Here is a 72,089-nt window from a genome sequence, read left to right as displayed (position 1 = left end):
TTATAGAGGTCATTACGCTGACGATCTTCTCTGTATCCCATGTTAATTCCAGCTTATTGTTCTTGATTGCCATTAACTTACTACTGTGGATGCAGTCTCTGAAAATGCATTAGTGTTGAAAATCCTTTTATTGCTGTAAATTAGGGAATAATCCTTTTATTTTCCATGAGGTGTTATTTGAATAAAATGTCAATAGAAACATCTATATCCCTGTTGCAAACTGCAACATATTTTTCTTCTTGTTATTTGAAAGTGTTCATATAAAATTCCATGCTACCAAACATTAATTTCCTAAACAGTCTGTTTTTCTTCTCCCACAATATTTTGTACAGTCATTATAATGAATATTCACATTCTTGCCATAATTAGCATTACATTAACATCGTCTCGTATCCTCACTGCTAATGCTCTGACTACCATGTTCAGATTAGTTATTCTCAGCAATAGGTAATTTGAGTTACACTGCTTTGCTGAAAATTGTTGTGCTCAGAGTTGCGCTAGATCAATTCAAGATTATTAAAATTAGGCATTAACCTGGTTTTTACCTTTTCTGTCTAGAAGTGGTTTTAAAGTCCAGGCTGCTTCTTTTGTTTTGTAGGTCTTTCTTAGTATAAAATTAAAAGCAAGAAAAAGAAACTCCTGTCCGTAGCCTGTTCTGCAGCTTCCCCTGCCCTCTGCCGGATGCAATGTTAGAACAGCTCCAGGAATTAATCTCTTTATTATGTTATGCTCGGCCAATGTGAAGAATTTAACCTTCTCTTTCTCAGTCAAATAGTGCTATTTATGCCCTCTCTCTCTCTCAGGTGGTCACTTATATTTCTGTAAAGGAAATATAATAAAACAAAAATATATAGCTACTTATTTTCTGTAAAAGAAAAAATAAAATAGATAAGGGGTTTTAGGTTTCAGGTTTGGCATGGCTCTTGCTCATACCTAAGTGTGTGATCTCTCTGAAATCAGGTTAAACACAGGAGTAGCATGAGGTTAAGCGCTCTATGCTTGCTTTCTACTTAATCATAGAATAACTTACGCTGGAGTGCCTCTCTGGAGGTCACCCTGGTCCAAGTCCCTGCTTGAAGCAAGTTCAAAAGCATCGTGTCCAGTAGTCTTGAGTACCAACTTGATGGAGGTCCCACCATCCTTCTAGCCACCTGGTCCAGTGGTTGACCAGCCTCACAGTGAAAACATTCTCTGATCATTATCCACAAGTTCTCAATTGGTTCATCACCCAGCCACCCCTTTGCACAGAGCACAAGCCTTCCCCACTGCCTTCCTGGCTTGCCCCTCCTGCAGAGCCTCTACCCACTTACACAGCACTCCAGTAACATAAGCTACCCCACCACACATGTCCCAACGAAGGCACAGCTCTGCAACTGCATGGAGACGTCTAGTATCTCCTTTTTGTTTCCCCTGCAGCACATGTTCATGTACAGACACTTGAAACAGGCCCCATCATACTGTGTTCACAGAGAAGTGAGCCTCCCCATTGCACTGTCACTTCCCCACTGCTCCCTGTGCCTTCACTTTTCTATAGGTTATGATAAACTTTCCCCAGCATACATAGTTTCAAGCTGTCCTTGCTAGGTTTGAAGCCTGCCAAAGACACTCTTGCCACACCTCGTAAGATGGATCTCGCTTCCACTTAAGTCCTTGCTCCTCCAAAATGACTGCATGCACACAGAAGCCAAACTCCCGTCTGTGATACCAGCCATGCACCAAGTGTTCATCCACTGCAGGTACCCACCCCTGCCCAAACCCTTCCCTCTCACTGGAAGGACTGAGAACACTGCTCACGTCCCCTCCCACACCATACTGCTAATTACTGCTGGTAAAAACCCACTACTTTTTTCAAAAGCCAATTATGCTGTACCCTTAACCAAATCATGTGTGTATATCCCCTCATGAAGAGGCTAGGCTCTAAAAAAAAAACCAAAAACCCCCTGTAACACTAGTGGCAAATTTCCTAAGCATCAGCAAAGACAACAGTACATTAAATACGATCTTAATTTGTGACATGCCTTTGAAGCTACACTACATGCTGAGAATGCTGACACCATGTAAGTGGCATGTTCTATGGCCTTACTCCTTTGCATACAAAATGAACTGGCAATCTCTCTCAGATAAAGAATCTAAATCCAAAACAAGTAAAAATATACCCAGCCATATCACTGACATAAATTATCAGGGTATGAAAGTTTAAAACAGGAAGCGGTTTGCCTTCAAATTAAATAAATAACTCTGCTTTATTTTTAATATATTTTCAGTTCTCCTGAAAGACTCCTAACTAGAATTTCCAGTGAAATCTTCTGTTTACTTCCACGCCACACACATGCTTGACAATAGAAAGTCAAAATTTCTTTCAGTGACTCATTATTGTAGCCAAGCCTAACCAAAAGCATCAGTTCTAATTATGACAGGTATGGTCTTTGCTGCCGATACGGCTTTTTTGCCTATTTGCATTTCTGTTGAAGCCATCGCCCAGAATATTATTTATTTAATTAACTTTCTAGAGATCATTTTCATCCATGCAAATGTAGTTACTTTAACCTGGACTATGTCTTTACCTATGGAATGTACTAAAACATTATTTCTGTCCGATGACTTTTCTTTAGCTTGTAATCTGTATAACATTCTTTACTGTGCTGTTACTTCTCTTTAATTTTGCTTATTATGTTCTGTTGTTATGCTTGGACATGTTCAAGGCTACAAAATAAAAAGGCCCTGCCACTAATGAACACCTTTTTAATCTGATGGGTATATGCAGAGAAGACAGGGTACAATGAGAACCAGACATAGGTATGATTCTGATGTCTGTGGATTAGTAAAAGATTTTACTGCTTTCCTAGGAACTGGTTTGGATTTCCACCCATGAAAAATTCAGTCTGATCAAGAATATTTGTATAAGCCAAGCAAACCTGCATGTTGTCCACACTTCAATGGCACTTCACTATATTCACAAAAGTGGAAAAAAAAAGATGAAGGCTTTTTGATTTACGATTAGAAATATTACATCATAAGGAAAGAAATGAAAAATTAAGTGAGCTACTTTCTGTGTAGGAAGAAGATGAGATGATACCAGACGTGGAAAGATTCTGGCAGCAAGGAGTCCAGATGTACAGTTTAACACTACTGGAGCAAACTAGAGCAAGTAAAGCAAAGCAACATTTTCAGGATTTCTAGAAAACTTTAGAATTCAAAACCACACAAACCAGGTGAAAGATTCCTCATCGTCTTCTGAAAAGGAGGCAGCTACTGAAGGATCACAGTTACACAAACATAACCCTCTTTAAAAAGGCCCGGGGTGGAGCTAGGAAATTATAGACCAGGTTGACCTTGGTGGTAGGCAAGATCCTAAAGATATTAATAAGAGATGAGATCACAAGAAGCACAGACTGGGCAAAGTGATTAGAGGACATAATCTACTTGCATTTCAAAAAAGTATTTGACATAAAACTGCAAAGTGGATTAATGCACAATGATAGCAAGCATAACATAGAAGGTGTCATCCTTGAATGACTAATGAGAAGCACAGAGACACAGATACTCTCTGCAACTGCACTCTCAGAGAAAGTATGTTAAAAAGTTAGATTCATTTGACATCTAGACTGCAGCTGCACTACTAACACACGTTAAGGCTAATTTGCTGTCCGAAGGTTGCTGGTCGCTTAAAGACTTAGTGGACATGTTTTACTCTCAGTTCCACCAGTGAAGTCAGTAGAAATTCTCAAGGCATATATAACGACAAGATAAATTAGAATCTACCCTAGGTCACTTGTCTTTGCTTAGCAGGTGTGTTTCCCGTATTATTTTGTTAGAACTAGGATTTTGGGTTGTTCCCTCCCCAACCCCAGTGTACTGCACCAGTTTTTTACTTCAGTGTCTCATCAATACAAGTGGACTGTTTGCTAGCACAGATTTATCACAGTGGGTGCTGAAGGCTATATACATCCTGTATTAGGTATTGCATTTTCCTGTCAAACTAAATTATTTATATTTGTTGGTATTACTTTGGATTTACAACAGTGTAGATGACAGAAGTATTTAGCCCTTCTTCTGCAGCTCTAAGTTCTTTGATGGTCACTTTCAGGAACCTGATTCTGTATCCTTTGTATATTTATATCAATATAAATCCAGGACAAACCAGATAAAGCCATTCCACTAAATTAAATAAAAGAAAAAAGAACCTAGTACTGAAAGGATTACATATGTACTTTGGGCCAGATTGTCTGAAAAGTCAATTGCATCAATTACAACAAAGGAGAATTTGGCTTATGTAGCTTCTTTACTGCTGATCTCTTGTAACGCCAAAAGGAAGTTCCAACTATTCACAAGCTGACATATATAAAATGTGAATCCACTGGGACGTTGCAAGTGTCCTTTGGAGACCCTGTCAACATCAACAGCTCAGGCTAATATCAGCAACTGCTGTGGTAGTTGCTCAGAACAGTCATTCCACTTCCCAAGTGTAAAACTGAAATGGCAAGATAAAGTTGCTGCTTACACTTGTGTTGTTACTTCACTTGGTTATATTTATCTCATTACTACTGGAAAGCTTGGCAGTTTGCTGAAGCATCGTGATGAACCACAGTTAATGATAGCAGGGAAGCCAGCTCTGTTCCAGATTTGTCATGTGGATGTGATGCCATGCGCAGGGGGCTGCAATATCAATGAAAGCATCAGAAAGGAGTCAGCTGATCACTGCAGAGTCAGTCACTAAAAACTACCACACGTCCACAACCTAAAGTCTCCCTACAGCAAGGGGCAATCATACTGCATACTTCTGGAACTAGGAGAGACTGCCAGCAGGGAAAGGTTCAGAAGTCTGTATATACCAAAGTGGCGATGAATCTCTAAGTTCAGCTGGGTAACTGAGAAGGAAATTTGACTCAAATCTGTTGACAGCCATGCATGTCACAATGCCATTCAGATGTGTTGTGCTGGGAGTTTGGTTTATTTTTATGAGGGTGATGTTGCACCAAAACATGTTTTGGACTCTGTCAGAAGTACTATCAGCACTTGACAGTAAAAACATTGTATGAAATTCTCTCTACATCAGAGGCCTTATACAAATACAGTCCTCTGATTTAGCAAAGCCACACAACATGGGTTGGGAAAAAAAATGTTTCAGCTATTTACGTTTACCTTTTTGCTGATGATGCTCTCTTTTAGTTGGATCTCTATTAGCTGAGAATTTCACACATCCTTTCCCAAAAGGAAGAGAAAGCCAAAGAAACTATATGCTGATCCTGCTTCTTGCCCGTGCCACAGATTTCTTGTAAAACTCATCACAGGCAGCCTTGAGACTTACAGCCCATGACCCCCTTCTTGTGGATAAAATGCACTATTATGTCTCCAGTCTTTGTCAGAATTGTCATAAACTGGTAGAAATCAAATGAAGGGAACCTAGTTGCCAGGAGACTCTTGGAGGTGACAAATAAACAAAAAACAATCTTTCCTTCCTGCAAACATTTAAAATCTCCAAGACAGATGTCTCTCTCACAATATATAGGAGGATGGTATTTCAGCCTCTTCCTTTTCACTGGAAGCCTGGCTAATTTCTCGGGCACTGCTCCTCCAATTCTCTTCAAAACCTCCTCGACTAATACTTCAAGTTTTTTGATCACTGAGATACGGTGAATTAGAAAGAACAAGGAAAGAAACATATGTGTGTAGGAACTAATGTGACAGAGGAACTCAGAAAAGATGTGATTATGATAACTTAAGAAGGATCCAATTGCTTCGCTACACAATCACATGGAAGAGAAAGCCAAATTCACAGATTTCTTAAAGCAGAGACAAAATGACCACCGGACAAAGAAGTGGCACAGCATTTATCTACCATGATCTATCCTAAGAAAGAAAAAATGAGTAAAGCCAAGAAGAGTAAGAAGGTTTACTGAAATGATCCATAAGTATCAAATCATCTGACGTGCCAGGAGCTGGCACAGAGTGTAAGACATTTTTGGAGGGTCATGGCTGAAATAATTTTGAGGTGCCATACACAAATGGCCTTCTCTCCTCTTCTGGGCAACACAGTTCACCTCAATAAATTATCAAAAACATAACCAAAAGTAATTAATCCCCATCACAAAAGCATTTGACATTAGTGCCAAGCTCTGCTGCATTTCAGCCATCTGAATTTTATACAGTTATGACTTTAAACCCTTGAGCAAGCAGACCCAATCAAACCCAGACAGCATGGGGACAGCATGAAAATACTTTTGTCCACATTATTCCCTGTTGGAACCTCATGCCAGGCTAAATACTCAATATGGCCCATCGTTCTACATGACGTGAATTAGATTTGTTAACCAACCTGATGTTCACTTAGGAAACATGTTCTTATTAAAAGTATTTATGTTAAAACAGTAAGACAGAAACAATGTAAATATGTTAACATATGAACTACTTTTTGTCTGCATTCACCTTACAATTTTATCAGAAAATGGATGCTAATATCTCAACAGCTTACTTATAATACTGTTTTTTTTAATGAAAATTATCAAACTGCATTTTTTGTTTTCATGTAACACATTAGAATGCAGTGGCTGCCTATTACTTAGAAGTCCATTCTGCAGAGCCAAACCTGCACACTGTTTTAGATTCATGCAGCACACTGGCAATAAAACTACCATGGCTTACTAGGGGTAGTGAAAGGCAGGGTTTTTTTCAGAGAATATATAGAAACCCATGATGGGAAGAACAGAAGTGTCAATATTCAACGCTTTCTGTAAAGCTGTGAAAAAAGATACACACGGCTCTGTCTTCACTTGCTTCCTTTTGCTAGGAAGCAATGACCATGGAATTGCTCCCTTTTGGTGTGCAATCTATAAATTGAGGGCTGTGTTGCTGTGCTGGAGGTTTAGCCCTAAGGATAGTGTGTTTTCTAAGTCCTATAAAGGATTTCAGTGAGCAAAGGGTACTCAAAGCTGTGAATCCGCCTGAATTTGTCTGTTTAGCCTTGTGACTAATTGAGCATCTCACAAAAGGAAGGCAACTGAGGGAAGGCAGTACCAACTAGGCATGGAAATTAAATTGCTACAAAGACATGTGTGGAACAACTTAAAATAAAATGAATCACATTACTATGAAAAATTATAGGCTGTACAATTACACAGACTAAAGATGCTTCTAATTACCCAGTGTTAATTATCTACTTAAAACACTTTGGGAAGGATGAATGAATAGGAGATCTGTTAGAAACTAAATTTCTGCTGTTTATTGTTCACAAAGCAATCATAGCATATGAGCGAAACTGTCTGTTTTAAATGAACACTTAAGAGCAAAATAAAAGTCTTGTATCTTGGAAAGTAAATGTCTCAGTATAACTATATTTTAACTGTTCTGGCAAAATCACATGTAAGACAAAATTTAAACTACCTCACCATTTCTAGGCAAAATTCAGGACTTGGTGATATATTATGAATGCCCTGGTGTCACTGAAGGTGCAGAGATGTAACTGAGGCAGGTACTTTTCACAATATTTAAAGAAAAAACATCCTGTGTAGTTATTTTTGCCAGTGTCAAATGGCTATGAAATGCTGTTCCAGCCCGGTGTCCCCTACACACACTTTGACCCTGTTCTTCACTGTTACAAATTATGAGACGTGGTGCAAGGTAGTAAGTGCTTACATGCATTGCATGTCAGTGTACTGACCCTTCCACAGCTGATAGACATCAACATTAATAAAACATTACTTATCTTAGAAACAGCTGCAGAACAGAATTAGGATCTAACAAAATTTAGCGAGATGCTAAGACCTCGCAGAAAGCAGCAGGAACTGTGCAGAAGCAACAGTTTGCACAGGAGTGGAGATTTCTGTATCATGGCAGTAGTGTAATGTAGAAAACATAAATGGTCATGGATGAGACAGGTAAGACACAATTCAGGCAAAACCCAAGAGTTTGGAGAAAGTTATGTATATAGGCAGAAGATATTAGACTGGAGCTACCATTTCAGTTTTAATTTTGAAGCTCATCCTGTAACCACTTACCTAAACTGTGCTGACAGCGCCTTCATTTCAGTTAGGACTCCAAGTTATCATGCTGCATGCATGATGGCAAAAGGACAGTGATCGAAACAGATGTAATTATAGACTTTTCCTGTTCTTTGGCTACATGGAATCAAACTTCAAACAATTTAGCCTCTGGTAATCCTGACCTGGAAAGCAACTGCTTTTCTGTTCTGCTAACAATCTTTAATGAGGGTATTGCTCTTGTAAGAGACCCTGGGTGGTCACTTGGTTTCAGGGGTATTAGCCTGCCATAGTAAATCTAGATAGGACTCTCAGCTTACACGGACAACGGAGAGGACTGAAATGGAAATACAAATTGACAGTAGAGGTTTCTCTGATGTCTGGGGATCCTGTCATTAACAACTACACAGCAACGAAAATTTGCATATTGTCCGAAGTCATGGAAAAGAAAGGCCAGGGAAAAAAAAACAAAAAACCCAAAAACTTATAGAAAGAAAGATATGCATGTTAAATTCTCTTTCAACTGAGTATGTCTTCCTCTTTATTTTCTTCTCAGACATTAAGGGTCTGAGCCTGTGTACACCTGCTCAGGGGAAAATCTTCTAGCTACATTAGGTTTAAGTGCACTCCTTAAAATCTAAAAATCAAACCAGCTGTGATGGGTTTAAGAGTTAATTTCTGTATGCTATATATTTTTATATAGTTACTTGAAAAATAAAAAAAATCAATGCTCATCCTATTTGATTATTGTCCTAAAATCTGTCTCATGCTTAAACAAAACCAAACCAAACTAAACAACGGCTCACACAGCTTTTATATGTCCTTGCAAGCTTATTGACTTCAGTAACGTTTTTGTCTGAGTGAAGTTGCAGGGCTGACAGAATTCAATAGCACAAACTCACTCCTGGAACCATACCAGCTCCCTCTATGTACACCTTGGCAGATACATCTTCTGGCTGAAAGACTGCAATGAGATAGGAAATAGAAGCAGCAAAAATCAGCGTCCCCTATGCTCATGGGCCCCAGAAGATTTATGGTGTTGCTAAGAAAGGCAGAGGGCCAGGAATCCTACAAACCCTCCACTCCGGGGATACTAGTGGAGTTTTGTCTATGCTTTGAATCTGGCTGCCTTCCCATGCAAACAGTGCGTAAGGATTAGCTTCTGTGCCAAAGTAAAAGCAAATAATCTTGCCTTGACTTGAATGTTAACAAGTAGCAGACCCTCTGTAAGTGAGGTTTGAAAGATAATTTTAAAAAGCAGCTATGTCTTTAAGCTTCACCGTACTTTCTAATTACTGTAAAGCTGAACGGCTTTCACTTGAAACCAGATTCAGTATAGCCTGATAACTTCAGGTGACAGTTTTGGAGTGGGGTCCTTGTTTCCAAGGTTGAATAACATCATTCCAGCTATTATATTGTTGAAGGTACATTTTTCACAGGCATATGTAGACTCTGAAACAAAACATTTTCTTGGGGACAAGGCAGAAAAGTAAGTAACTTGCCATACCTGCAGACCATTTAAAGCACAATCTTCAACAGCAGTGCTATTAGCCGCCATCTATTGTGAAAAATGTAACCCATGTCAATAACCTGCTTCTGTGTTTTACTGCAATAAAGGATCATCCTATTTGATTATTGTGGCTCTCTTGTGGCAACATAAATTAAAAACACACAGCTATCTCGGTTTGGAAATGAGTAGCCACCTCACTTTACATATAGTTGAAAGTGAGTGTGAAGAAAACAATTCTAGGGAGAGGTTGAAAAGTATGATTCTTTATAGTGACACTACCATTAATTAGTGAAGTATTTACCTTAATTTGTTTACCATTTCATCTAGCTCCCTGATAATATTTGTCTGAAATATGGAGTATTCAATTTCTCTTCTCCGTTAATTTCAATGTAATAATGAACATTTTCATTCTTTTTAACTTGCATTCACTGTTTTTACTTACTGTTGTGTTGGAACAGACTTTGACACAAAGGAAAATACATTGCTTGGAAAGGACATTCCATTTCTCCAATGGAAAGCTGCATGTCAGATTAAAGGGTTATCTAAAAGGTTTTAGTTCCCAGAGTTATGTCTTTCTGATACTCAGCATTCAGGTGGGGTTTTTTCCTCCTTACCCCCTGTGAAGTTTGCCTTGCTTTCCAAACTACTGGCCTGAAGGAAACCACCCACCCTGATTTCACCTGGTCATATAGCTCAGGAGAATTGCTAGAATTATCTTTCCTTCCTCTTGCTTGCTCTTATTCCTGCACTACCTGACAAAAGGTACAAAAGAGGTTAGTCAGAACTTTTTTCCACACTCTTCTAACCTGTGTAGAGAAAAATACACAAGGCTGGACTGTGACAGTCTCTAATAGTACAGAACAAATGTATCTAAGCCATGCATTTTAGAATACTTGCCCAACTCTATAAATAAGTCCTCCACACAAAACCAGCAGCAATAAGTTCTTCCTTATCTTCTGAGAATCTACTTCTTTTCATTAAGGAGAAAAATGGTGGACTAAGTTTGGTAAGTGTTTAGCTTTAAAGACAGTGGAAGGTGTTGAATCTTTATTATGAGTGTCTCAATGAAAAGAATTTTCCATAGGAATACTCAACATTCATCTAATTCTGCCTGGTGACAGCAGTGTTTGTTTCCAGTTTTCATATGCTTTATATTAGGTCCTGTAACTAGCTTTCCCCAAACAACCCGTGGTCAGTGGATCAAACCAGAATCATAGATACTTGATGTTGTGTGGCTTGATGCATTAATTGCTTTGAAGTTATTAGCAAGGAATATGTAGCAGCTAGCAAAAGGACCTCAGCAGTGAGACAAATGTAACGAGAAGTGAAAACTTTTTTTGCATCAGCTGTCTTCACGTTTCACTTCAATTAGAGTAAACCACATTGGAAGCGCCCGCTACTATTGACCACAGCATCAGGTACAAAGAAGGGACAATGCTTTTCATCTAGCTGGGGCTGAAAGAAGTCCCACTTGGAAACTAATACAACTCAGCAAGCAAGTTTACCAACAACTCAAACACCAGGTATGACCTGGTATGACTGACAAATAGAAGTTGTGCCCCTAGTTGTACATGAGGCAAGTTTGTAAGCGACTGCAAAATCACATGGCTGCATACAACAGTCCGTAGTGCCAAAGCTGCAGAAGGACATAGTATTACAAACACTGAAGGCATAATGTGCATAATGTTCCTTGGGAACCACCAACAGTCTTGTGCTCTGCTCTGACCTTAGATTATCATCAGAACTTTACAATATTTACAGACATCAAAGGCTGCTGGGAGTTTAGTACTTTACTGATCATTGTCCTGAGGTGGAAGATTGGAACAAGGAATGCAGTCACAGATACCTTCAGAGTTAAGTGTTAGCTTCCCAAGAACTATTTCAATAAAGTATTGCAGCACAAACCAGGATTTAAAAAACATCTTGGCCTCTACTCTCCCTGAACTACCCATGCTCTTCAAGAATGCCACCCCTCCCCTACAAGTTGTGCTGCTGACTTACAGAACTACTCTGGCTGTAAGGTGTTATGCAGGACTAGCAAGATAATCATAAACTGAAAAACAATGATCAAGACATTTTTAAATATTTAATTATGGGGGTCTACCTTAAAGCTTCCTTTTCAAGGCCCAAGAAGTTACAGGCTTTATCTACTGACCTGAGACAAAATCCTCTGTTACTACATAGTGACATATGCAGGTCATAAATTACATTAATCTCTGGCTACCGACCCAGGCTATGTACGATGACACCACCACAGCCCCTGTGCAAACGTCTCCGCAACAAGAGTTGGTTGTAGTGTAGCTGAGCATGCTCATGCTAACTTTTGTCCAGCTAGAAACAGCAACAGGAGTAATACAGACTCAGCAGCACACACTTCATCACTGACTGTACAAACCTTCAGAAAACCCTGCGTATCTATCCAGCTATCTATCTGTAAGTGCTAGCTCAATAGACTGAATGCTAACAGTGTTTTCTGCATATCTTATGCCCTTCTAAAGCAGTCTTACTGCTGTCCCAAAATATTTTAGTAGGGCTGAAAGTAAATATTCCATAGTAGGCTGTAAAATACAATCCAAGCGATCACAGAATGAGATCTGTTGTGTTGTAGTTAATGAGTAGGAAACCTCCCAAATATAATTTAAGTATTTGTGTTTTATTTGTACCCTGCAGCGCGGTTGCAACTTTCTGCAGTATTACAGAGTATGGCTTGAAAATAATTTTCCATTATACTTGTGTATCTTTCCAGGAATGTAACAAGAGGTATCAAAAGGAAGCATTTGCATCACGGTAAAAACACATGCTCCTCCCCTCTGGAACAACCCACACAGCTCTAACACCCTTTATGTCTCTCTTACTCAACAGATGTGAGTAGGAAAGCAAGAAAGAAAGTAAGAAACATGTGATCCTCGGGCAGCAGTGCTTTCTATATGTTGCACAGAATTCTTATGCATTCCCATAAGGCTGTGTATTTCATTTCTACAGATTGGGGTGTTTTGACCAATCATTCCGACTGCTTTTAGCAGCAACCATATCTAATATGATGTGGTAATCTGCTATCTGCCTGTATTCCTGTTCACAGGATAAGCTGACACTGAGCAATGACTGGGCCACTGATGGTATGTGATGCTGAGTTTAGAGAAGCAGCCAGTACAATTCAGAAGTACTATCTCCCTTTCAAATGTCACACCTCAGTGAAAAATCTGGGAACTGGAAATACCACCCTGATACTAACAGATCTGATTACAGGAATCATGACAAAAAAATTACTGTCATCTTGAATGGATTGCAAAACACCAAATCATCCGAAGTTAAGAAAAGCACATGTGATCTTCTATCATGATAACTTATAAATGTATCCTTTTCATCCCTAAGAATTTTTAAACCCTTAAAAAGCAATTTTACAAATAACCTACCAATCTAGGTATAGCTATGTAACACATGAGGTTGTAAACAGTAAAATGGATTTACACCACAGTCATTGTGTCCACTGCGGAAGTACAGCCACACCTAAGATTAAAAACTACAGCTAATTTTATAGAATACAGTAGTCCCACACAATAGCACTGGCACAGAAGGAGCAAATGACATCATTAATTTAAATTCCTGCTACCACAGGGAAACTCTGAGTATTTAGAAACTGGAATTGACCAGAGCATCAAAGTTACTTGTAATGAAAATTGCCCCCACATGAATCAATTATATATATTGAATTATATAAATTATATATATTTATATATATATATATAAATCCAAAATATTAATATGGTCTTCATGTTGCTTTAGAAAAAAGAATAAAATCACAAATCTTCCTTGAGTTGTATTATTAAAGCCTTTGAATCCTAACAACAAAAATGCATAAAGGCATACATGCAAGCACATCTTCTCACTTCTCTCACACTACATATCCTACTCAAAAATTCAGAAAACATGCCATGACACCTACTGTATATGTTATTACTGATTTGTTTCATCAGTCTTTCAGCACCATGTAGCTCTAGTGACAATGACTATGCCAGGCCTGCAGCAGTTAAGACTCTGCAAAGGAACACTTGAAACTTTTCATAAGTTTTTAAGCATGCTTATAGAGACCTGTATTTCTTACATGTAGCATCTAGTTCTTCCAAGTCACAGGCTAGAAATTTGTAAAGCGGCAAACAGCTATGGAAATTGCAAACAGAAAAATGGGGACTGCTCCATAGCTTTTGTTCAAGGAGAGTGAAAGCCAACTAAACAGTGCATGCTGGCGTGAGCTCTGCTGCTCTTCCCAGTGTCTGCATCGTACTTTGTCAAAAGACAAAAGCAGCAGCCGAGTTCTGTCCCTGCTCACTCAGCTCACTCCCAGAACTTGAGAACACAAAGGCACACCTTGAAAACATTCTGGTGTATACAGATGTGATCATAGTGTTGTACTTCTGAAGTGGAGAACACCAGACACAGAACAGCTAATAGTGAGGGATACCACCTTCTCATTTACCGGGCACCATGTACATAATTATGTACACTTGTACATAACCAACAGGTTCCCCAAACTGTGTTAGGTAGCCCTTCAGAGGATGCAACCACTGACAGTTGCTTAGATCTACACTTCATAAGGTAGAAGAGATTCCATCTTAGGACAAAGTAGTAATATTTTTTGAGTGCTCTCAGGAATCTTTTCCATTTTCTCAGAGATTTATCTTCACTTCTCAACTTGTGCATACTCGTAAGTTCCAAGATGTCTTCATTTTTACCTCAACTAGTTGATCTGTGATCCCTATTAAAACAATAAACATTTTATACTGTTCTCTCAGAGTCATGTGGCTGACACCAGTTTGAAATGGAAAAATACTTAGGGTACCTAAGTAGAGTCAAAACCACTTTACTGCAAAAGGAAAACTACAAAGGGTGATGCATAGGTCCAAAACATTTTGACTAAATTTGGAATCTAGTAGATGAATTGTGCTCTAGAAATTGTTTTTCAGGGCACAGAATTCACCTTCACATGAGGAAAGGCCAAGGATACATTCCTTAAAACGTAATTAAAGACAGAGAATTGAGGTGTTCTCATAAACCCATGACACAGGATTTATTACAGAATAGCTGGACAATTTGAGAATTTCAAACTGACATATCAGGACTAAATCCTATAGGCAGAATTAAAGTTGTTATAGAAAAAGATATCCTTCACTGTGAGCTCTGGTTCTATAGGCTTCCATCTAAATAACTCTGCTTAGATCCTTAAGTCTGCAGCTTCTTGACACAAGTAGACTATCACAGGAGTCAGCAGGATCTCATGCCAACACAAGATATTACTACAGGCCTATAGATGACTCTGCTTAGACTTCATCCCAGGTTAATTTCCTTTCATATAGAAAACGATATGAAAAAATGGTATTTCCTTACTCTAGACACACATTCCTGGCTTTTTGATAATGATGCTCATTAAGTACACAAAGACCAAAAAAATGTTACTATTTTTTGTAACGGAATCTGTGACCAATGGATGCACACTGAGTTCTACTTTATGCATCACCAAATAAAACCACTAGGCATATTTCAGTGACAAGACACACATTGCTGACCACAGTGTAACAAAGAGAAAGAACTCAGTTTTGACTTTTTAGAATCAAGACTCAGTTTATAGTGCTTACATTGAAAAGTTATGGTTTTGATTGGTAAATGGAACCAGCTCAGTATAGGAACTATTCAGACAGAAAACATGTGGAATACTAGAGGGTTGTTTTATCAAGATACTTTTCTGGCTGCAGTTCTTAGGCACAAACATGCAGAAAATTGTGTTCTTCCAAAACAGGAAAATGGGTCTCTTAGGTTGCTGTTCACAAAGCGAAAAGGGGAGCAGAAAAAAGTACATTTTTTTCTGCCTAAAAATGAATGTAGCCGGGAATTTCAATCCCAACCTGAGGCCTTTCAAAGATGGGTAGTAATAACTGCCATAAACATTAAATTAGGGGGAAAAAAAGATCACGCAAAACCCAGGGGCATTTTCATCTAGAAGTTATTACAGAATGGGATTTAACAATGAATACGATTCTACTTTAAGTTACTGTCTGAGCTGCAAGTATTGAGGGCTAGTTTTCAAATTTTTCATTGCATATATTGCATTTTTTAAAATACAGAAAATAGTGATGTATTTCAGAGCCTTGATACACTGGTTCCTCACACAGCTGTCTAAGAACTGCCCTGATTACTCAGTGCCAGCTCTCCTGGTTTCCAGCTGCTAAAACCCATTAGAAGCAGCTAAAAATACATTAAATCCTAATACTACTTTTCCATATAATCAATTGCTGTAGCTGTCATATGGGTAAGAGGAGACAAAATAACTGAATGAGCAATAAAATGAACTCCTTTCATAGACTTCTTCAGCAAAGTTAAAACATATACAATCTTTGATTTCTGGGGTAATCAGGCACCTAATACCCATAAGGATATTTTTTCTAAATTCTTGAACAGAGCACTGGCTTTGCTATGATTAATTGTGAAGTTTCAAGACTGATTAATTTGCCAGTAGCATAATCCTGCTCTCAAACCTATGACTAGCTACGGGCAGATGAAAAATACAAAGTCTCTGCAATTTCTGTTAGAACACTCCTGCTTTGAAAGTGGGATGGGTGCATATAAATCAACCAATTGCTAGATGACAGTCCACCATGGCAGTCATTGCAGAGGAAAAGCATCATTTCCAAACAAAGATAAAGGATTGGTTGCTGCCAAGCTGAGATGGAGCCATGGAGCTCACTTGTATGATGAATGTACTACACTGGTTAGCCGAGACATGCTGGAGTTGTAGTACAGGGAGTTTACCAAGAGACAGTGAGAAACAGTAGAGGGAAAGGTTTGACTCGGATGTTGATTTGAAAGATCTGGAAGCAACAAATGACAGAATGAATGAAGATAGTAGCTAGACATCATAAAAAATGCTGAACAAGCCAGGGCCAGTATGTGTAATTCAGGGCACAGCACAGAGACTCTCATGTGCATAAGGATCAACAACTATACAAAAAGGGCTGTTCCTTATGTTTTAAGAAAGTGGGAGACTAGATAGAGCTACTGGAACTATTCATTGGGTCCAAAAGCACACACTTGTTGTATTTGGAAATTATGGATTTTTTCTGAGGAATGTGTATTTGGCATCTTGATATTAATTCCAATCACAGGATAAGAATCAGTCTCTGTTAGAAAACAGCATTGATGCAGCAAGATCCTGTTTACTTCTGGTTTTGCATCTTGCCTCTCCAGAAATGCCAGTCAGGTTTGGCTTGTTTCCAATACAGGGATTGGAATACAGGAATTCCTTAATTAACTTCATGCAACTTCTGACACAGGAGCCAAGGCCTCCGCATACAGAAGATAACATGGATGAGTCAGTAATGGCACTACAAGATACATGCCCCCTCTTTTCACCCCTTCATGCCTGCACCTCCCAGCTCTCTACCAGAGTGAGATAGAAGGTCATTAGAGGAACTCTGCATCTGCTTTGATTAATTTCAGTGCAATAGTGTTTCTGTGGCTCTGATGAAGACCAGTAAGTAAGAAGAAGAAGAAAAAAAAATCTACGCAAGACAGATGCTAGCTAGAAAAAAAAAATAGTATTTGAACACACACATCCCCACACACACACCCCAAAATACAAATCATGGTCTTTACTTGGGAGGAGATGCTTTAGACCAGCTTACACCAGCATTCAAACAGAAGAACACAATCTCAAACTAAGGCCCAGCCTGTGGATGAAAAATCAGTGTACACCCACTAAACCGTCTGCAAGGCTCTGCCTCAACGGGAAGATCACAGCCTCTGATGACGTCAATGAAAAGTCCACATTGGATCAATCTGTATCATTACAACTGCCTGAAGCCTGTCCTGCAAGCAAGGGACACAAAACCACTGCTTATAACGGCACAGGGCGATGACAGCTTCGGGCAGGAGCGCAGCACATGGGCATTTTTATGCCGGTAGTGATCCCCTTCTACTCGAGTTAAGAACTGTGCTGTGAACTTTGCTTCCACACACCTTACTGTTGCTGTCAATATCCAGAATATATAACGCCCAAGTTTCGCTAAGCACCTACCCATGCTCGGGGAAAGCACCTAACCTGCCCAGGGCAAGAAGCCCTCACCCTCAGGGCTGCCCCCTCCCGCCCGCCCGCTGCCTCCGGCTCCGGGGCCGCGGGTGCCGGCCCGGCAGCCCGACGTCTCCTCCGTCCCCGCCAGGCTGCGCCGCACCCCTCTGCCACGGACCCCTCTGCCCCCTCTGCCGCGCCGATCGTGCGCCACACACGGCTGGCAGCGCCCTCACCAGCCCCCGGGGCCGGCAGCCAGGCCTCGCGGCCCCCAGAGGCCCCGGGACGCCGTGGGGGACGGGGATACAAGGGGTCCCCCGGCCGAGCGCCCGCCCGCCCGCCCGCACTGCCCCCGCTACGGTCCGCTACCGCGCGCGTTCAAACCCCCGCCCCGCCCCGCGCCGCGCCGCCAAATCTCGCGAGGGTGTGGGGGCGGCCGGCGCGCGGGCCGCGCCATGTCGGAGCCTGGTCGGCGCAGGCCGGGCCCCTCCCCCCGCCGCGCGCCCGGCGGCCTCAGCGCCCCGCACTGAGCGTGCGGCGCGTCCCGCCTATCCCGGAAGCGCTTCCCGGCCGCGCGGCGCGCTCCGGGCCCCCTCCCCCTCTCCCCCCCTCCCCTCTCGCGGAAAGCCGGTGCCGCCCGGCGAACGCCCCCCCCCCCCGCCTCCGCGCGCCCTCACCGGGGGGGGCACGCGCCTCTCTCCCCCCTCCTCCCCCCCCAACCGGTTTGTGCCCAGGAGGAGCGGGGGGGGCCCGCGCGGGGCGCCTCCCGTGTGTCCCCCCCCGCCCCCCCCTCCCCCGGTACGGTCGCCGTCCCGGAGGCCCGGGGCAGAGGCGAGGGGCCGGGCGGGCGGGCGGGTGGGCATGCAGCCGCCGCCGCTGAAGCCGAGCCCCCAGCGCAGCACGGTGAGGGGGCAGGCCCCGGGGCGGGGGAGGGGGGACGGGACGGGGACACGGGCGAGGGGGAGGTATTCGGGGGCGGGCAGGGCTGCCCCGCTGCCGGGGGCGCCCAGTCAGGGAGGGAGGCTCAGGGCGGAGTAGGGGGGTGACACCTCCGTGCCCCCCCCCCCCAGCCCCGTTGGGGTGACCCCTAACCCCCCCGGCCGAGGGAGAGGCGGGGTGGGAGCGGGCTGGAGCCGGCGGCCGCCCCGTCGGCGGTGCGGGTGGAGACGGGCTGCCCCGGGAGCGGGGCGGGGGGCTCCGCCGGGCGCGGGCTGCGCGGGGGCGGGGGTGCGGTGACGGGAGGGTGCCCGTGTTGATCCTGCCGCTTGTTTTGCTGCCGCACTCCCACGCACCGAGCGGAGAAAACTTTGGGGTTTGTTTCTGGAGCCCTTCGGGAGAGGGGGGTGGGTTGGCTGCCCGGGGATCCCGTGCGGGCAGCCGATCGGCAGCGGCTGCGGTGTCTGCTGGGCCACAGATGCTGCCCTTGCTGTGTGAAAAATAAAAGCAGCAAATAATTTCACAGGTGAAAGAGCTGCCGCTGCCTCTTTGACGTGTTGTCTGCAGTATGATGCTGCTGCTGTTGTGGCTTGGCTCTGGAGATAGAAGGCCCCCAAAGGTAGCGAGGCCTTAGTTGTGCTCTGGCCAGAGTCTTGTCTTCGGGTCAGGTTTGAGATCTTACCGATTGCTTGTGTTGGCTGCCGGCAAGAACAGCTCGGATTTTCTTTTGGTTTGTTTTTTGATGTCGGTGAATATGGTGGAAGGCTGCTACTCTTATTTATGGTTTGATACTGTTCCAGTGTTAGCATTTGACTATGCAGTTGGTGTGTTTTCCCCTCATTCAAACATGATGTGTAACGTGATGTTGGCTGCTCTTTCCCTTGCTTTAGCAAGGAGAAAGCAGGGAGATGAAAGCAATTGCTTACATGGCTTGACACTAACTATATTTTGGAGTTTGCTAGGAAATCCCTGTCACCAAAAAAATGGAATGTCCCAGGTATGCCACACTGGAAGTTAATTGAAAAACTTTGAGCAAGACACTACGTTCAGGCAAATATGCTTAAACTGTCTTAGAAGGTTTCAGTGGTAACTAATGTGAAGATGCTGTTGGTAGTCTGTTAATATCTTTATAGCTGATGAATACAGTAAATATTAGCTAAATAAACAACTGGCTAAAAAGATGGCTATTTGTAATGCTTTTATAATTACATTTCAAGATTTTTCAGCTTAATGTTGTAGGGTAGCTTTCCTTTCTCCCTCTTCATCCATTCTAAATAAATACTGAGAGTGGATAGGTGAACCCAGTTCTGCTGATGTATTGATAGGCATCTGTTATTTTTAGTGCTGGTGTTCACTGTCATAAAATTGAGTCGTAGTTGTTTATAGGCTTATGTTCTGTAGTAGGTCCACTTGGCCAGTTCTGATTTCAGAGGGCTTAGTATCAAAGAACTCCTAAAACTTACAGGTAAAGCCTGCGTGGTTGAAGGTCAGTGTCTGTTCTGATAGCTTTGTTTTCCCAGATGTGTGAGAAGAGCAGTACTTTCTTCTGCCCCTTCTCAAGTATATTTTCAGTTAACATATTTCATTTAAAAAGAAGAAATGTTAAATTCATTTCCTCTTAGTACTGAGAGAGGAACAGGCTTCTTAAAAATAAAGTATTTCACAACATTTGTTAAAGCCTGCCCTTTGTCCTGTCTTGTGAAGGGTGTCAGTTGATAACAGCAATCTGAAAAATGCCGTAACAGCCTCTATTAATGTATACATAGACTGTCTCAGTTCATCCATAAAATTATTAACGTATCACATTTTACACGCATTAGTAAAGGATAATAAAGACAGCATTTAAGTCTGCCTTTAACCTTAAATCGTTTAGGTACAGTGAGCTGGGTGTGATTGATGCTTATTTTGAAACTATACTTTTATGATGTATTTTTATCTGGCTTGGGTATAACCTTTAGCGTAAGTGATTACAGTTAAATGTAAAGAGGGTATTGTGAGTTCTGTGTCCACTCTCTTGCTGTTTCCTGGATCTCATCTAGGCTCCTTTTTCCTTCCATTAGTTGTTATCTTGATGAAGACAAGATGGGTTGAATAGGTGTTGTGAAAGTGTGTCCTCTTTTCCACCCAACTTTGGTGGTATTTCTGTGCTGATGTCTGTCCATTGAGTTGTAAAGGAGTAATGGTAAATGTTAAACCTAGTGGTAAAGGGTTTCTTTCATGTCATCCAAGAGAATACATTAATGTGATTCTTAAGGTTATCTGGTACTAGCTTGCCTGTTTCTGTCCCCCCTCAAAAATCATGTAGTACGTAAATGAAGTTAAGTTTTTGGTTGCACTGGTCTGTAGATACCTTCTCCTGACTTTAAACCTGTGATGATTCATTTTGTATGTTTTTTTAAATAGCATAAGTAGCCTGAAAGTATGACCTGCAGAAGTATTCTTGGTTAGGGTCAGAGTTAGGTTTTTTTATGTACTGCAATACATAACTCAATAAAACATCTTCTTAAGTTGCGTATTTATTATTTTTCAAAGAGCTGTATCTTCAAGTGGAATGATAATTCAGCTTTTTACTTTTACAGTGGCAATGTTGTAGCAAAATTGCTAACAACACAAGCAAAAGGCTTTGATTTACTTCTTTAACGCAAAAAATATTTTAGCGATGATCCAAACATTAAGTAAATTATCAAATCTAATAAAGTTTGGATAATGTCAAGTCTCTCATGTATGTGTAGTCATTCAACTCAACTATAGTATGACATTTTGTTCTAGGAGTGTCTGTAGACTGCTCTTTCCACTGCTGTGAGCTGAAGTAGGTGCAGTGCCTGGTGTATGTGTACCTATGTTGCCCACATGAATGGAAGTAAAGGTATTTGCAGTGAAAAAGTTATTTTTGTTACATGGTACATTTAAAAGGCAGGTGACAAATGGAGACTGAAACTAAGAGAGAGTTTATGCAAAGCCTCAAACTTTTTCGTAAGCACGTTTTTTTAAGTTTTAAGTGTTTTTAAGTTACAAGGTAGAAATATGTGACTTGTGGTTTTGCAATATTTTTTCCTGTCCCTATTACTGTCTTCACTGAAACAGAAAAATAAAGCTAAACTGGAAATTGGTGGTGCTGCCCAGTGCAATAAACTGATATTAGGATATTACTTTCAAATCCCTGCCAAACGTTTCTGGTATTATTTGGCCCTTTTTGCAAGTTGGAGCTCTCCTTCAGTTATCTATATAATGTACATTTTCTGTAAAATGTTTTTTCTTTATGGGCACAGTAGACTAAAATGTTGTCTGAAGGGTGATATCAGCTGTCATGTTCTTGTGAAAGACCAGGAATCGTCTTGTTGAGATTGAATGTGTGGTGATGTCATGGTGCCAATTCACATGTGTGGAGCATTCTTTCTAAATGGAAGGATGAGAGTTTTGAAATACTTGTTTAGACTCATGTATGCAAATGTTGAAGGTGTTGGTTGAAAACATTCTAGAATAGGTTCTTGTACTCTGCCAAACCTTGAAGTATCGAAGTTGTCCTTTGAAAGGCTTTCAATTTGTGCATATGCTAGTAATACTATGCAAATTTGTCTCTGCAGCTTCAGACAAATGATGTAAATCTGACCTGAAAGTGCAGATGGTTCTGTGGTACTGAGTATCCGTTCCGAGTATCTCTTACTCTGTATGAGGTGGATAATTGGTCAGTGACTTTGGTGGTGTGTCAGTCAGTGCTGAAAAGGTGGCACTGTGGTATTAGTATCCAGGAGACTCATGTGCACAACTACCAGAAAAAACATCACTAATACCTTTTTATCAACATGAGAAGCTGAAATACATCTGGCAAAATTCAGTATGTTACAAGACGGTGAAACAAAGTTACAATACCACTAATAAACCAGACTGATCAAGATGGGCAGCAAGTTCTTAATGGTTGTTTTTTTTCTTGTTCTTTTTCTCTTTTTGAAGATTAATTATGCTAGATAGATCACACTCTGTGTGTGTCTCAGCTTAATGCCAGACTGGAATTAACATTTCAGTATTCTTACACCCCATTGATTACTACATTGAATGTTCTTCAAGTACTCTTTCATAACAGCCAGCATAGCACTACAGTATAAAAGTGGAAAATCTTTGTAAGGTTATATACAGCTTTGTGTTCTCAATAAGCATTAGTTCTTGAATTCCAGGTGGGGTTTGTTTTATTCAGGGCCTGAATTTAAAGTAGTGGTGTTTTAAAAACATCTTCAGTGCATTACCAGGTTTCTTCCTAACCTAGCTCTATTGTAAGGAAAACTAGTTCACCCTTTGCTCTTTTCAGAGGGTTGTATAAAGCAGGGTGGCTTTGTAAGCAGAGTGAAGATAAAGAACAAAGAATAGAGATAAAGGTCCTTCTGCTATAATAGTATTCAGCAACCTGATTGTCAGAGCTTAATTATAGATGTTTACCTACCTGCATGTGGGCTTGCTGGTGGATAATTAAGAATGTTTTCTTAAAAACACCTTTCATCAGATTATGTTAAATCAGTCATGTTCTAGATGCAGTATGTTTTCAAATCAAATTGCATATCCACAAAATGTATATTAATTTGAAAAGTGGATCAATTTCTGTGAAATCATGGTTGTTCTAGGGATACTTTTAGAAAAAAAATGATACTGTCAGTATTTTCTTGGATGTTGTGGCAGAAAAAAAATTGGATGCCTTGATTGTTTATCAGATTCAATAACAAGAACCACAGCAGTGCTAGTATTTTAATCTCACTGCAGCTTTCCCTTCCTTGGTTATGCTCTAAGGTAATTTGTCCTGAAGTCACATCTGTTTGAACAATTTGTACTGGTTTACAATGTCACAACTTCCTGAATACAGCTGGTGAAAGGCTTGTTTTGTTCTATGTATGTCATAGCAATTGTTACATTGGTATAAACCTTGAAGTATAATTCTTATTGTTCTGTGGGAGCTTTATGTACTTTGGCTTGACTCAAGCTGTGGACATTTATTCCTAACACTTGAAAGAGTAATGGTCTTGTTTTCTTTGGGTTTTGGCATTGGGCATGGGATCAATAACAGTTCAGAGCAAGTAGAGGGGGTTGTTGGGTTTTGGTTGGTTGTTGGGTTTGGGTTTGATGGTGGTGGTAGAGTGTTTTTTTTTACCTGGACATTGTGCAAGTTATGAAGGAAATGTAGAACTTGGGTTTCATGTTGATGTTCTTGAAGATCAGCTTGCAGAAGTAGTAAGACAGGTGCTAGGTCTTTTGTAGAGTATTGCTGTTGAAATGTATCTGCTGCCCTTATTTCATTAAATTCTTAAGATTTTCTTGACGGAATAGTAATTTTCATTGTAATCCTGTTGATGTCAGATCAGAAATTGCACGTCCAGATAAGGCAAAGTGTTAATTTGGCACAATTTCACTCAGTTGCTTCATACTTGATCAAAAAATGTTATTAGGATAAATTTCTACTAGCAAGCTTTTCTACATCAAGTACCATTTTTCTTCTTAGCACTGACCTGAAGGTGGTAAAAACTATTATTTTCTGGGTAGTTCTGCTGAAATGCCACTATATGCCCTTTTCTGGTACAAATCAGGTTTTAGTTGCTAGGTGATCTGGTAGTGTACAGATGTGACTTGAATAATCTTGGAATTGCTGAGTAAGTGTAACTGAACTCAGAACACTCATATGAAATTGTGTTCAGAAAGAGACATATTTGTCAGTGCTTTTTTAGATGAGCATGGGTTTTGCAATTCATTTGTAAGTTTCAAATGGATACCATGGGGTAAGAGTTACTTTAGTTCGGATCTCTGCCTGGTTTCCTGCTGTTAGGACAGCATTTTGAAAATGTGGTTATAAAACCTTGTTTGGTGTTCCTTCTTTCATGAGCATCAATGTTTTATAGAGGTGTTTCAAAACAGATCTCACTGTTGGTCTGAAAATGCTTCATGTGTTATGAGCGTTTTGAATAATTGTGCAGGATGATGTATACAGTTTTGTACTTTCTCTTGCTTTCATACTGAAGATGTTAGCCTTCAATGTGTACTGGTTTCAGTAGCAGGTGGTGACTGTGAGGTAAGTCCCTGTTCACATCCAGTTTCCTTCTGTGTTGGTTTGAGCTTATTAGCACTTTCTGTAATAAATATATTCTTTTACTATTGTTTACTTGGAATATCCAGTTTAAAGGAAGAGAAAGGGAAAGCAGTTTCTACGGTATCTGTTGCAGCAGAGTTAAGTTTATAAATGGCAGAATGTAGACCCCCTTAAATGAAATCTGCCTCTGCTTTTGAAGCCCTTTCTCTAGATACAGTAAATGTTTTTGCTTTAGAGAAAGTTCCAAGTCAAGTAAATGTCCTACCTGCCAGTCCTTTTCCAGATTCGGGAGTTGAGGTAAATGAGGCTGAAGGTAGCCTTAGGCCTAAGAGAGACTGAAATAAGATCAGCTTTTTCAATCTGTCTTCAGAAGTTATCTACTATATTTTAAAAAAAGTAAAAAACTCACGCAAGTGTTGAAATAGAGTTCATTCATCTAGGAAGCAGGGGTCTATGAGAAGGAGATGAATTAGTGGCTTCTGTAGAGGACAGCTTTAAGTTTTTTCAAAGACAAACAGGAAAATTGCTCTCAGCAACTCTGTACAGGAGGTCTTGATATTTTTAGTACCATTAACTGGTTGACAGCTTCCTATAGTAATGTGGACATTGAGGGATCTTCACTGGTCTTTCCTATTGTTACTCAGTGAGGTGCTAGTACCAACAACACAGACATTGCTGGTACTGTGATGAACAGGACTTCTGTTTCTGGAGCAACACCCAGTCACTTGAAAGCTGCTTTTCCCTAACTGAGACCACTTTCTGCAAAAGTTGTAGCAAAAATATATGACAGGTCTCCTAAGAGCGTATGTTACCAAGATGTCATCAGGGCACGGAGGCGTGTGTTGTTTGTTTCCTATTTGTACAGTCCAGTTCTGGACTTCTAATTTTCAGAAGTCCTGATGCACTTTGTTCTCATGTACATCTGCTTAGTAAGAGGTCAAAACACAGCATTAGTGGACTGGTGTTTCCAGTCTGATAGAGAATTCCCCTCCTAGAAACAACAGAAAAGGGGAGGGGAGAGCTCCTACTTCTCTCACCTTTTAAGGAATCCATATCTTCACAAAGAGAAGATCATTCTGCTTACTCTTCTGGTGGTTGAGGAAGGTGGACAGAGCTTTTTATTGCCAGTCTTGGACTCACTGAAGCAGTCCCTGTGTGGATTGTTGTTCACAGACTTGATATCTCTAAGAACTGGATGAAAGGGAAGTGGTGTTAGGGAACTGGCAGGAAAATTTCAAAAGCTGTTCGGCTCTATTCTTCTCTGAATTCAGTTAAAAAAAGCCCACAAAACCAAACAAGAAAAAACCCCAGTCTTTTCCCCTTCTGTCTTATCCCCCACCCCTCCTTCTTCCTTGTTAAAATCTACATCATAATCATTGTTTAGTCCGTCTTTCTGTAAAAGAAGTCTAAAAAGTTCTTTTAGTGTCTTTTGGGTTTTGAAAGGTCCAAAAGGTAAGGGTTTCATAAATACTTAGAGAGCCAAAAAAAGAGGCGGGGGAAAAAAAAAAAGAGAAGGTTTTAGTATTTTTCTTTGATTCATAGTCTTTCATTCATGAGGGAAAAAAGTAGTCATGACATAACATTTTAGTATCTCTTTTTGTTATGTTTTTATTATGTGATAGAACACAGATTGAAGAAAGTACAAACGTGTCTCACAGTAAAAGTTTTGGTCTCATGACAGTGGCAAATTTTTGCTTTGGGGCGACTCTGAATAAATTTGCCTGCCTATAATCATTAGTTTACTGTATCCACTTGTCCATTTGTAGAATATTTTAGTTTAAACTTTTTAGTAGTAGATTACAGTAAAAGCTACTGATATTTTGAATTAGACTCTAAATGCTGCTTTCTGAGTGGAACATGTTTATATACTTCTTGTGTCACTGTTGGTTGAATTGCCATCAGTAAAAACGGTTAAGATGACTGCCGTGTGCTTATGCAAGCCGCACTAATTTTTAAATGAAACTATTTATGGTACAGGCTATTTAGTCTGTTCAAAAAATGAAAACTCTACATGTTTAGGGGGAATGCATTTGGACTTGCTTAAGCCTTTCTTTTGTCTGTTTGTTTTTTTTTCTACTGCACTTTGGTTTTTTTGGGAGTTTGTTTTGGTTTTGCAGCAAGTGTATGGTATACTTGTAGGGCAAGCTATTTCTTTGTATAGTGAAATTTGTGAATTATGTAAACATGTTACATAATTGTAAAATTTAATTTTTTTACCAAACTAGGAGAAATGTCAAACAATTAGAAGAACTCGATGTTTCGGATTATTTGTTCGTGAGTAGCAATGATCCCCTGTTATGTAGTATGGGCATCTTAAGTTGCTTGTTTACCTGGTAGTATGTATAGCATGACAGAATGCTACTAGAAAGACTATCCATTAGATAGGTACTCTAAAAAATTGCTAGATTTTTTGCAATATTCAGAAAGTATTGTGGTTATTTCAGGAGTGTGTTCATAAAAAGCAGTAAAATAGTTGTATTGCATTTGTATTAAACAGTATTTAACTAGGGGTACTTTAATGGTTAGTTACATTGCTAGCTATGAAAAAAATGCTTAAACATTAAATGAGTTGACTAAGGTGTAAACCTCAAGATTGAATTATAGGCCGTTATTATGCATGTATTTGAGTACATGTAATTTGTGTTAGTTTTATGAAGTGAGTCACAGATATTCTAAGATGAATAACTCCTGAATATATTAATGTAATTGTAAAACATTCTGCTGAATAACTTTTCAGGAGGGATCTGTGAGGATTGCAGACTTCTTTTTAGGTGTTTGTTTTAATTCTTTCGTGACACCAGATTAAATTCATATAATTTCTATGCATCTCATATTAAAACACTAGCATTATTCAAGCACAGTATAGGTATTTCGCATTGTTTGCCCTGTTATTTGGGTCATTTGGACCCATAGCTTTGTTTTTCCTGTGATCAAGGCTAAGAACTCTTTGTAATTCTTCCAAATAAAAAAGAATATGAAGAATCAGGAAGGTTTTCAGGGAAGTTGGGAACAATCAGTCGTTCTCCAGGATTTAGGTTCCTGGCTTGCTTGAATGTAGATCATTTGGATTTCACAGGGATACTGATTGTTTTATCATTTGATCTTGAAAAGAAGACTTCCAGAAATGTCACCTGTTTTTCTTCAATGTCTAAAACATTAGGTATCACCGACCAGATAACGTTGGTTGCAACCAGAACTATTGGTTGCATGGTTGGTTGCAACTGTGAGGTGCCTGTGTGTCCCAGAAGGAAATATGCTAAATGACATCAAACTTGAAGTGCTTTTATAATGGCATAGTCTTAATTTGTAATAGCCACTTCTGTCTTACCTGAAGGGAGAGTCTGCTTTTGAGATCTTCCTGATGAGATCTCATCATGACATTTTGATCTAACATTTCTGTCTCTCGCCTCTGGTGGCCAGCTTATGTCTCAATGTTGTGTATCTGATTACAGCACAAGGTTTCATGGGGTTTTGAGGTGAATCAAGGAGCTGATCCAGACTGAGCTAGTATTTAGAGTTTGTAAATCAAAGTTTAGCTTCAGTAGTGTTCAGTTTGCCATTCGGTCCCTAAACATTTGTGCTAGTGCATTGGGAGGAGCAAGCATTCAAAGGAAAGGAGAAGCAAATTCTTTTTTCAGATTTACTGTATTTTTGCTGGTTTGAAGTGATTATGAAAGAGTCAGATGAGACTTCCTATGTGATAATTTTTTCTTGTGGAAACACCCATAGTTTGTTCTGTATAGCTGAGCATTTTATACTGATAAATACTGCCCTGGATAAAGAGGGGGTTTTTTCCCTCCAAAACTGATTTCCTGAAGTTAAGGGATTTTTGTGCCTAATGCTTACTTGTTTCAGTTTTCAGGGTTTTTCAGAGTTCAACAACATCAGCAAACCCCTTTTCTTTTTTTTCGCTATTACTATTGTTTGTTTGGTGTTTTCAGTTGTTACAACATATGTCGGAGAAAAAATGGATGGATTTGGATGTTCTATATTTCTTTTGCCTTGTAACTACATATTTCTGTGTATCTGCATAGAAGGGAAGTAGACTGCAGCCCAGGCTCACTGTTAAAAAATTTATAAGAAGTTTGATATTTGGGTATAGTTATGTTGTAATTTTTGGTGTGGTGGTTGGTTTTTTTTCCTTCTCTGAATTATTTTGTGCTTGTGATGTTTAAAGATTTCTTCTGCCTGTTTTTTTTTTCTGGAAATAACATTTAATACCACCTTAATCAGAAGTTCTAATATTACAGAATTTACTAGTAAGTTCAGTCTTTCTCCTGACCTCCAGCCTAGCCTAGGTTATGTATATTCTATTATATAGTCTTCTCTAAAGAGACATACTTGTTTTACACTAGTAATTTGAAACCTGAGTTGAAATGTAAAATACATTTGCAAGTACAATTTTATTTAGGTAAAAGCAGTTGTATGAACAATTCTGTAAATTGGGAACATGTCATTTTGAATTCTAGTAATGAGGTTTCATTTAATTCTTCAGCTTCTATTTGAAAGTAATAATTTGAAATTTAGAAGTTGCTTTTTGCAATAAATAATTAAAAATCCTCGTCCAATTTAAGCATGCTTGTTATGATTCTTTCATGATGGTGTTCAATCATTGATAAGTTTGGTATAGATGTGAATACTTTGACATAAATAAATAGATAGTCATTACTACAGTGTTTGAACTTGTACCTTAAATGTATGTTTTTCTTTATGTGCAGTCTCTGTTCTGGAATCAGTTCAGTTGAATTGAGCATATATAACTAAGTAAATAATGTCTTTACTCTTACATATACTTGTAAATTTGTTTATTATAAAGGCAGTGTCTCATTAGAAGATAATTTTGTCTGTGTCCAGTTAATTTACTTTTCAAATATGTAGAAAGTTGCTCTTCTGATCAAAGTGAGCGGTTGAGTGTAGAAACCTGACAAACTACCGAAGTGATAGAGATCCCATATTTGAGCAATTATGAACAGAGTTGAACGAACATTTTTTTTAGAAGTGTTCAAATTTGTGTGAAATTTATTTTCAATTAACTTGAAAATGAGACTAAATATGTAATAAGGTAGCTGAATTAAGAGTAACTCCATAGATTAAACTCTGTAGACAATAATGGTGAACTAGTGGGCCTCCAGTGTCCAAGGTCTTGTGTCTACCCTGAATGGAACCTAGTAATCCTACCTGGCGGAAAAGTTTGCTAAAATGCTGTACTACTATATAAATCTGGTAACAAGATTCTTGTGATTGTGGTTCTCAGGTAAATACTGTTTTAAAAATATTACATTTTTTTTTTTTTTTTTTTTTTAGCCAAGAAAACCCCCAGAATTTAAACAGTACTGAATTTAGTTTACTATAATGGAAAACTGGTGATGTGAAATAGTTGTTAAGGTAAGAATCATTGACCTTTGTATTATAGGGTTTTTTAAAAAGATAAAGTATCTTTGTTTTTTAAACCTGATGCTGAATCAAAGGGACTAGCCATCTTATAGTAGATATCTGACTGCTTAATTTGCATGTTTCCCCAGCAATTGGAAGGAATAAAGAATCTGCCTGTGGTATGTAGTCTAATGTAACAGGTCTGTTACAGTATTGCTCAGCTCATCTGGCGATTCAGGTACTGAAAAATAAGTTTTAAATACACAGTCCTATTTAGCAGGATTATTCTTAAAATGTGCATATTCATGCATTTTAGAAGTATGTTTATATCTAATTTTCAGGTAGATTTGAATTCTGTTTCAAAATAAAGTAATAGTGTTTAATTGTCCAGAAGTGTAGCTTTGTTTTCTGTTCTGTAAGGGAAGAATGACGCAAAACCCAAAATACATACTCTTCTGAATAAGATTTGTGCTTTAGCAGTAGTATAAATGTCAAAGATTCTCAGCTCTGTCCCTCTTCTCTAAAAACAGAGAAAACCCAAATCATATGCTTGAGTCCAAGACATGAAAGTGCTTAGAGCTGTGATTTGTTTCTGTTTAATGCTTGTGAAAAATCTGAGGAAGTCATTGGGCTGTTTGGTTAAGCAAAGAGTGTGACTGCTTGCGCTATGATTTCAGAATCAAGGCATCAGATTACAGTGTTATTTTAACATTTTTACTTTTAACTTTTTTTTTTATTCTGAAAGGTACAAATCTGTCACTTTGTGCTGCTTGTGTCTAGGGCAGACACTTGTCTTGTTAGTTACTGGCCTCAGGGGAATATGATGGCAGTGTGTGTGGCTGGCAGGGGGATGAGTGCAAATTATTTTAAACTTCAGATTTTTCTGCTGTCTAACCTCCTGTTGTATACAAGGCTGCATTTGATTTGCAGGAAGACAAATAACTTGATTGTCTTGCTCTGTTGTCTTGGCATATGGTGCTCTTCCAAGACCCCAGGGAGTTGGACCAAAAGACCAGTGTTTCAGATTGATATTCTTAGTGTCTAAATGAACAGCTGGGCGTGCTCTTTATTACTATCTACAAAGCATGTGGCCACTGGCACTTCTTTACAGTATAGAAATTGGGAGATGTGTGGTATTAAGTTAGTTCTTTCACCACTCCTCCTTTGCTGCAGCATCTAAGCGAAGAAACCTCTGTACCATATCAGGTGAAAGAAACACATTTTTGTAGCTTGTATCTGCAACTACTCAGACTATTGAATGGGTTATCTGTTGCACCCTTCTGTTCTTGTGAAGGTGAATAGCACTGAGTGCAGCACAAATACTAGAGCAATTTTAGTGTAGCGTAAAGAAAGTTTCAAGTAGTTCTTTTGCTACTGTTTTACAAAGTTATCCACAAGGCCTATATAATCCCGTAAGAGCAGAGAGGTCTGGTAAAATAAAAAAGGACAGCACTTTTAGAAGATGCACCTACCCTGAGCTGCTGGACAGCATCTTCTTGTTTTGGAGAAGTGAAATAATCCAAACCTCTTTAAGAGTAGAATGAGTTAGTAACTATTTTAAGTTGAAGCTGTCTTTGAGCCCCCCTCTTTTTTTTTTATTCTTCTAAAGCAGGATTATGAGGATAGCTTCCTAAAAGGGAAATGAAATCAGCACAGATTATCCTACCAACCTTAATGGACTACAGGAGGGCAGATCAGTGTGGAAATGATCTGGTTTTAGAGAGATGCTGATTGCTTTAAGTGTTTAACATGCGTGTTGAACTTCCCTTTTGAAGAATATCTGTCATATAGAATAAATGTAAGGTATTTTAAAAACTGAAATTGTGTATACGTATACAGACTTTAGGGTGAAATGCTTTGAAAAGCCAAATACTACTTATTCCTGAAAGTGTGTTTCATTCATTTTGTGTCATGTTTAGATTTATACCATTTTTTTTCTGTAGCTCTACCTGATGAAAGTGAAATTTGCTCATAACTTTGTCATCAGGCAGCCATGCAGTGTCGACTGTGGAAAGACTGGCTAGTAGTAAAAGACTTCTTTCCCTTTAATTTTTATACTGTAAGCCTGATTTTATAAAGCCACAAAGTTGTTTAATGTGTTCTGCTATAGTTTGTGATCACAGGCTCTGTGAAAGAGGGCTGCATCATCACAAAACTGGCCTTTTTATATCATCTGTATGTAAAAGTCATGCATGCTCCAGCCAGGAATTGTGTTAATCTCACCGCTTGGATCTGAAATTTTCTGGCCTGGTACCAGACCAACAAAAATAAACAAATATTATGACTGATGACCTGAATACTGACAACCTGCCTTTGCAGACAATGTCATTGAGTAACCGAGGTGTCAGGAATGCAAAAACAGTTTTCTCTTAACCTACCAAAGTCATGACTGAAAGCATGTCGTAAAGTGTGGTCTTTAGAATTGGTTTGTGCTGTTACATAGCTGTGAATGACCAAGTGATTGTAATTCATAAAGGTTCTAATTTAATGTTAAATCCTTAGAAAAATCATGAGAGTTATTTGGCAATATGAAGTAGAAATGTCATGTGTGGAAAAGTTCAGTGTCGGTGGCTGCCCTTTTACTTCTGCTATCTGTACTTTCTTAGCCTGCCCTCTCAGGTATTAAAACACCTGATTTGGTGCCAGGCTCTCTGTAAGGAAGAGGACACTCTAAAGCTTTTAACAAGTAAAGCTACTGGATATTGTTCAAGTCCTTTGAATTTTGGCAGGAATGTATCAATGTATCTTAGGATGAACATTTGTATTCATATTCTGGTCTTCCCATTATCTGTTTGGCCTTGTCCTGTTTCTGGCCTAAGATTATGGAACGAGTGGGTCTGAAATATCTAGACTTCCTCATGGAGCTTTGCCATTGAAGCAGTTCTACAGATAGGGCATCTACAGCTTTATCTGAGTGTTAGTTGCTTAAACATTACCTTATACTACCATCATTTCTTGCTGCAACAGGTATAACGTAGACATTACTTACGGAAAGAGGAAAACTTACGGCTTTTCTTCCACCAGACTTTTTATGTGTTCTATTAGTATTCTTTGTAGAGAATGCTGAAGCCAGTGCAAAACAAAAACGTTTCAAAAGGTCTGCATTGTGTAGTATCTAAGGCACATCTCCCCAGACAATCAGTCTGGGGCTAAACTGAGATAAAATTTTTCATCTTAAAATAATGTTAGTAGAACACAAATGTGTCCTTAAAAGAAAACAAATCGTGTTGCAGAAACAAAAATCTAATTTTAAGGCATGCTTCCCTCCCTGCCCCCAAAAGCAAAAGTAGTGGGTGGGGAGGGGGGAGGAAAGGCTCAGTCTAGGGCTTATATGACTTGTGTATATACATAGAAAAATAGCTATGTACACATGCATGTGTGTGGCAGGTGATGTTTTTATTTTAAGATAATCTTTTCTGTTTTGCTAGAAATTGTGTATAGCAATTCCTCAACTATGGCACATATTGAAGCACCTATAGATGCACATGCATGATTATAGATAACCTAAATGTGTTAATAAGTTATACTGGAATAAACACATGTAGATAAAATTAATATAATGTTATATGTAACCTCTTAATATGACCTGTTCTTGTGGCACCCTTATGGGTGGGTATTCATGTAAGGACTTGCCAGAAGATACCACAAAACAGGCAAGGTTCACGTTATGGTTCCTTAGCTTAACAAATTCTCCTGCAAGGATAGAAAAGACAGGCATGCTGTGTAACATGTCTGCTGTATTTTGTAGCAGTTAATCACGTCAAGGAAATTTACACAGTCAGGCCACCAGAGCTTAATTCAAAACTTCAAAAGTGAAAGTTGATGATTTCTGTTGTGTAGGAAGTATATGGTATTTCTATGTATTATTGATATCTTTTGCATTGCTCTGTATTGATTCCTGTCTCTTCCTTGTTTTTTCTGTATCTGCTCTCTCCTTATTTCTGTCTTCTTTCTTGTTCCTGTTTACATGTGCCTGTCTGTTTCCCTCCTTTGTGTAGAGTCATATCCTCCATCAGTGTGTTTGCCAGGGATCCTGAAATGAGATTTTTCTCATCCCCTTGCTCAGCTCCACTTCTTTCTAATCAAGGGTTTTTCTTCTGGTTTAAGGTGGCCAAAGTGAGGAGGGGTTAGCAGTAAGTAGACTGACTAAAACCAGTGATGCATTGGTGTTCGCACTTCCCAGTACTGTTTTCTTTTCTTTTTTCAACTGGTCGTCTTGGGTATAAATGTTGTAGTGAATGTAGTGTGCAGGCAATCTTTGCAGTAGATGTTGTTTTTTGCACTGTTGTCAGTTGCATGGGTTGCTAATAAATTCACATAGGTCATTTCAATTGTAATTAATGCTATTTAGTATCTCCTTTTATCTCTATGGGAAAATGAATGCTTCTTTACAGGTGTAAATATGTTTTGCAATCACTTCTTCATTGATGCAGAAAAAAGTTAATACAGGGTGTGTTACAGAAATTGCCTGCATCCTATGCTGTAACACTCTTCCGTATATGCAGTTACCAACAAAACAGAAATCTTTGATTCAGTCGGTGTATTCAATATAGAGTATTTTCAAGGTTTGTCTGTCATCAGAGACTTAACAGAGAATTCATTTTTAACTATTGTTTACAACACTGTTAGCCATCACAAAAAGTCTGTCAGGAGCAGGAAACCTGATGTTTAAGCAGTTGATTTAGAACTTTTTTCTCCTCTTCGTACCTTAAGAATGGCTTAAATCAAATAGTACAACTTTTCTTTGATAGCATAAACAATTAAATTTTATTTTTTTAGGTTTCTGTTGTCATAAATCACTCGTCCTATTGCTAATTCATAGCATGGCTGACTAAAAAGAGTGAATTTTCTACAAGTTCTGTAGATCTTGTGCAACATCAGATAACTCTGAGAGGATGGTCAAGCTTTTACTTCACCATGAAATTGTTTGCTGAGCCACCCCAGTAAATCAAATAACCGGTTAATAATACAAATAGTATAGCCCTAATGCATGAAGTACAGTAGCGTGCCTTTTACGGAAATATCAGCAAGCTTGGATGACTAATGTGATTTTGCTGCTTTTAATCTGTAAATGGTCAATGGTCTATTTCAAATTTATTGCTAGCAATTTATTTATTCAGAGCAAACATTTTTAGCAGGGAGAAGCCCAAATCAAAGTGAGAAGGTGAAGAAAAATGAGGGAGACATTTAGGCCTATTATGAGAATAGCTATTTGAATGTGTAATAGTTGATCTATGAGTATAGTTAAATCTGAAATTTTACAAGCTATGTGTGGGTAAAACAAATGACAATTTGGTTCATATTTTTTTAAAATCATAACTGTTGTCTTCAGACTTCTTGGAACTTCTGGCTTTAGTGAATACTTACTGCTCTGAACTCATGCAAAAGCAAGTACAGTGTTTCATTTTGTGAAGTTTCTGCTGGAAGGGCTCATTGTTTTTTTGACTAGCGTAAATGTATCTTGTAACAAAGCCTGTTCTGAATGTCTTCGAAACAAATTGTAAGTGTGGCAATGAATTTGTGATGTAGGAGCAGGAGCTAATGCTGAGAATCACTTACCTTGTGTAGGAGCTATGAAAGATCTCTTAGGCTGGAACAGCATTAAATTCCTGTTGAGCTGATTGAGGTTCAGATTGGTGAGTTGCAGGTAACACTGTCCATTGCAATATGCAGAGACATTACTTCTTTGAGAAATGTTAATCTCAGACTTCGGAGAAGGAAGCCCACTTTCCGGAACAACTTGTGTATTGAACAATAGCCCAGTATTTTTTGTTAGCTCCATTTCCTTCTAGTATAAACCTCAGCTTCTAGTAATTGTTAAACCTGGAAATATGAATAGGCGACTGTACTTTAAAAAAGCTGAAGTTTATGATCCATAGATTTGCAAGTAGACATTTTCCCATGCTTTATGTATCTATGCACTTTAACGTTTTCTTGTATCCTTTCTGGCTCATTTTGATTCCCAAAATAGGATATAATGGTCAAAAAAAACTATATCATTTTAAAACTGCCTTTTGCAGGGCCAACGCTTAGAATTTATGGATTAGGAAATCTGACAGTGTGCTAGTTCACAGCAGGTTTTTTTCCAGCCACAGTCTGTATTTCATAAACTTTCTGTCAATTGTAGATCGTATGTCTTGGTAAGAAAGCCAATTCATCATCCTCATAGCTTTTGGTACTAACATGATTCTTGTGGTAGTCTCAGGATTTTCTGTGAGGCATACAAACTCACTTGTGTTTTACAACTTATAGTTGCACCTAGTATTCCACGGAACTCTTCTGGAAATTAGTATTTGTTGCATAGTAGCATCATTCCTGAACTATCTCACTGCCTTAAAAACTTAATTTTCTTGTAACTTTGTTCTGTAGCAAGAGCTCATTCTGGTTGTGCCATGGAGTGAGACACAGGTTTTTGAGAAAGGCGGGGGGAGACTTTTTACCAAGGCCTGTAGTGACAGGATGAGGGGCAGAGGTTTTAAACTGAAAGATGGTAGGTTTGGGTTGGACATAAGGAAAAAATTTCTTGTGAGACACTGGAACAGGCTGGTCAGAGAAGTGGATACCTCCTCGTTAGAAGGACTTCATTAGAAGTGTTCAAGGCCAGGTTGGATGGGGCTTTGAGCAATCTGGGGTAGTGGAAGGTGTCCCTGTCCTCAGCAGGAGGGCTGGAATTAGATGATCTTTAAAGCTACCTTCAAACCCAAACATTCTATGATTCTGTGATGTACTTGGTGGGGAATTACTGGCCAAGAACCTCTTAACCACTTGCTAGAATGGGTGTAATTATTCCAGTTAAGCAGTCTTCAGTTTTTAATATCTTGTGGTGCAAAGTATCATGTAGTTATTAAAAGTAAATTCTGCTTTGTGAAGGTGTGACTTGTATATAGGGTAGGGATGACTTTCACTCCTTTTACTTCCAGAGCAGTGGAATAAATATGGTCTCTTATTCTCAAATACTAGTCCTACCTTTAAGGGACAGACATTTAATCATGACCAAGGTTATTAAATAATGTGTGAGTTGTTTCGCAAATGTTAGATCTTTAGATCTAACAGAGCAATACTTCTGGCTTGTTTTCCACCTCACAACTTGCTGTCTCAGTGCCTGATATTTTGGGTTTTTTGTAATCTGTGTAAACACTGCATTGCTTATGTTGTTCCTGTGACTTTTTTTTTTTTTTTTTTTTTTTGTCTTATAGATGGCAGAAGAAACCCAGTAAATAGATAACACTAATCCATTTAGATGTTGGTGGCTCAGAAGGATGGTAGACTGTGATGGAGAAAAGAAAAGCAAATGTCACACAAAGCAACACAAAATTCATGCCTAAGAGGGAATAGTGATTGATTATGACTTTTTGATTTTTAGCAAGAACCTGTGTCATAACATGCTTGCCCACAGACCACAGATGAAACCTTATTGTGCTTGAGTCCTGTTCCTAGGCAGTGTCACTGTTGTGGCAAAAATGGTTTTCCTCCGTCCAGGTGCGTCTTACCTCAGAGTTGCACACTGCTTTTGCGTGACGAAGACACACAACATTGTATCACAATATTCCTCATTTATGGAATCTGTGGAGTTTCAAACATGGATAAAACTGATTATTGCTTAAGTTTAAACTAATGAAAATAAAACACAAGAGAAGGAATGTCTTCGTTGCTCTACACTCCCATTTCATCAGTGTGAGATAACAGTATTCTCGTCGTGCTGGCTTTAATGATTTACATTCCATTTTAGTACTCAAAGATGTTCTAGGCCATCATCTGTGTAACTATTATATGGCTGTTTAACTACCGTATGGCTAAATGGACAGGGGTATTGAACCAGGAACTGTCAGGTGAGCCTGTATAACTGTACCATAATATGAGAGACCAGTGGTCAGCAGCAATAGCTTGTCAGCTTTATTTTTAGTTTTCTGTATACCCCTTTATTGTGCTTCACATTGCCTTCGTACTCTCCAGGAGCTTTATGAATCTGTTGATCTTTTATGCAAGTGAATGAGCGGTCGTCATAAGACAGCTTGCCAAACCATGGAGTTGTGTTGTGTTCTTAGTGACATAGCCAGGCATTCAGAGCAGTGACAGCAGCCTGCTGAGCTCAACTTTAGGTATTGCCTGCTTTTCTTTTGCTTTGTTGAACTTAATACATCTGTATGAACCGACAGAACGTCTTTAAACTCTATTGTACGTGTCTTTCCTACTCTGTGAAGCAATAGAGTCCCAAAGCTGTGGGATATCTCACCCTGTAAATAAAAAAAGCTTCTGTAACAAATGGTTATTGTGATTTGTGAGGTGGGATAGTTGTTCTTAGCTATATGTAATCATAGTTGCAGGGAAAAGTTATCCTTGGTTTTTTTGTCATACATCATGTTTAAACAGTGCGAGTGGGCGACTGAAGATGGTTGTGAGTAAAAATTGATCTCTTCACACTTATAACAGTTTGGTTTCTCTTATCTTTGAGAATTTAAGATCTTCCAGCTAGCAAATCTTTACAAAGGTGTCACATTACCATAAAAGTGTTTGGTGCCTTTGCTGCAAGAGCAATCTGAAGTCAGCTGGACTGATGTGTGTTCTGACATATATGGGATGAGTTAATTGCTTTTCTTTATTTGAATGGTTAAATAAATGGAAATAGTGTACAAAATTGTTCTCTATTATTCCCAGTGTCAGAATAGCATGATGACTCTAAACTATTACAGTCAGTTTAATATTCTGTGTGGGCACCTTTGAATTTAAGCCAACAGTGGTTCCAGAGGCTGCTCAAGGATTAGAGGTGAGATTACTTGATTGCATCTGCGGCCAGGTCATGTGCCAGGCATGTTTACAAGGCTATACTTGGGTGCAAATGCCGATTTAATAGTAGGTATGTGTGGGTTGGGATGTTAAAGTATGTTTTTGTTTAGTTAATCTTGTGTTTGAGGCAACTTAATTTGAATCGTCATCTTCAGATTTCATGGTTTTATACAAGCTTATTTACAAAATGTGGCTATTTAGCAGTCTCTCTTTGTGTTTGCAGTGGCATTGTAGGAAGCACCGCAGTAATTATACAACTTTACATCTGCTTGAGTATTGAAATACAGAAGTGGAATTGGGCTGTGGTCACGTAGTAATGTAGACTTCGGCTGAAATCATATTTATCTGTTAAAACCACAGTGTTAGGTTAAAACTAAAAGATATTAATACCTTGTCTAACAAAGTACTTCCTAAATCTGTTGGCTGAACTAATTCCTTTGTTGTCTTCTCACGTTTTACTGTCAGCATGCAGTGTATGGAGGGTACTGTAGCCTTTGGAAGCTGTAACCAATTGTAACCATTGTAACCAATGTGTCAACAGAGATGTGGGAAGGTATAGCTCTGTCAGTGATAAGGAACTGGCTGCCTATAATCAGTTGGCCCATCACAGTTTTCAGAAAGATTTTTTTGTAGAGAACAGCATTGCATGGCCTGTGGGGAAGCGACATGGAGGTTGAAGTACAGTTTCAGTTCAGACCTCTTGCTGGTGGTGTGTGTACCTTCTGAGCTCAGCTGACAGCTTTCTTGCAGAGCCACAGTCATGTTCTCTAACTCCAGTACTGACAACACTTGGCAAAATCCCCATCCTGATTTAGTGCTGTTCATACAAGAACAGCTTCGGTTCTTGTGTTCTAACTCTGCTTCAGGTGAAAGTGCATTTTTGTTACAGCTTTAACTCATCAGCTGGCTTACCTGTGCTCAAGAGAGAGAGGTGTTGCTCCTGGTCCTGTATCCCTTTCCCCTTTTTACCATTTTAAATTCCTTTCCACAGTGGTGTGTTATTCAGTGAGCCATCCATTGTGCAGGGTAGGCTTATTAAACTATTTTTTTTTTCTTTTTTAACTGTTTTAGCAGGTTCAGTTAGTTCAGCTGAGTTGACTGGAGTGGGAAGAAAGGTAGAGAAAGCTGTTCAGTTGTGTATGAGTTGTAATTCACTACAACTGATCTCACTGCTTTTTCATGCTGCCCCATATGCACCAAATCTTGGCATCCTTGGAGAATTGTAACCAGGTCTGTAGATGGCTCTGGAGGCAGTGGAAGTTTGTCCACATCTATTCTAGAAGTAAATTGACATTACCCCCTAAGCAGTCCTTGCTTATAGGGTAACTTCATTCAAGAAACTGCAACTAACATGTAATTCACTGAATAGTTTTGAATTTATATACATGTATGTGTAAATAAAAACTTGAAATCCTTTTGCAGTAAGAGAGTTTCTAGGGACTTAACTTGCTCAAGATTTTTTTTTTTATTCCCAAACAATTATAAATGCTTTGGACTAGTTAAATTTGAGTGCTGAAGATGAAATAGATGATATTTTACTTTTGTGAGAGGTAGAATGTTTTCATCATCTTTCTTGGGCCATATAAATAATGTTTTTATACATTATAGCTATAAATATAGGGTTTAATAAAGATAGGCTATAGTTTCAAATACAGCTTAAATCTTTGTGTTGTAGTAGTACAATGAAATAATTTTCACAGTTGGGAAAATAATAGATTATTTTGAGAATCTCTTATGCACTGTGCCTGGTAAAGAGGAACACTGGAGTGCAATACCTGGATGACATTTTGGTAGGATTATTTCCATACTATAAGACATCTTGAATTTAGGAATACGGAAGTAAGTAGTCACAAAACATAAATGTCCTAATACATGTTCTTAATAAGCAACTAATTTTTTTAAATTATATAGATATAAAAGTCATGATCTATATAAAACTGTCATACTTCCTAAGCACTCTGTGTATTCTTGTTTGCTGTATACTTTAGTAATACTACTTTGTAGAACAAGCCTAGTAATGCTAAGGTTTTTTGTGCTTTGAGCATGAACGGTCTGTGCTCTTCTAAAAGGCTTTTCAGACTAGAGCAGATGATTTTTTCTTTTTTTCTTTTTTTTTTTTTTTTCTCTCCAGAAAAGATGGAATAACTTATTCTTGAGACCAACTTCAGCAAATAAATGAGTAGGAAAAAGGCAATGACAAAACTGAAAAAGTAATTTCAACTGTAGCTAACATTACCTCAAGAAGGAATATAATTCATAAGATTCACTCACAATTCTTTCCATTTAATAAATGCATTTAGAATAAAAAATCTAAAACGTTACTCAGATTCAGAGCTCTGCTGTCCAGCCAGTTAGTCTGGCATGGCTTTGAAAACAAAATGGTATATTTTAGTAAAGTTACTACAAATGAGCGTTAGGCTTTTATTATTATTCTTCCATTTAAAGAACACCATATTTTTCTTTTGGACATGATCTCATTTTTATTTAGCCTACCGTTTTTATTGAAAGTAAAATTCTGTACTGATCTAGATTAATGAAACTGAATTTTATATTTTCCTATCTTGTTCTGGTTCCTCAATTCGTGTGCTCGCTCTTCGCAGTTCTCCCTCTATTGGTTACCAGAGAAATAAGGAAAATTGCTGTTCAGGGGAGGTATTCACGCTGATACTGCTCTTCTGTTTGGCTCAGAACAGGAATGAAGTTCTGAGTAGCATTGATACCAGTGTTACTTAGAACTTTTCTGCCTGAATGCCAGTAGCAAATATAAGCAGGAATGAGTTTGATGTTTAAACGTAACAATTAGGAATTGCTGTCATGAGTTTGGATTGTATAAGTGTTCATTGGAGTTGCTAGTTCATATTCACTGCAAATGAGTTTAAATGGCTCTAAAGTCAAAATCACTTTTGCTGGGTGGAGATGTTATGCATGTTGATTTTTCTTTTCAGCTTCCTGATTTGTGTTAATTTTGTTTTTTTCTGTTCTGAAGATTTCATAATTAAGAAGTTGATAGTGTTTTACTGTTTTGTCCACCTGAATTTCATGGTATCTTCATACTCCAGTTCCTGCAATGTTTAGACAGAATAGACCATCCAGGTTTGCTAGCTTTCCCTGAATCCTTTTCTACCTCTTGGCTAAAAGCCTGTCAGTCCAGTGCAAGTGTTTGAAGGAATTGCCTTATGAGTGCTTAAGTAAAAAATTTGTGCTGCATTTATGAATCTGGAGACCAAAATTCTGCTTCAACACTTCGATCAAACAAGGTTAACAAGGAAGAAAAAATTGATTAATTTAAAAATATTGGGTTGAGTTCATACGACCGTCATTCAGTAAATCCACTTTTTATCTGTAGACATCAGCATGCATTTGTTTAGAAGTCAGGACAGTGAAATTTAAGGATTACATTTGTGTTGTGTTCAGAGGAAAAACTGAGGTTCTTTATGTGACTGTACTTAAATCCATCTGTGTTTTCTCATCCTTGTAATCTAAAAATTTAAATAATAATCTTTTAAGATGAAAGAATTTATGCAAGACATATAGAAGCACGATGCCTATGAAGTGTTACTTTTATAAACTGGTTTATTTATTACTATGTTTTGTGGTGGGTTTTTCCTCTGATCTTTCAAAGTGCAGCTGCTGTTATAAAACTCTTTAACTTGCAATTGATGAGGCCTGAAAAACTCTTCCAGGTAACCTGTTTTCTGGAAATTCACTCAGGAATTATTTTAGTTGCTGCAGACATTGTGCTTGCGTAAGTGTGCATCAGTACATAATTTATAAACTCCTGGATAGTGCATATTGACCTGTTATTTTTCAATTGGTTCTCATCACTGATGATTCATGTATCTTTAAGTGATTTAGTGCTTCAAAAATATCAGTAGTGAGATGGTTTTCCTTTTGTGTATATATATTTATATACAGAATGTTATCTGTGGGGAGTATCAACACCATAGTAGTTCTAATTTTTTACTCATTCTTTCAGAAAAGAGGCATCAGTTGATAGATGGAACTTTTTTGTAATGACTTTTGAATTTGCAGGGTATGCAGATGGCTTAAGGAAGGAAGATTAAAAGATACTGTTTTTCTGTACATATAATTTGGGTGTGTAAAAAGTGTGGAAAACTGAGTAGTGCACTTGTTTAGGACTTGAGTCATGCTTTGCATAATCCCCAGGATTCAGTAGTGGCTCCCAAGGTCATCTGTGCGTTAACACAGCAGAACAAATTCTGCAACAATATCCTTTGGTTTTTCTGTTAGAACTGCCGTGTATGTATCAATGTAAATTCATTCCATGCTGGTGAAATACTCCTCAAGTAGAGTTTGGGTGTCCTCATCTTTGAAAGTTACAGATGAAGCTCCTTGCTTTCATTGTGACTTTGGGTTGGTTTTTGATGTGTTCTGCTCTGTAAACTTTCAGTATTTGTAAGGCTGGTAGTGTAGTGCACCTCAGCATGTGCCTTAGCCTGTGCATGCTGTGAAAGAAAGAAGCTTTGAAGGATTGCTTTCTTAGGCTCTTGTGGCTCAGCGGGAGTTCTTGTTGTCTGAGCATCTTAGCTGTATAGTCTGTGCTGTAAGCTCTTGGCTCTCTGAACAACTTGCTTCTCCACCTGCCCGCTGCTATGGAGCAACATGGGAAGCAAGTATTGTATTCCAGCCAGTTTGTGTCTGCTTAGAGTGGAAAATGTGCAGTGAGTTGTGGGCAGGTCAAGCAGAATAGGCAGGACAAAATGCTGGGCTCCTAGATGCAGCAGGAGTGGATGTTGTGGTATTGGCTGAAAAATAATAAATTTCCACAGTAGTGTAGCCATACAATCCAAGGAGTTCTGAATGATTGTGTGTTCATGCTTCTCAAGACAATTATTTTGTGTTTCTTATAGACTTTTCAAGGATCTGTGTAACTGTAAAGGCTAGAAGCTTCAACTCTTTAAAATGAGAATGGAAATTTGTTTTCCATTTTTTGTGTTTAGACGAGAACTCTGATAAAATTTGTAGTTGGCCAATAGGTGCAAATTACTTTGAGTGTTCCATCTCTACTCACCACACATGATCAGGAATTGTTAGAAAAGCATAGAAGAAGTTATTTATTTAGATTGTAAAAGTATTGTAGAAAAACATTGTAGGTATTGATGATGGATCTTCAGTCTGCTCACCCATGAGTTTTCATTTGAAGAGAGGTGATGCGAAGGGCTTTACTCATTTAAATTAAATTCTTAAAATTATTATCTTTTATTTCAGATTTTTGGATACTGTCATTTGTTATTCCACAGGGGGGTTAACTGCAGTTTATTCTGGTAGTGGTTCTCCTCCGTTACTGCTCTTCATTTCCTGCCTCCTGGGAAAAGGAGAGCTGTCTAGAAACACGTACAACTTGATTGCTGTCAGGTTTTCTTTGAGAATGCTAGTGGTAGATTGTTTATCAAAGCATGATATTTGTCATTTATGAAAAGTATGTTTTACAGAAGATCCTGTACTGTGAGTGTAGATGTAGATAATGAAGTTTCAGCTGGCTCTTGTAGTCAGTGAAAATTAATTTCCTTTTAAAATAAAAGGGGTCTGCAGCATTACTGTAGTGGACAGAACTGCACTGGGATTGTACAGTGTAAGTTTATTGCAGTATTTCTTAAATCACAGCAGCACTGCTTAAACTTGTCTCATCTTGAGAAAGAGTGTGATCTGACAGATTTAATACTGGATACTAGAATATATCAGATAGGACGTAGAGCAACCCTTCCTGTAAGCGTATGTGTTACTTAATCGGTGCTAATGTCAGTTCAGAGCTGTCCACGTACATAGTAGCCAGATAGTGGAGTGGACTTGACTTCTGCTTTTGTTGTGGTCATAGTTTTTGGTTTGCTCCTTTTCAGAGAAAGGAAGTACTACTTAGAAAAACATGAGAAAAGAAAGGCATGGTTATTAAATACTCAAAATCATAATGGAAGAAAAAACAAAACAAAACAAAGCAAAGCTTTTTACCTTAAACCTGACACTTCATATTTCTTTGAAGGTATATGTTCTATTTTCTTGCCTACGAAAACTAAGAGACTTTCTTAGGAAAGATACAGGAAACTGTTGGAGTTTATTAGCACGTAAGGGTATGTGTATGTGCTGATCTGTTGTAAATTTGTTGCAGTCTGCTTTAGACTGCTATTGGAAGTTGAGCTAACAAGTGAAAAGCTGATTGGAATACCTGTACTGTGTGACACCCTCAACTGCACTGAGGTTGAGATAAACATGATTTAAACTTGGAAGTTTGAGTAGCTACCAAATTACTTGAACACCAGCTCTGCTGACATATGACTTTCAATTCTGTTTTTGAACACAGGATTACATTCTCTGCAGTGAAGAATTCGACTGAGTAGTAACGTTGGAAAGGCTTTTGAAGCTTAGCAATAACAGATGTGTTACAGGCCCTATGTCATGCACCACCTTCACGCAAAGTCTTTGTGAATCTTTACTTAGACTTTACTGCCTTTTGATAACTGCTGTGATCATGAGCCACAAGTGGGAAAAGTATTTGTTGTCTCAGGTTGTATTTGCCTTCTAGTAGTCCTGGAGTACTAAAGTTCAGATAGAATCTTTTTGCTGTTGAATACAAGAATCCTGAAAAGAAAAGAGGGTTTTTTGATCACTAATCATGTTTCTATGAATATAAAAGGTGCTTTACAAAAATCTTGAATAGATGCTTATCGTAGTCCTAAAAAGGTCTTCTAAAATTCTGTTTAAACCTTGTTGTGTTTGACAAAAATTGTTTCCAACTTCTTGGATTGGTAGTGATGTAATGTGTTTAAACCCTGTTACTAGAGGAGTATTTTTGGGTAATTGTGCTACTTAGTTTTCCAGCCTGTTATTTTTAGCATGTTGTAAATAACAAAGACATGGGTGCTTTGTAATAACTTCAGACTTTTCTACAGACTGTTCAGAATTTCCACTTGGAGTAAATGTGTAACAGTTCCATTTTAGGCAGGTCAGATTAAGTTATGCCTACCTGGTACCACTAATGGGGCTGTGTAAAGACCTAAATGAGTACATTCCAGTGAAATGTCATGTAAACATAACTGAGGTATATGAAGTGTTTTAACATTAGGATTTGAGACATGGTGATTCCCACTTTTGTGTTTAAGCCTTGTCTCTCTTGATATCTAGGTCTAAAAATTCTTTCACACATGCAGCTGAGGAAGGGGGAGAAGTTGTTGTGATAGCTTAAAGGATTGTGTTTTCTTTCTTCCAGAAAATGCCAGAAGCCTCAGAAGACCATAATCATTGGAAGGCCTGTTGACTTCCATTTTTTTTGGTAATCTGGAACATCATCAGTCTGGCATGGCGCAGGGCAGTCAACAACTCGACATGCAGGTTCTCCATGATCTCCGACAACGTTTCCCTGAGATACCTGAAGGGGTGGTATCTCAGTGCATGCTTCAGGTATGGTAAAGAGTTTTTAAGAGTCTTTGTATTTTATTTTTGTAGTATGCAGATTCCTTTTAGTAGTATATATGGAGCACAGATTTTCATTGTTCTGATTTTATTTTGAAAGGGTAGAAGACTCCGCTACTTGCATATTTGTCCTGCCTTTTACAGGAGATGTGTACAAAGAGTTTTTCATTCTTCACTTGTTTCCCACGTGGGTATTTTTCCCACTGACTGTTCCACCTCGTCTATGTGACCTGTGACTGTATGCGTACAGGGAATAAGGAAAGTGGCTAATGGGATGATTGTTGATGATAGCTACGTAAATAACATACATATACTGGAGGAGATTTTGGCAAACAATGACTCCAATGACTCATTCTTTCAAAATAAGGAACTGGCCTTAGCTAGGAACCTAAACATTTTCTGTCTTCATGGCATCTTTCTGCCACAGCTGTCCAAAAGTTATAATTTTACTTTTCTGTTTCCAAGTCAGGTGGCATTTCTTTTCTTCCCTACCCCTGCTTTCCATTTCTTCTTTCCACCTTCATATAAAATCACAAATTGGAAGTGATGATAAGTGACCACACATAATAATTTTTCAAAGTCGTGGTCATCTGGGAATACCTTCTGTTAATGGGACGATTCAGGAGTGCAACAGAAACATGTAAGATCTGGTTTGGCCTTGTGTGACCATGGCTAAGGTGGAGCCCAATGCAATAAACAGCTTCCTGTGAGACTATCAAAGCTGTCTTTGTATCCTACATGTCCCTGGCAGAGGAGTAGATTTACTTATAACTGTGGCTGTAGTTTCTGTATTGTGTCTTCTAAACCACGCAGATACAAATTAATTGCTTTCATACAAATGTAAAGCAGGAGAAGCACTGCAATGCAAAGCTTTACTTACCCTGACAGTCATCTGTGCTGTACTGTTAAGTACATGGTCCTTTTGATGAACTTTGTCAGACATCTTTAAACTGATAAAATTGAAGAACCCTTAATGCTGCAGAAGCATATGGTGTTCTGTATCTATAATATGGCATTCTGGATAGCTAGTTAACGTTACATGGCAAACATATGTCATTTTTTCAAGTGCTGAATTTGTTTCCAAACCAGTTTATATTTTGAGATATGTGAGCTGGTTTCCATTAACCTTTTGCTATACATACTCTAGATTTAAACCGGTATGAGTTTTGGACCCATCAAAAATTGAGGGTCCTTTGAAATGACAAATACTTCCCATACCCTGAGAAAATCAGATTAGGACCTGTCCTATCTACATTCTCTCTACCTCCACCCTGATGAAGTGAGCTAAGGAAGCTAAGGACTCTATGAAATTCTGTCTAGATGGCAAGTGGCTGATGTTAGCTGTCAACTTTTTTGAGACTGCTGTCTTGGCACAGTGGGGATGGTTACTATTACAAGGTCTGGTTTCCACATGTTCTGGTTTTTACATTTTTCTGTGATACTCCTGGATATTCCCATTGACCACTGGGGTCTAGAAGGGGAGCTTGGCATGAAGGGGAAATAGTCAGGGAGGGTATCCATAGTGAGAGCCATACATAATTAAGCGCTGAACTCTTCTGTCATGTTTAGTAGTAAGTCTTCATCTGAGAAGATGCTGAATATGTGTGTTTATCTGATAGTGAAATCATACAAAATATTGGGAAAGACATTTTCACTTTAGTATTAAGACTGACAAGGTATTAGTCCTTTAGAAAAGAAACGCCAATGTGACTTTTCCACCAGTGGATAGGCTGTTGAAAATCATATTGCAAGGCTACATGAGTGTTAATATGTATGCAAACTTTATATAGTGATAGTGTTTAAAATTGAAGCAAAACCATTATTAATATATATTCCTTAGAGTGGTACTCTTAGCACACTAAGGAAGGCGGGGGTGTTTTGTGTGTATATATATGTACACACTTTTTCTGGTAGGAGGTGCTGTATACCAGTCTTGGATCACATGTAACACAGTTCGTGTGCTGAGGGCCAGAGGTAGTTGAACTTAAAGTGAAATTTTTTAATTTGACTACTGCTTAAATTAAAAACTGAACCACAGCTGATGCAGGCTGTTGCATGAGAAACTGAGGAGAAAAAAAAAATCCACAATCTGGAATGCTTTTTAGTGATTTTACTCTTTTGGAAAAGCTATCATTCATGTTCTTTTAACGAGACTAGATTAAGCTAAAATTAGTGGAGTGGGAAAGAAGGGAAAGGGAATTCCCTGTTACACTTCTGATTTGTTTCATAATTTATTGACTGTATAGTTTCAGCTGCTGACACCACAGAAAAATCAAACATTTACAGTATTTATTCCTCACTGATGTATGAATGAAACTTTTTTTAGCCTTGAAGCTGAAATTCTTAAAAGGCAGTTGAAATTATTTCAGAATTGTAAAGTTCTTTATGGAATTGCCACTACTTTTTTAAGCAGTACTTACTCTGACTTCATTTTTAAGGCACTAAATTCTGTTCTACGAAGAGAAGCTGATTTAAAATGTTGGGGTTTTAAACTTTCAGGTAAAGAGATACTCAGGTAAACAGTATAATAAAGGTGAAAGCAGTAAGCACTTAGGTAAACTTCAAAATGTCATCTGCATTTATGTTTTGACTTTCCAGAGTTTGCAATTTTGATCTAGTTTAATTTGATTAGTCTTGTTACTAGAAGTAGTTAATTGTACATACCTGTTCCTTGCAGAAGATGCCAAGAGTTCTAACTATTGCTTTCCCGAAAACTGAACTTGATTTTTTTTTTAATATGTCGTACTGTAGCTAGTGTTACTGTACCATTTTGCTAGATGCAACGTGAGCTATGTACTACTTGCATACTGTGACTTACAGGGTATTACCTTTTATTTCAAAATTCATGTCTGTGAAACATTATCCCTAGTAGCGTTATCCCTAGGCCAGACTGCAGCTTCAGTTGAATGCTTGTTGAATGCTGAGCAGTGGTGTTTGCTTTTGCTATTTGACAGTAATAGGTGCCCATTCTTATTCCTAGAACAACAACAACCTAGATGCCTGTTGTCGAGCCCTTGCACAGGAGAGCAACAAATACTTATATATGGAGTACCATAGCCCTGATGACACCAGAATGAATAGAAATAGCCTTTTGCACATTAATCTGGGTATTCATCCTCATACCAGCTATCATGTAGGGGATGGAGCTCAACTTAATGGTGGTCGTACACTGGTACACAGTTCAAGTGATGGACATATTGATCCACAACGCACAGCAGGTAAACAGCTGATATGCTTAGTTCAAGAACCACATTCTGCTCCCGCTGTTGTGGCAGCTTCTCCTAGTTACAATCCATTTTTTGTGAATGACCAGAATAGAAATGCAGCTACTCCTCCTCCACAGCCACCTCCACAGCCATCTTCCATACAACCAGGAATGAACACGTCTGCTATGCAAGGCCCTCCTCCCACGTATATGCACATACCTCGGTACAGTACAAATCCCATTACTGTTACAGTATCGCAAAACCTCCCCTCTGGACAGAGTGTACCCAGAGCTCTACAAATTCTTCCACAGATTCCAAGCAATCTTTATGGGACTCCTGGCTCTATTTATATAAGGCAAACATCTCAGAGTTCTTCAGGACGACAGACTCCCCAGAATACACAGTGGCATTCATCGCCACAGGGCCCAGTTCCACATTATACTCCCCGTCCTTTACCTGTATATCCACATCAACAGAACTACCAACCTTCTCAGTATTCTCCTAAACAAGCCCAGATCCCTCAGTCAGCTTTTCGATCACCACCGGCATCCCAGTGTCCCTCACCTTTTGGTTCTCCTCAACACCAAGTTCAGACTCCTCAGTTGGGTCATCAGAGTTCACATGTTTTCATGCCTCCTAGTCCTTCAACTGTCCCACCCCATCCATATCAGCAAGCATCCCAGACTTTTCAAAAACAAGGTGGTCACTCTGTGCCGTATCTTCCTCCTTTTGCTGGACCTAGTTTATCCAAAGGTTCCATGAATAAAATAGAAATCACAGTCGAGCCACCACAAAGACCTGGGACTGCAATGAACAGAAGTCCTTCACCAATAAGTAATCAACCATCTCAACGAAACCAGCACTCACTGTATGCAGCCACTACTCCTCCTTCAAGCTCTCCATCAAGAGGTATGTCGGGTCAACCCAAACCTCCATTTAGTGTTAATCCAGTATATATTACCTACACTCAACCAACTGGACCTACAGGTGCACCAACACAGTCTCCTCGGGTAATGGTATCTCAGCCAAACCCAACCATTTTTAAAATCACAGTAGGTCGAGCACCGACTGAGAATCTTTTAAATTTAGTGGACCAAGAAGAGCGTTCTGCAGCACCAGAACCTATTCAGCCTATTTCTGTAATCCCAGGATCTGGAGGAGAAAAAGGAAGCCATAAGTATCAGAGAAGTTCTAGTTCTGGATCAGATGACTATGCTTACACTCAAGGTAAATGTTTCACCCTGCAAATTGTATTATTATAAAGTGCATTTTCAGCTTGATTTTGCTACTATTAAGTAAGAATTTTTAAACGTGTACAGAGAATAGAAATTGCACCACACATCATCTGCAAAGAGAGTTTGTTCCGATTTGTGAAAAATTTTGCCATATATCAGTCTAATACATAAATAATTTCTGAGGTTCTTGAAGTTGGTATGCTTTTGAAGTTAGGGGAATTTATTAAAAATAAAGCACTGCAGCTAACAATTAAGTAGTTTGTTCATATACTGTGTGTCCAGTTTGTTAAATTCTGCATTGAAGAACTGTCTCATAAATTTACAAGTGGGTTTTAATTTTTTATATCTTTTCCATACTTGGGGTGCTTTATAAAACCTGAAGCACAAACTTCTGCAAGAGATTTGAATTCAATTTGTTTGGTTTAGATTGAAGAGTATTAAGTGAAATAGGAGGGGGAGGTAGGATTGCAGCTAAAAATACTTTGGGTATCAATACAAATCATAGTTTTTTTTGAAAGATATTAAAATAATTATTTTGAAGAACTTACTCAAAAGTTCACTTCCTAGATTTTTCAAAGAGGAGGAAAAGATTGGCAGACAGATTTTAAGATGTGTGTTCTGCTTTGTAGGGTTAGAAGTAGTTAGTCTTCATGCCATGTATAAATGAAGAATTGAGTAATTTAGTAAATAAAATTCTTTAAAAAGCTGAAATCTAACCTTCAGCTGAAAACTGCTTTTCCAAGTAATCTGCTTTATAGATTTGAAACATTTAAAATTGAGCAAATGAATCAGTCTGCCAGCATTTAAACCAATCATTTGGGGTAACGACAGGATGATAATTGGCAGCAATTATTTAAAGAATGTGCTTGTTTCTGGATTTGTGTTTGGAAAAGAGTCTATTTGTCCATTGCTCCTTCTAGCCTTCCTTTCACTTTAGAGAACTGAAATAGTGGTTATAATGCTGCCCTGTAGTTCTTGACTTCTTATTTTGCTTTGTGTCTTTTGAGCTATTCTAACTCATCAACAGAGAGCTGTTCTGTACCTGGTAGACCCAATTAGAAATGTTATTTAGAGAGAATGAACGCTAGTAGGCCTGTAACTCCTAGGCCATATGCTTTGTGTGGTAGTGTTCCTGTTAAGCTTCATTACAGATTGTCAGTTACGTGAGAAAACTACAAGTAGCTTCATATAACTGAGAAAAACATTCTGAAATACAGAAATCTGGTTTTGCCTTTGTATCTTTGAATACATTTCTGTATCTGGAAAACAAAACTAATGAAACTAGTTAGTATGTGCTTTTCAGGGCAATACCTACCACTGCTGGGACTTTATTACAGCCTTTGGTATTGCTGTACTCTGAACTCATTATATAAATACATTGTAGAAGAATAAATGTTACGGTTTTTACTACCACAAAGGAGTCCTAAAGGGGAGTATATTTAACAGCTTAATATAGGGAACAAGTGTATTTAGTTTTCTTTTGAATATGAACCATTGTGAAAAGTGTTACCAAAAATCTGTTCTGGTGTCTGTACTTCCACTTTCTCTTTGCGGTGTGAGTCATGTTTGATGAGTTGTACTAGAGTCTAATGTGAAGCTATGTAATGTAGTCGTATCAGATAGACCATTTGGGTAGTAGTAGTAGAAAATCATACAGCTTGGTATCTGTAATTTTTTTTTCCAAGTTTGTGATCTCAAACTCTACTTGGATGACTTATGCTACTTCAAAAAGTAGAGAATAATTTTTTTTAAAAATTTGTAAAAAAATATGGTATTATTCATGGATAGGATTTTCAGTGTCTATTCTTTAGCCGCAAATTGGTGGATCCATACAAAATCCAATGCGTAGTACTACATTTTTGCACAGAATACTGGCATCTGATAAACAACGCTGTCATTTTTATGCTCCTGACTGAGGAGGTTTTTTGCCCTCCTCCAGTAAGCTTGTCATTGCTTATTTTTCTAAGGTTTTTTTTTAGATAGTATATAAGTATTCTTGAGATATTATGTGTTTTTTCTTTGCCTGTGCTGGATAGGGGTGAAGAAAAGGGCAGGTACTGGCTGGTACTTTGTATGAAGTAGCATTTTGCAGATTCTACAATGTCTTCATACATTTGAACCGTTTGCTGGAACATTGTTATATGAGTGGCACGCTTGCCTGAATACACACAGTGAATTTTTCTTATTTTTCTCTGTCCTGGTAAACTTTTATTGGGTAAAAACAGCCAGATCAGAAAGTGCTAAGCATCAGACTAATAAACTTGGCCAGTTTTGCATCGTGATGAAATACCAATAAACATTCTTCCTGCAAAAACTGAATATTATTTTCTGCCTAGTCAAAATTCTTTCTTTGGCTGCTCTGAGAACCCAACATCATCTTGTGACTGAGAGTCATAAATTTCAGTACCATGACAAAAATATGAGAGAATGATTAACAGCAGAGAGAGGTTATAGGACGATGAATCAGCTCTATTGTAGAATTACACATGCTGAGGCACTTGAGCTCCCCCAGCTTTTATTTTCTGGGCTCTCTAGTCTGTTTTATTGAGATTCTATAGTTTTACCTTTGAACACTGGGGAACTTATAGTATGGAGACTCATCATACTCTCCGAAATGCTAAGACTACTTAAAGTTGTTACAGCATAATCTGTAATAGTGAAAAAACAATGCAGGACTGACATTTGGTTGATGTCACAAGGCTAGTGTGTCAGATGCTATTGAGCAGCAGATATGAAGTGTGTGTTACCTTCTGATCTTACCTCTGGTATTTTTATTTTTTTTTTGTCAGTACAATATTAATATAACTAGGTTGCTGTTTCATCCTGAGAAGCTGTCTCCTTGTACAGGTGCCTTTGTATTTTTGAGACGAGAAAGACCAAATGCAAAAAAAGAAGCTTTGACCAAAATGGTAATATCAACTTCAAGTTACTGTCTAAAATATGTTTTTATTCTGGAAGAACTTTGTTCTAAATTGTAGTTCATTTGGCATGAAAGCATCTTCACACTGATACTTGGTTGCATGTTTATGATCACTTTTTTTTTCCAGAAAGGTCACTCATGAATCTTAAGCATAAGAATTTGGTTTTCCAGGTTTTTGTGTATTAGTAACTATTTCTTCCATATAAAACATTAGCCTTGCTGTTACATCAACGAGCAAGGATGGAGAGATTAGCAAAGGAACTGAAGCTTGAGAAGGAAGAGCTTGAACGCCTGAAAGCTGAAGTCAATGGTATGGAGCACGATCTAATGCAGAGGCGGCTTCGGAGAGTTAGCTGTACAACTGCAATTCCAACAGTAAGCGATTTGTTAGTATTTTAATTCAAGATACATTTTTTTTTATGTTTTCATGAACTAAAGTATTGTACAAAAATATTTTGGAATATAAAATCTTCAGTGGAGGTGATTATTTTTTGAGAGTTCTTGGCTTGTTGTTCTTACAGTTTAAGAAACAGACATGAGTCCAGCTTGCTTAGTGTTCACAACAGAATTTCTGAAACTTGTATACGTTCTTTTCTGGACCACAGAACTGAATAGATAGTTACTTTTCTAACAACCTGAAAAAGAGTATGTCCAAGTCTATTTAAAGAGCCCAAGCCGTGTACAGCTTGGTGTTCATGCAGCAAGTTTTCACCTTTTTTTAAAAGGTATTTTGTTTGAGTAGTTGCATAGTAGTTGCAATAAATTATGTTTCCCATTTGATATGTGCAGGATGTACCAAGTAAGTTTTCAGTGGCGGTGTTAGCTCAAATAGTTGACACCTCTCTCCTCTTTTCCTCATTGGTTCTTCCTATTTGTATGACTTCCACCTGCAAGCAACTCTAGCCCAGACATCTGTATGGCTCTGATAAGAGAATTCATCTGACTGAAAAAGAGCTTCCACTTTGTGCAGTTGCTAGCCAAAATCAGTTCAGACTTACTGTGTTGACATAAGCAATGCACAGATGTAGGCTGGAAGGCATAGTACAGGCTGTTAGCTGCTTGACTAGTATGGCTACTGTGTGTCTCGCCTGTCTCAGGGCAGCATCTGGCAGGTATGTTCCTGGGAGGAATACAGAGGCACAGTCCAAGTGTGCAAGGATGAGGTTAGGAAAGGCAAAGCCCAAATGGAGTTGAATGTGGCGTGAGATGTCAAAGACAAAAAGGGCTTCTATTAGTACCTAGGTAACAAAAGCAAGGCTAGTGAAAGTGTGGGGCGATCGCTTACAGGGGACCTGGTTACATAGGAAATAGAAAAGGCTAAGATACTGAATGCCTTGTTTGCCTCAGTCTTTATAGGCCTTCAGGAATCCCAAGTCCCAGAGACCCTGGGAAGAGTCTGAAGCAAGGAAGGTACACCCTTGGTGGAAAAGGATCAGGTCAGGGAATGCTTAAGCAAAGTGGACATACATGAGTTCGTGGTCCTGAATGGCATGCACCCATGAGTGCTGAGGGAGCTGGCTGATGTCACTGTGAGGCTATTCTAGATAATCTTTGATTGATCATGGTGTTTGGGAGAAGTGCCTGAAGACTAGAGGAGAGCAAATGTCACTTCTGCCTTCAGAAAGGAGGACCCAGGGAGCTACAGGCTGGTCAGCCTCGTCTTGATGCCTGGGAAAGTGATGGAGCAGCTAGTCCTGGAGACCATTTCCAGGCACGTGAAGCACAAGAAAGTGATCAGCAGTAGTCAGCATGGGTTCATCAAGGGGAAGTCAAGTTTGACCAATCTGATAAACCTCTAGGATGAAAAAAGTGTCTTGGTACATTAGGGGAGAGCAGTGGTTATTGTCTACCTAGACTTTGGTAAGACTTTTCATGAACTAAAACGTTTTCTCCTGTAAGATCTTCACAGAGAAGCTGATAAAGTATGGGCTGGATGAGCAGGTAGTGAGGTGGATTGAAAACTGGCTGAACAGCCAGGCCAAGAGTATGGTAGTCAGTGGCACAAAGGCTGGTTGGAGGCCAGTAGCTAGCGGTGTACCACAGGGGTCAGTACTGGGTCTGATCCTGTTTAACATCATCTTTAATGATATAGATGACGGGGCAGATTGTACACTCAACAAGTTTGCTGATGACAAAAAACTGGCAGAGTTGTGCTGCCATTCAGAGGGACCTCAAAAAGCTGAAGAGATGAGCTGGCAGGAACCTTATGCCGTTTAGCAAGGGGAAGTACTAAGTCCTGCACCTGGGGAGGAGCAACCCCATGCACCAGTATAAGCAGGGAGCCAACCAGCTGGAAAGCAATTTTGCAGAAAAGGCCCTGGTGAAGACTAAGCTGAAAATGAGCCAATGATGTGGCAAAGAAGGCTAATGATACCCTGGGCTGTGTTAGGAGCATTGCCGGCAAGGGGGGAGAGGTTACTCCAAGCTTTTATTCAGCACTGGGGAGGTCAAACTTGGAGTATGGTGTCCAAGAGATAGGCATGGTCATACTGGAGAGTCCAGTGAAGGGCCACAAAGATGATTAAGCATCTCTCATGTGAGGATAGACTAAGACAGCTAGGACTGTTCAGCGTGGAGAAGAGCAGGCTCAGAAGGGGTCTTATCAATGTATATATAAATACCTGAAGGGAGTGTGCAAAGAGGATGGAGCCAGGCTTTTTCCGTTTGTGCCCAGTGACAGGACCAGAGGCAGTGGGCACACAGTGAAGCACAGGAGGGTCCCTCTGAACATCAGGAACCACTTTTTTACTGTGTTGTTGACTGAGTGCTGGCACAGGTTGCCCAGGGAGGTTGTGGAGTCTTCATCTTTGGAGATACTCAAAAGCTGTCTGCTATCTGGGCAAAGAGTTGGACCAGATGACCTCCAGAGGTCCCTTCTGACCTTAAACATTCTGTAATTCTGTGACTGCGATGCTGGAATATATCCTAGGATAAGGTAGTTATTTCTACATATACGTTAATAACTGCTGCTGCTAGCATTAGGAACGCTTTGTATTCCAGTAACGGGTTTTTTAAATGATATGCAAATATATGGACTTAAATAACTGGTTATTTTGTGAAAAATAATTACTGTCTTGCAGCACTGAACAATTTAAACATAATGGGCTAGAATGTTTGGCATGTTGGAACTCTTTAGAGTGATGCAAATCAAATCAATAAACTTCTGACTTTATTCAGTTATAATCAAGTAATAATTAACATGAGCCTGCACTTTGTATTCTCTTTCCTGATCATCTTGATGTAAACCCATGTAGCAAGTCATCAATTTATACAGAATTTTATAAGGTATATGGTTTTGTAAACTTGAGCTTAGCTATGTCTTCTTACTAACAAGCTTTAATATTAAAGGAGCTTGTTCATTTTTGTTGGTTTGGTTTGTTTTCTTCCCCAAATGCCAATAGAAGAATGCGTTTTGAGGGAATAGGTTGGGTAGCGGGAACAGGACAGAAGGTAGAATCTTGGGGTTTTTTTCAGTGCTTTATCTATACTCAAGTCTAATAAAGCTGTTAACAGAGATATATCAATGTTATTTCTATGCCAGATAAGATGCTGATTTTCCCACAATTATTATTTTGGGTTGTTTCTTTCTAGCCTGAGGAAATGACCAGATTAAGAAGCCTCAACAGACAGCTCCAGATAAATGTTGACTGTACACTGAAAGAAGTTGATCTCCTTCAGTCTAGAGGTATAGATTTGATAGTTGTTGTTTTTTTAAAAAAAAATAGAAATGGGTGGGAGTATCTATCTGCTTGAGGGTAGAAAAGCTCTACAGAGGGATCTGGACAGGCTGGATTGGTGGTCCGAGGCCAATTGTATGAGGTTCAACAAGGAGAAGCACCTGGGTCGCAGCAACCCCACGCAACGCTACAGACTTGGGGCAGAGTGGCTGGAAAGCTGCCTGGGGGAAAAGTACTTGGGGAGTACTGGTCGACAGCTGGCTGAACATGAGCCAGCAGTGTCCCAGGTGACCAAGGCGGCCAACAGCACCCTGGCTTGTATCAGAAACAGTGCTGCCAGCAGGACAAGGGAAGGGCTCGTCCCCCTGTAGTGGGCACTGGTGAGGCCGCACCTTGAATCCTGTGTTCAGTTTTGGGCCCCTCACTTCAAGAGAGACATTTTGGTGCTGGAGTGTGTCCAAAGTAGGGCAAGAAAGTGAGGGTCTAGAGAACAGGTTTTATGAGGGGCAGGTGAGGGAACTGGGCTTGTTTAGCCTGGAGAAAAGGGAGGCTCAGGCTTATTGCTCTCTACAACTACTTGAAAGGAGGTTGGAGGCATGGGGGGTGTGGGTCTCTTCTCCCAAGTAACAAGCGATAGGACAAGAGGAAATGGCCTCAAGTTGCGCCAGGGGAGGTTTAGATTGGATCTTAGGAAGAATTTCTTCACTGAAAGGTTTGTCAAGCATTGGAACAAGCTGCCCAGGAAAGCGGTGGTTACCATCCCTGGAGGTATTTAGAAGACTTGTAGATGTGTGGAGCTTAGGGACATGGTTTAGTGATGGACTTACATTTGGACTCAGTGATCTTACTGGTCTTTTCCAACCTAAATGATTCTATGACTCTAATATAATATATGCCTAAATGTGAATACTTGGACTCTTTAAAATGCAATTTTGATTATCAATAACAAATTGTCTCTAAAAGGTGTCTCTTTCAGTTGCAACCTGATGAACTTGACTTGCTAATATTTCTGTTGGCCAAGTTAAATTACATTACCAAGAAAGTGGTGACTTAAAAGTGACTTTGTCAAGAGCAAATAATTAAAAATACTCCTTAGAGAAGGTTCTTTCTTCTAAATTTTTAACTTTTTGCTGACAAAGGCTCTGACCAAATAATGCAAACCAGAACTACAGATTGCAACCAAAAAGTAGGCAAACAGAAATCTACTTAAGTCTTTAAAAATCCTCTTCCTGCCACAGAAACTTGACATAAATACAATCAAATAAACTAGAATATGCGTAGTCCTCCTTTTTTTACCAAGAATGCATCCTACAGAAAGATTTAAGTTTTCACATATTTTTAAAGCAATACAGAACATTGATCTGGAGATGATTCTTCAATATGGGATTAGCCTGCTTAAAAATTACTAGAATCAACACAAACCTGAAAATATGTGATTAAAAAAACTGCTCAGGAAAAAGTTAATATATAATGTCATAATTAAAAAATGTATAAAATCTGAAGCCTCTAGATGTTCATATTACTGGCATAGGCATGCAAATAACCTTTGAGTTATGCTTTCTTACTTTTCTGACAGGGAACTTTGATCCGAAAGCCGCATGTAATTTCTATGATAACATAGAGCCTGGTCCTGTTGTGCCACCAAAGCCATATAAAAAGGGTAGGTCAATAACTTTTCTTTATGTATAAACCAAACCAGAACATTTTTATATAAGTGCAATAATCGTGGCTACAACTTGTTTTCCTCTGGCAGGTCATTGCAAATGAATGTTCTGATAATATTTGTTTGTAAATACTGTTATTCACTAGTAATTCAACTAGAAAGAGTTGAAAACATACAAACATGTTAACTTGAGGTTCCTAATTATGCTTTTTAAAAATGCTTCTGGGTTAAAAGCTGTGTGTCATGTTTCTTCAGCTGTCTTCTAATATGTGGTGGTAGGATTTATAGTTTAGTTGAGGTCTCTTATGCAAGTGCAGTTGGTCACAGCAGCTTTTTAAAATTTGCATTTGTATTTTTAATTGTATTTTAACTCGACTGGTCACACATTTTTTGTGCAGACTGAATTTCACGGTAGCCCTGAAGTTTTAGCACAGCAAGAGCTTCCGACAATTTAAGGACCGAGACAGAACACATTCCTTCACCTTGGTCTAACGAGATAACAGCGACCCACTTGTACAAGTTCATTACTGGTTTTGAAAATTTTCTGTGCTAAAATTGTATAGTATCCAGCTGAGGACACTTAAGTTTTATGTAAGCACAGGAGCTATGTATTTAGTCTCACCTTTTGTCTAGTGGAGATTCAGTTAGTACATCCCAGAGTGACTCAGCTTATCCTAAGCAGACACCTGGTTGCTTCACCACGTTCAGTAGTGATTTTGGAGCAGAGTCGTACCTTTTCGCTCAGGTGGGTTTGGACCTTTTTTTTTTTTTCTTTTACAACCTGAAATCTGCATTCCACAAAGGTTTATGCAGTTGAATTTTGAATTCATAGAAGGAAATTGTCCCCCCTCTTTTGAAGCCAGTATTTTACCCTTCAGTGTAATGAAGTGCTTAGTATGTGGAGATTTAAAAGAAAGAGAAGGCCCAGGACTATTGCTGGTGTTCAAAAAACAGACAGTACTGGGATGAGTTCTCTGCATATGTGGTAGTGTTCAGGAAAGACAGTAGCAGCAGCTGAGAAGTGGCATAAAGACAGCTGCCTGGATTCATGTTAAATTTCAGTGGTCATGTGGTTGATTTAAGGCACTGCTGTTTGTGATGGTTGAAGAGATTCTCTTTATTAGACTAGCCTGTTTGATCCATCATTTCAAAGCAAAATAATGTGCAAAACTTGCATGAAATAAGTTGTTTTATTTGGCAGTTAGAAAGATAGTGTCTTGTAAGAATTTGTACAACTTTGATGATTAGCTTCCTGGTTTTGTCTGTCAACTTATTAGAGATCCACTTTAGGGCTGGTGTACTGTATTCTGAGTTTGGGTTTTAACATGGAGTTGTCAAATTATTTTTTTTTTTTCCCTTAAAACTTCCATTTTCTTAATATTCAGCTGTTGAAAGCATGGGCAGACAAGGTTCTGCTCGGTGCTGCTGGCTGGCTAGTCAACATGAATGCAGTCTAGTGCCCGCTATTTGCTTGCTTAGAAGGAATTTGTTGAGGCCAAGCACGGTTAATGTGGCTACGCAACCTCTGGTCTAGAGGGGGTTTACATCTAAGCAAGGAGTTTACTTTTATTTTCTTTACATATGTCACTGAAGACAAACCTAAGGGCTATTTGCACTGTCATCGGCCATCTGCTAGATTTCTTAGCAGATGATAACAATGTGTGCACTTTGAATTACAAATTGCAGTCCATTTTTACAACACAAGTTTTATTTTAATTAAGATGTTCTACAGATGTTTGTTAACAGATGGATATCTTAACCTTACCTTCTAGGTCTGCATGCTAATGTTGTTTCAAATAACATTTTGTAAAATACTGTTTCCACGTCCTAGGAGTATTTGTCACTTTTAGTAGATAACCTGGGGTTTTGAAGTGGTGGTAGGAGACATCAGAAAATGGAGTCTTTCCATGGATTAATACCTAATACGCGATTTGCATACATACTGATTTTATGAATGGAAACAGACTTAAGTGCTGCTTCAGATACACACGTCTCTGCTGCAAAGCCTTGAGGAAGAAAAACAATCTTTTTGTTTTGAAATAGGCCTATCGTGTTATTTTAATGTTGTTTTTTCTTCAGCCTGGATAAGTGCTAAAAAAAATGCAGACAATATATTTTCTGTCAGACTGAAGGAAGTAAGTTAAACTCATCTTTCACTTCAGGTAAAGTAGGTTTATTGGAATTTAGAATTTGAGGCTGCTGTGTGTCCATCTATGAAGTCATTGTTTAACAGGATGGTGTTGCAGTGCCAGTAACAAACTTCTCAGTATTATAAGCTATTAAACCTTTTGCAATATCAGTGACCTAACAGTGCTGACTGCTGTTCCTGTTTTTAATGTAGTGTGGTTAAGTGACTCTTGTACAGAAGTGAAATACTTTCTGTATTCAGGTTTCACAAACTGAACTGGAAGTGCTTCAGCAAAGACCTTTAATGTTACCTACGTGGACAGTTTTCCACATTCATTTTAAGATGCAGTGTTTATTGAGGTGACAAACTAGTAGTATGATCTTGCCTATCATCCTTCTCTTCTGAAATAAGAAAAGAATGTTTTTCTTTGGCTTTTTTCAGAACATCAAAACAGCTCCAAACAGACTCCACGGACTCAGCCAAGAGATGAAGACTTCGAAGGGGCTCCATGGAATTGTGATAGCTGCACCTTTCTAAATCATCCGGCACTAAATCGCTGTGAGCAGTGTGAAATGCCACGATACACCTGAAAATCAGGAAGGGGCTGCATTGGGTTGAAAACAGGCTCTCAAGCCATCAGCTGTAGGAGAAGGAAACACGGGGAACCTTTCAGTCCATCTACCCAGCCTTTGCCAGTCCACAGTCTTCATATTGCAAGGGGTGGGAGTAATGTGTTAAGATGTTTCTGCTTGTGCTACACTAAAAATAAGCAAATTAAGAGTGAAATTCTTTCTTATCCCATTGTAGTGTGCAAAGCAGAACATGAAACCTGAAAATGTAAAAGGATTAATTTTGGGAAGAATGTATACAGGAAAGCAAGTAACTACTGGTGTTTAGTCCTGTGGTTATAGTTACTGCTTAGTGGCTCTAAAAACAAGCAAACAAACAGGTTTTTTGAAAAAACATATAGGACTCTTAATAATGGTGTGAAATGTTACACTTAACCAGAAAAACTGAAGAGCCAGACCTGACTTAACCTGGCCACAGCTAGCTGGCAAGCAAAGGCTCCCTGTGCTTCTAGATTGCAAGCTACTGAAAAAGAAGACAGGTAAATACAATGATAAATTTTGCAATGTATAAAAAACAAGGAGAAGGGTATTTGTAATTGCTGCTTTTTTTCAGGGTAACTTATGTCTACAAAAAATTGCTGTTTGAAATAGTAACCTAAGGTGACTAAATGAGATGCCGTATGAGTGTTACAGAGAGTTTAATCAGAGGTAATTTTTTACAATCCCTTTTGCTTGTACAGTGCTCACCTGGCTGTGTCAACACTGGTAATAAACTAAGAATGATTCTACCATATTACGGATGAAAATACTGCTGCATGCTTTCATTAGGCCGTCGTGTTTCAAAGCTAAAAGTATGCTTTTATGTACAACAATCTTCTAAGCCTGTGCTGTGTAGCAGCACAGTAACATGCCAAACACAGACTACTCCAAATTTGGTTTGGAAGACTTGAGCTCAGCCATGGCTGTGTATGAGAAGAGTTTGTACCCAGTTCCTTAGGCCTTTTCAGCTTCCAATTTGTGAAGAATTCATGATGTTTACAGCACAGAAGGTACTTTGTGCCCCAGTTCCAAGTTAGCTGAAAAATAATCAATTAGCTCTTCAGTAAAGGTTTATTTGCACATTGTTAATAAACTGGCCTGTATAAAATAGCAGATGCCAGATCCTGAAAAATTACACACTGCATTCTTTTCATTTTGGTCAGGAAATATTTGCCATGGGTTGAAGAACACAGTACTTGCAACTGAAAATCATAGTGGTACTTTTATGCATATGATACACACTGTATTATAAAGGTGATGTTCAATTTGTTTGAATGCTTCAGGTTGCTGTAATAAAGCACTCAATACTTGTGAAATCAGACTTGGGTTTGGGCAGCTGAATGATTATGTTACACAACTGTGTGACTGGGTGAGATGTTCTTGTGTACTGGTCAGAAGCTGGTACAGTGCATTTAAGCTTTTTCTGGTATAACTTTGTCAAGATTCAGATATGCAGCCAGGCACATCAGCTTAGTTACAGTAATTGACGTTGCAGCTGTGAGGCAAAATGAGCTAGCTAAACCTTACCAGAAGAGATTTAAACTACTTCATTTAAAATTGTTCTTAGCTCGTGGAAGCTGCATCCATATGGTCAATTACCACAATTCACTGGATGTGTGATAACATGTTAAGTTGTGGTAGAACAATCATGGGTCTGAATCCTTATTTAAAATAAAGCAGCGTTTGTAAGGGGTGGGTGGGCATTGCTCAATCTGGTGTCTTCTCTCCCTGGAGTTTATAAAGATAACAGTAAAAAAGAAACTGTGATCTTCTATAAGGAGCCAATGTTTTATCTGGTATTTTTCAATATGTTCTTGCACTAATTAAATCTTCAGTGTAATTTTAAATAAGCTAAGAGATCTCCAGCAATCAGTGTATACCACTGATGACCAAAACAAAGTCAAAGGCATCAGAGCTAGTTTTCCTTCCTTCCTTCCTTCCTTCCTTCCTTCCTAATGATTTATATTACTGTGTGAGGAGCTCATCATGTGTGGAAAGGGGTAAAAAAATTACTGTCAAATGAAGTTAGAAAGAAAATATTTTGTTCATGTAAGTGAAGTCTGACAAAACAGATAACTAGAAAACAGATGAGCAGAAGCATTATACCTAGGGTAAGCAGTACCATTGCTGTTATCAGCTGTATAATGAATTACTCAAAACAATACCAGTAACTTCATGACTTTTCTGTCATGATGCCTTTGTGTTATTTCCATTTTCTGTTCATTTGTACTTCTGTTGAAGTTCTAGAAGCATTTATTTTTGCTGGAATTACAAAATGATAGCAACTGAAATGACAGTCAGCAAATGAGAGTAGCTGTGTCATACATCAATACAGCTGTGCCATTTTCAGATAGAATAGATGCTACTTTTGAAGGGGGGGGGGGGGGGAGGGGGGATGCATGCAGTCCAATAACTCCCTGAATTGTAATAACCGTAAATGGAGACTGCTAATCTTGGTCATAGCTTCACCAGAGGAAGAAAAGGAGGACTGCTGTGACAGCAAGATACTTTTTGGAAGACTGAGTGGGTGCTGTTAATTTGCAAATGAATTCATTTGTACCAATAATTTTACTCCAGTTTTTCAATTACTGTCATTTGTTGTTTGTACAAAAAACCCACCCCTTCTGTTGTATCCTTTATTTGTAGATGCCCGTACTCAAACGTTAATAGTAAAGACTTTACATGGTGCTTGAATATTTCTAGTTAGAATGTAAATTGTATTTTGATTATTGGAAGATCCATTTTCCTTCTGAAAGCAGGTGACGCTGTTCACACCCCAACTGAATTGTAGATTATGCCAAAAAGATTGGTTTATGTAATATTTATTGAATGCACATAAAACCCTAATGTCAGCTGGCATACAAAATGCACTGTATTGTATAAAACTTGTGTGTGTGTGTGAATGATGGGATGCTGATGACGTCGTGTTGAGTTAATGCACTACTTGTGTTTTCTTTCTTTCTGTAATGACTGAGCTTTCCCTCAACCATGCTACTAGATTGGTAGAATTTGTAACTGACTCAGACATTCAGATAAGCAAAATGATTTCACTGTTCACTGAAATTTTATAAAGCTTATTTTATATTTACTGTGCTGTTAAGGTGAATTCCCTTTAATTATAGAATACTATTGTAGTTCTTTAAAAGTTTATTTAGAGTGGGGCTTGTGGAAAATTATTCAGAACATAGTAAACCAAAAGAAATCCTGAACTTTGGATCTACTTTTAATTTGATGTAATTATTAGTCTTTTTTTTGGGTGAAGAGGAAAGGGGTGGGAAGTCAAGCAAAAAGAAGTACTTTGTAAAATGTAGTCTTAGATCAGATTGAATTGTGTATCTGTGTGTCTGTGGTGTGTGTGTGTTTCCCTTGAAATATGGGAGGTGTGGTGAAAAGGTGTAATAATTCTTAAAAGAGCTGGTCTCAGTACTTTCTGATTATGATATGCTACTAAATCACATTTAAAAAAAAACAAAACACTTTCTTTCAGTTACTTTATCTGTCCCAGTTACACATCTCTCATTTCAATTTCTAAATACTTTTGATTGTAAACCCCCTTGAAACTGAAATGAAAATACTTGAGTTGAAATGGGGACAAAACTAAATGAAACCAATAAAGAATGTTTTAAAAAAGAATGTGAGAATATAAAATATGTTAAAAACAAGCTTGTCATCAGGATGATAGTTTTGTTTTAAAATGTAGTGGTTTACCCTAGAATGTGAACATGACTATCCTGATGGAAGTGGACAGTTGGACATGAACAATTCATCAGCTTGTTTGATACCACAGAATTTACATGGTCTGTACTGCAGTGACTCTAAATCCCATAAAGAGAACACATGCACAGATATCACATCTCATAGTCAGTACTTTCTCTCTGTGCTGCTGCATTTGTTTTGTTTCAAAATGTCAATATTATATGAAGCTAGACATGACTGAATTTTGCCAGATTTCTTCAGTTTGGGGCTTTCATTGCTGTTTATGTCCATAAATATTAATGAAAATATTTTTCTTGGGTTTGAATAATCAGAAGTCAATGGAGTTAATGCAATATTATAATCCTGGATTTTCAGTACCTTTGAAACAGATTTTAAAAAAATGTGTTCTTGAAACTTATTTATTTATGGTGGCACCAGTGTATCTAAATCCATATTTCCTGCTGTGTGAAACCCTGTTAAATTTTTTCATTAAAAAAAGAAGACACGATCTTGTTTAATCCTGTATATATGGTGTCTACATTCTAGATTTGTGTATGCTGTGAATGAACTTATTACTAAGAGATGAAATTGTATAAAAGCATTCAGAGGCTATGCATGCATGGTACCTCCAGAAAGTGCATACTCCGAGTTGCAGATTCCTGCAAAAATAAATTAATAAAACTAAGCAAACATCACATCCTGCATTTGTTCTTGTATGTAGTAAGAAACATGTAAAAAATAGAGCCTTTTTGCTTTCATAGTCCCAGTTGTTTCTGGTCTTCCACTTCATAGCTATAGCAAATTTGTTTCAGGGCTTTTGGGGGTTTCTTTTTCGATCGATATGATTCTCGTCAGGAAATTTCTGAATACTGAACTGGGGTCCAGATCCTGTTCCTGTGAATGTGGACAGCTTGTGTAAGAAAGAGTCCCATTTAGATGATGGGTGGTTGTTCTGTGCAGCTTCTGGTGTAGAAACAAGACATCGAATGTTCAGAGACTGAAGCTGAGCTCATCACTTTGATTTTTTAATGGAAAGTTGTTATTAAAGGAGTAGCTTTATCTACTGTAGGAGATGATGGCCTTCGGTTTATAGCCTTGATTGCAGGCGTTCCTGCTTATCACCTTGGTAGTATTGAGTATCTGGATTACAAAAGTCCATCTTCTGCTATAACCTCTTACACAATGCTCGGGAGAGTGTGGAGAATTTGAAATGCATAAACCAGTATGCAGGCAATTTCTCTTTATTGGTTTGTCTTCTCAATTACCATGACTGCATCAGCTCACCATAATCTAAAAAAAGCTCTGTAGCTTTTGTTCACATACAGTTTCAGTTGTTAAACACATTCTGGTCTAACAAACCACTACAACTTTGGATTTTTTGAGCTTTTGTCAGCAAACATGTAAGAATTTAGTTCTGCATTCCTTTTGCTACATGTAAGAATTTAGTTCTGCATTCCTTTTGCTAAATTGAATTTATAAAAAAATCAGGACAGGTTTGTGTATTAAGCATTTAGTTCTTTCAGAAATTGTTGCAATTGAAACTTACCTTTTTTAAAAAAGTTTCAAAGCTTTAGAAAAGGGGTAAAAATGTTAAGGGTACCTATAAAATATGCTCATGGAGAAAGCACAAAGCCAATAGACACTAGATTTAACAACTGAGTAGCCACTTCTTGTTGTTGTTTCCCTGAAGTCATGAGGAGGAGGATTTGCCTGAAATAATTGCATAAAAGTTACTGATTTATTCATAAGAATTACTTCATTTTGACAGTACTGCGGCATGTCTTAAACCTGTGGCACTTAGAGAAATTATTTGTCCTGTGATCTGGTGACCATTCCAGGTATTAAGTGCTGCTGCTTCTAATCAATCAAGATGGTCCATAGCACTGGGTAAGTACTCTGTGGCCTTCAGTTGCACCCTCTCTGATTGTAAATAGACTTTTTGGAAGGAGGTGGCTTAGATAACTAATACCGCCTAACAGCTGGATTCAAATCATTATACATTAAATGGGTTACCAGACATTTTGTAAAAATGTTGGAGAAGGGGCCGTATTATTTTTTAGGTAGAGGCTCTGTGGTGATGTGACATGTTATAGTGTGACGGTAAAAACCAGGCCAGGCCTCTAAAAGCCTCCTGCAAGAGTGCCACTTGGTTGCATAAAATATTCTGTCTGTCTAGGAAACAGTCATGTTTTCTTTAAAGAAAAAAAACCAAACAAAACCAGACATTCATAAAAAACTCCACTCTACAGGTAACTTCTTTCCAGTTAGGCATGGCTTAAAATTTTGCACATATGATTTTACAAGTTCCATTTTGAAGAGTTTGACAGATTAATTGTCCTTTATTCCCAGATATTCCCAAATTTGACAAAGGCATCCATGCTAGGTTTGCTAAACAAAACAAAACGAAAAGCCTAGATGGAGTTCTGTTACTGCTTTAGAAACAAGACTGAAAAGCCTCTGAATGAAAGACATGCAACACAGGTGCTACTGGATTTTTGACTAGGAGCTTCTGGTTTTGGAAGTGTTTCAGGAGAAAAGTTCACGCAGGTGGAGGTGGTATTTCTTTTTTCTTTCTAGGAAAAGTACAGAATATTTCAAGAAAAAAATTTCTAGGTGGGGGAGGTTATCATAGGTTTGAAAGCAATATGCTGATTCCAGACTGGTACAGCTCATCACTATGTTGTATAACGATTGGTACCAAATTCTGGCATTAGTTACAAAGACTGGGAGTAGTAGCAGCGTGCCTGAAACTGCTGGTGGCCAACTGCCCGGCTGAAACGGGACACACGGTGTCTTTTGGAAGCATTAAATGGCCATGTATTACGGCCCGGTGTCACGTGCTGGGATGTGCAGCTGGTACACGACAGCAAAGCATCATGTGTTGCAACAAGTTGGTGGTCATCTCCTGGTGTCATGGGATGAGCCAGTGACAGCTGGCTATTTGGCATGCCTTTCGGGACACCCACCCACTGCCTATCACTTCACAGGGCCTGCCTTCAGTTTAGTCACCTGACGTATAGATGTTACCGTGACAGGAAAGATCGCTGGCCTTTTGGAGAAAAAACAAATAAATAAACCCCTCAGAACTAAACAGTCCCCACCCTTGTGGAAGAGGTGGTTCAGGAGCTGCCTGGGAGTTGTGGATTTGGGTCAACTGAAAAGGACTTCCCTGCCTTAGATCAAAGACGTGAGTCGCAGCTGGGTGAGTATTCATCACTAGCGCTCCAGAGCGCTCTGCTGGTTTGTTCCCAAGGACCCTGAACCAGCCTCGCAAATTCCTGGCGTTGGGGGTTGTTTCACCTGAAATTTTTCTTTTATTTTGAGCCTATTCAAGCAGTTCCAATGACTCGGCAAAGCTGAATTTGCTTTTGGCAGTTGACGTGGGTCTTTTTGCAGAGTACCTTGTGCACTGGACAGTGCCTAGCATGATTCTGCCTGGCATCCAGGCCGACATGTAGTACCCCTGTGACCCATCCCCCGGGGGGGGGGAGAATAATAGTCAAATACACTTTCCAGACAGACACACGGGTTTAGAGTAAGCAGGGTCTGACCAAGCTTCACAGCGAATGACCTGTGTCTTTATGATAACTTGTGAATCCTTTCCCCTAATGAGATTCCTGTATATGCTTTGCTTTTTGCGTGACAAACAGTTGTGTTGAAAAGCGTTGGTCACCTTTCATCACATCAAGCCTCATGAAATGGCTTGGTTGCTGTTCCAGGGAACTCGAACTCCCGCTCCTCACCCCACCCCCCCACCCCCCACCATTTGTCTCAAATGATTGTTCATAAGCCAAACAGACATTCTTTTATCTTTTTTTTTTTTTCCTCTTTTTTCAACTGGTAAGTGATATATGATCATGAATCTGTTGCTGATCACTATCTTTTCAAACTCTGAAAATTTCAAAGCTACAGGGAGTAGGTGATGAGCTGTGTGTATGTTCACACTCTTCTTCACAGCACCGATACCTCAAGTCGGTGTTATACCACACAGACAGAACTAGGTAGATACTTCATAAATCTATAAAGCAAATCTTAAAAAATTACATGTCATTTTGAAACGTCCTTCAGGCTTTACTATTGCTTCTTAATGAAACCGTTTGAGAAGCAGCCTGGCTGACTTGATCCGTAGCCCTTTTAAGAAACTCAAGGCAATGCTGCCGGTAAGAATTGTTCTCTCTGGTAAAACAGCAACTGCCAGGCAAAATACGCATACCTTGTTTTGTACAACTGAAGTGAAATATTTGAAATAGGTTTATTTTTTAAATATGTATGTTGGCCTTACTTACCACACAATTGATTAAATAAAAAGCTAAGTGATTTCATGCAAAACATTCTCATCTAGTAGTCCATGTATTACAGTATTAAAACAGAAAACAATCAGTCAGTTTTTTCAAGAAATAGAAAACAAAATCCTTTTTATTTTCAACTTGCTGAAGATGATACCATGTGCCCTTTAAATCTTCTATCATGTTTTCCTGGTGGATTGCCTTCCAATTCTTGTCCAAGGTAAAACATATCCTGCTTTGGCCCAATGAGGCTTCCTCAAGTGTTTGATGGTTCCTTAGCTGAAGTTCAAAATTTTCCCTAATTACTAACTCTCAGGTCTGTAACAGTTCTTAATGCAAGTGTGAGCATCACCTTCCCTCTAGCAGCGCTTCTGTAAATGAAGCAGACTCTTAGAAGTGAAAAAAATCTAAACAGATTAACCATGAACTTTTGAAGACAACTCAGAGTGTTGAACAGCTGTGTGCATGCAGGTTCTCTCATGAAGGATAACCTGTGCTATTGAAATGTTATTCTGAGATGTTATTCCATCTGGAATAGTGGCTGGTGCAGTTTGTATCCCAGTGCAAGAGCCAAGCAAGTGATTTCCCCCCTCTGAATGTAATCTTTTAGAAAAGCAGTGAATGGGTTTAACTGTATGAATGCGCTTTTTGACGGGCTCGTTCTTAGGTTGCTAGTTACTCCCTAAATTTGGATTTCTCCCCTCCTCCAGTGGGACCAAGCTGTGAAGCCCTACTCTTTCTGATTCTTTACAGTGTCTATTTTTTCTAATAAATCCTTAGCAGGAATTCTGTTCTCATGAGAGGCTGACCATTTCAAATCCCAGCTATATGCGTTCTTGGTGTCTAGAACTGGAAGCAATAGTAATTTTTCCTTGGTCTTTCTGATCTACCTAGATCAGTGGCAATGCTGAGGCTCCCTGCACTCACCCAGGTCACAGCACCGCTGTGTCCTGGTGCCCTCCTCACTCTCTCCATTATTGGGAATCGAATGGAATCGGCTTGCTGCGCTGGCAGGGTGCCCACACTGCTAGGGTCATGGAAAATAAGATCAGGATCCAAGCTGTACACCTCCAGTCCTTGCTGATCAGGGTGGGTGGATACCCTACCTCTGACAAGGAGACTGAGAAGCCTTTGGAGGCAAGTGCAAGCGTACACAGCTGCTTCTGTGTGCCAGGTGCCCGCAGCTGGGGAGGGCAATGCCTGGGGCAGCCCCTGGAGAAGACCCCATGTCTGAGCCCAGCTGTCAAGGGGATCCATGCTGGACATGTGTACGTGTATTCTCCTGCTGACAGCCCTCCATCCTGATTCACTGGAGAGAGGATCCAGGGTCCACATAAACGCTGAGTGTGTCTGCCTGTGTGGATCTGTGCGCCCAGCCATACGTATCCATGTTTGTGCGTTGCACCCACGTGTGTACATGTGCCCGTGGGGAACACGTTCAGACCTGCTGTTGGTCTGACCTGGGGGCACGGAGCAGCTGCAGCCCCATCTCCATCAGCCTACGGGGTTTGGCAACACAGTGCCACGGGCAATAGACGTGTACTTTGGACAGTGCAGTCATTCAGAAGAACGTAGCACATAAACCCCAGGCAAGAGACATAATCATCCCAGTGACAACAGAGTAACAGCAGGATGTTATCCTAAATATGGCTAAGCTAGCTAAGTGTATTCTGGTTGCAATGTGAATCCACCGTGGAGGGAAATACAGATTTTTCATGAGCTGTAGAAATAACCAAGTGTGTGAAATTCCCACGTGGCGATGCCTGGCTTTAGAAACGGAGGCAAATTTATTGCAGCAATAAATGCAGAGTGTGTAAATGTTTCCCAGTAGTTTTCAAAGCTGTTACTTAAAACTGGAAGTGAAAGATAACTGCTTTACTCTTTTTCCAGTCATTTCTACTGACATCAAATTTGTTCTATGAGGGTAACCACTTTGAAAGAAATTCTCTGCCCTGACAAATGAGGGACCTGTTCAGTATCCAGAGGAATAACTTACTGTCCCCCAGAGAAGAATTTTGTCCTGTCTGGGTCTTTCTAACTTCTGCAGGTATTCAGACCTTTATCAAGTTGAGCTGTTCTTCAAGCTGACACATTTCTTCACCTGACTCTGCCAGTTGCAGGCAAAGGCCTTGCTGGCCTCATGCAGGTCACTGGACCAGTGCTGAAGAGCTGCTGTGTGACAGATATGTGCGTGTGTGTAATCTAGATATGTTTAATACACCTGTCATGCCAGTTTCTTATGGGAAGAGGCCACCACCTGTGCCATTCCATTAGGGTTCAGAAATCCCAGCACCGCCTCAGACACCAGTTCCTCTCATGATCTTGATCACCTCCCAGAATCTCTGATTTTGGGGCTACCGGTCTGAACTACCCATTTTGAAACGGCATTGACCCAAGTGCAAAGTATTATCATTAAAGACATCTGACATCTGGCGGTGCCCCTGTAATGCTGCATAGCTGACTCTTGCTTTTTTAGAGAGTATGTTGGAGCTCAGGTCTACAGCCGCGTGTGCAGGTCCTGCTGAAGTAAAAAGGATCCTTCACAT

General features: G+C 39.0%; 1 protein-coding gene across 5 annotated transcripts; it reads left to right on the top strand.

Annotated features, from left to right (window-relative positions):
- Positions 1 to 18,194: 18,194 nt before the first annotated feature.
- On the top strand, positions 18,195 to 65,952 carry TAB3 (TGF-beta activated kinase 1 (MAP3K7) binding protein 3). 5 transcript variants are annotated; one of them, XM_055802082.1, is made up of 8 exons: positions 18,204 to 18,445; positions 45,922 to 46,112; positions 49,105 to 50,239; positions 50,480 to 50,557; positions 53,700 to 53,860; positions 57,077 to 57,170; positions 58,739 to 58,822; positions 61,395 to 65,952. In XM_055802082.1, the coding sequence occupies exons 2-8, from the start codon at positions 46,011 to 46,013 to the stop codon at positions 61,541 to 61,543; spliced, it is 1,803 nt and encodes a 600-aa protein (XP_055658057.1). In that variant the 5' UTR covers positions 18,204 to 18,445; positions 45,922 to 46,010; the 3' UTR covers positions 61,544 to 65,952. The 5 variants fall into 5 exon arrangements, 4 of the variants coding, with proteins under 4 accessions (XP_055658057.1, XP_055658058.1, XP_055658055.1 ...); XM_055802080.1 differs by adding an exon at positions 29,847 to 29,927 and having other exon boundaries at positions 18,205 to 18,445; positions 49,105 to 50,557; XM_055802083.1 differs by lacking the exon at positions 50,480 to 50,557.
- Positions 65,953 to 72,089: the final 6,137 nt, after the last annotated feature.

The sequence above is a fragment of the Falco peregrinus genome, chromosome 4, assembly GCF_023634155.1.
Source record: "Falco peregrinus isolate bFalPer1 chromosome 4, bFalPer1.pri, whole genome shotgun sequence".
NCBI lineage: Eukaryota > Metazoa > Chordata > Aves > Falconiformes > Falconidae > Falco > Falco peregrinus.
This window is presented reverse-complemented; position numbering and strand designations above follow the sequence as displayed.

Excerpts from the sequence above, each read along its gene's own strand:
- TAB3 (XM_055802079.1), top strand. The coding sequence starts at position 46,011 with ATGGCGCAGGGCAGTCAACAACTCGACATGCAGGTTCTCCATGATCTC. Across the intron at positions 46,113-49,104 it reads TATCTCAGTGCATGCTTCAG|AACAACAACAACCTAGATGC; the intron begins GTATGGTAAAGA and ends TCTTATTCCTAG. Across the intron at positions 58,823-61,394 it reads ACCAAAGCCATATAAAAAGG|AACATCAAAACAGCTCCAAA; the intron begins GTAGGTCAATAA and ends GGCTTTTTTCAG.